Source organism: Cyprinus carpio, chromosome B1 (genome assembly GCF_018340385.1).
Source record: "Cyprinus carpio isolate SPL01 chromosome B1, ASM1834038v1, whole genome shotgun sequence".
In the NCBI taxonomy this organism is placed as follows: domain Eukaryota; kingdom Metazoa; phylum Chordata; class Actinopteri; order Cypriniformes; family Cyprinidae; genus Cyprinus; species Cyprinus carpio.
Genome location: NC_056597.1, coordinates 36089366 through 36151239, shown reverse-complemented (window position 1 = coordinate 36151239; position 61874 = coordinate 36089366). Strand labels below are relative to the sequence as shown.

Below are 61874 nucleotides of genomic sequence, written 5' to 3'. Positions count from 1 at the left end.
CTTATTGTTGACGCGAACCGTTTCAAACGATTCAGTTCGATTTGGTGAACTGGTTCAAGAAGATCCGGTTACATCGAGTGATTCGTTCGCGAAAACCGGATGTGAGGTGAACGCGCTCATAACAGACCCGGGAGAGAAGTCAATGCTGAATAAAGTCGTAAAAGTAGTTTTGATATTTTTTGGACCAAAATGTATTTTTCGATGCTTCAAAAAATTCTAACGGACCCTCTGATGTCACGGGTCTGATGGGACTACTTTGAAGATGTATTTATTACCCTTTTGGACGTGGACAGTATACCGTACATACATTCTCAATGGAGGGACTGAAAGCTCTCGGACTAAATCTAAAATATCTTAAAACTGTGTTCCGAAGATGAACGGAGGTCTTACGGGTTTGGAACAACATGAGGGTGAGTCATTAATGACATAATTTTAATATTTGGGTGAACTAACCCTTTAATGATCAGACCGGTGAGTTTGTTGTGAGGTCCAGCGTAAAATGGCCAACATGAGGCACTCTGAGATGCAGGCTAGTCCATTTTGCTAGCAACTCAAAATGGTACTCAGTAGTTTGTAAGGTCACCGCTTGCTTGTATCCATGACAATGTCGGGGCATGCTCCTAATAGGGCTGGCCGCACACCATTAGCCTAAAAAGAAAATGCTTAACATGGCGTAAAGCATTAAAACGTGTTTTAAAAAGACCAAACTCAGTAAAAAATTTTAATGAATCATTCTATTTACAGATTTACAACAACTCTAGTTAGTGACAATAAACAGGCATATTCATAATTAAAATGTTTTAATTTAATTTAAATTGTTAAGAATATAAATGTGAATATTGACATGTGGGAATTTTACTGAGGTGATTATGAAAACAATGACAAGGCATAAATGATTGATGCTACATGACTATGCTGATAATTTATTACAAACCCGATTCCAAAAAAGTTGGGACACTGTACAAATTGTGAGTAAAAAAGGAATGGAATAATTTACAAATCTCATAAACTAATATATTTTATTCACAATACACAGCAAAAAATCCAGAGTGAAATCAACTCTGCTGGGAGTACATGTGAGACCACACTCAAGAGTGTGAAAGTGTTAAAATAGGAGTGTTAAATTAACACTGAAGCAGAGTTAAAGTTAATGAAATAATTAAGTGATTAACTGAGTGATGATTGACCATTATTGACGAGACCTGATGTTAACAAGCAGAATCAACAAAGACAAAAATCCAAAATTTTTATGTCACCATTATAGTGGTCAGTGTTTGCTTTAGTTGGGCTCTTGACCCTTACGTTTTTAAAATTAGATTTGGTTTGGCTGTTATAACTCAGTTGTAATAGAGAGACGAGCAAAAATAAAAACATGATTATGTGATGTTAGTTATGTTTTTACATAATAATTATTTGACCTGAATCACCAAACTTATTTAAAGCCTAAAACATAAAGGACATTACTAAGACAATTCAGGTAATAATTTATTCATGCCACAGTGCATCATGGGAGCCATGGATGAATTTTGATAGGTGGCACCCAGAATGCACTGCAACACAAGTCTCCTGCAACATGCTTTTTTTGATTGTAACCGTCGTTGAGGTTCACAGGTTGATTCTTGATGTTTGCATGTCTAAATGAAAGACTCTTTTGAAAGATTTTTGAACAAACAACTTTTAAGAAGTTCCACATGTATTTAAAATGCCGGCAATCCTATGCTGAAGAATCATTCCGCCTCAATAATCAACAATGAAAGTTTAACTCAGTGATTCAGGAAAACCAATATCTTTTGTTTTCCCGTCTGTTTTATAAATCCATTACAACAGCCAAGCAAAATCGGACTTTAAAATATTAAGGGTCAAGAGCCCAACTAAAGCAAACATTGGCCACTATAATGGTGACATTAAAATAGTGATTTTCGTCTTTGTTGATTCTGCTCGTTAACATCAGGTCTCGTCAATAATGGTCAATCATCACTCAGTTAATCACTTAAATTATCTCATTAACTTTAACTCTGATTCAGTGTTAATTTAACACTCCTATTTTTAACACTTTCACACCTCTTGAGTGTGGTCTCACATGTACTCCCAGCAGAGTTGATTTCACTCTGGATTTTTTGCTGTGTAGAATATAGATAACATATCAAATGTTGAAAGTGAGACATTTTGAAATGTCATGCCAAATATTGGCTCATTTTGGATTTCATGAGAGCTACACATTCCAAAAAAGTTGGGACAGGTAGCAATAAGAGGCCGGAAAAGTTAAATGTACATATAAGGAACAGCTGGAGGACCAATTTGCAACTTATTAGGTCAATTGGCAACATGACTGGGTATAAAAAAGAGCCTCTCAGAGTGGTCCCCCCCCCCCCCCCCCCCCCTCCCCACCCCCCCCCCCCCCCCCCCCAGTGTCTCTCAGAAGTCAAGATGGGCAGAGGATCACCAATTCCCCCAATGCTGTGGCCAAAAATAGTTGCGCAATATCAGAAAGGAGTTTCTCAGAGAAAAATTGCAAAGAGTTTGAAGTTATCATCATCTACAGTGCATAATATCATCCAAAGATTCAGAGAATCTGGAACAATCTCTGTGCGTAAGGGTCAAGGCCAGAAAAAAACCATACTGGATGCCCGTGATCTTCGGGCCCTTAGACGGCACTGCAATCACATACATGAATGCTACTGTAATGGAAATCATAACATGGGCTCAGGAATACTTCCAGAAAACATTGTCGGTGAACACAATCCACCGTGCCTTTCGCCGTTGCTGGCTAAAGCTCTATAGGTCAAAAAAGAAGCCATATCTAAACATGATCCAGAAGCGCAGGCGTTTTCTCTGGGCCAAGGCTCATTTAAAATGGACTGTGGCATAGTGGAAAACTGTTCTGTGGTCAGACGAATCAAAATTTGAAGTTCTTTTTGGAAAACTGGGACGCCATGTCTTCCGGACTAAAGAGGACAAGGAGAACCCAAGTTGTTATCAGCGCTTAGTTCAGAAGCCTGCATCTCTGATGGTATGGGGTTGCATGAGTGCGTGTGGCATGGGCAGCTTACACATCTGGAAAGGCACCATCAATGCTGAAAGGTATATCCAAGTATCTAGAACAACATATGCTCCCATCCAGACATCTCTTTCAGGGAAGACCTTGCATTTTCCAGCATGAGAATGCCAGACCACATACTGCATAAATTACAACATCATGGATGTGTAGAAGAAGGATCGGGTACTGAAATTGCCAGCCTGCAGTCCAGATCTTTCACCCACAGAAAACATTTGATGCATCATAAAGAGGAAGATGCGACAAAGAAGACCTAAGACAGTTGAGCAACTAGAAGCCTGTATTAGACAAGAATGGGACAACATTCCTATTCCTAAACTTGAGCAACTAGTCTCCTCAGTCCCCAGACATTTGCAGATTGTTATAAAAAGAAGAGGGGATGCCACACAGTGTTAAACATGGCCTTGTCCCCAAATTTTTTGAGATGTGTTGATGCCATGACAAATTTAAAAATCAACTTATTTTTCCCTTAAAATGATACATTTTCTCAGTTTAAACATTTAATATGTCATCTATGTTGTATTCTGAATAAAATATTGAAATTTGAAACTTGCACATCATTTCATTCTGATTTTATTCACAATTTGTACAGTGTCCCAACTTTTTTGGAATCGGGTTTTTACATTCTTCTTCTGTGCTAGGAATGTTATTGTTCTAAGAACATTCTGAGAATATTATGCTATGTTATGTGAATGTTTTCAGCGGCAAGACTCTTGGCTTTCTGATGTTTTTCTCTAGCTAACTAAGTTTATGTCAAATGCATCAAGAGAAAATGTGGTCACCTGCTTATCTACGTGATTAATTTAGAGACTAGGCTGATATGTTTCAACAGCATAAGCTCCTTCAGTCATGTTATGTAATCAGATAAACTGTATTTCTATCTGCAATTTTTAAAACACATTATTCTTAAATCATTTTGAACTGATGAAGTGTGTGTGTCATAAACTGTGTGTCATAAACACACACAGACATTAAGAGTCAGTGTATGAATCGCAACAACGGTGACATGCTTCATACTGCAATGTATTCTGGATGCATCATATAAAACTCATGCAGGGCTCCCAGAATGCATTTCAGCAAGATGCATGTCACCGTTGTAGACTAGTACGCAGACCCCTCTGTCTCAAACTGTTCAATGAGACATAGACACCACCACTCTCTGATTGCAGTAATGTCAAGCTAACAGAAATTGAATTGTTACAGGATTAGTATTCAGATCACATTGGTAGAACTCAATGATCAGCAACAGAAAATAGAAAAGCTCACCTGAGGGAAATTGAATGGAGTGATCAGCACGGTGTCGACGTTATATGCCATAGGAACATGGCAATTGTTTCTTAGCTGTGGAACTAAAGATGTCTCTGTGCTGGTCAAACTCCAAACCCAGGCTTTGATTACTTTACAGGGAGACTAGAAGGAGGAAATCTCTTCAGAGTGGCTTCAGTACCTATAGGGATGCATAAGCAATGGTTATGGCCAGTCTGTATAAAAAAGTTTCCATTTCACATTTTGCATTATCTTTGCCTTATTATGTTGGGGTAAAATCACCCTCTGTAAAACCATCCATAAAAGAACAATCCCTCCAAACCACAAAGTTTAATAATTACTATATGTCAAACCTTACACATAACAAATAATGATCTGGGCCGGCGGGTTATGTTCATGCAGGGAACACAAGGGCATCCTTCATAAAAGCACTATCCTAAAAAACACAAATAACACCAATAAAGAATACCTTTTATTTTACTTCTGACTTAGGGTAGATGTCAAATAGTATGATTTATGCATTCAATACTCACTGGCGAGTAAGCTAGGGGATTGTGGCAATAACATGCATGTTGGCACACTGTAAAACACCACAAGTAATGTAACTCAAACCGTTTGAGGAAACCGATTGCCTTAAACCAGGGATCCTCAAATCTGGCCCACCAGATCCACTTTCCTGCAGAGTTTAGCTCTGACCGTAATGAAAGGAAAAAACACACCTGAGTATGCTAATCAATGTCTTCAGGATCATAAGAAAAATCAGAGGTAGGTGAGTTTTGATCAGGGTTGGAGCTAAACTCTGCAGCGCTTTGGCCCTCCAGGGCAAGATTTGAGGAACTCTGGTTTAAACCATTTAAGTTTTAAAACTGAGTTCAGAAAAAGAAGATATACATTGCAGTTAAGTAATTAAGTGATTAATTAAGTGCTGATTGAGCATTAGTGATGAACACCTGCTGTTAACAAACAGAATCACTGAAGTAAAGAGAAACACAAGAACTACAACTGACTTCAGCCACAGACGATGAAATCAACTGAAATAAAAGAAGACATTAAATCTCTCAAGATCTGATTAAACAACCCCACAAACAGCATCACCAGCTTCATGCATTACTAACTGTTAGACTATCTAAAACAGAAGTTCTTTATTGAGAATTAATGTTTAGATGTTTTTTTTCTTCAACTTGCCATTTTTGTGAATAGTGGTTACTTCAGTTGCCTCTTGACCCTTGACTTTTTAAATATAAGAATGTGATGGCAAGAAACTTATGATAAAGTCATGTGTCTGAGTCTCTGATTGCATTTTGTCTAAAAATGTTGAGCTTTTATGATGTCTGTGTTGATGCAGTTATATGAGATAACAATGTGAGAAAAACTTCATAAACAACTTTTTATAAATATGGTTCATAAAGAGGCTATAATTCTGGCACTCATAGAAATGAAGAATCAGTATGTGAATCTCAGCAATGGAGTAAAAAACAACAAAGCAGTAAAAAGTCACAACAAAAAACAAAAATAAAAGAAATTAGTAAAATTAAAAGAAAATAATAAGACACTCCAGCTGCATAATTTATTCATGTCGCAATGCATGCTGGGAGCCATGGATGAGATATGATTGGTGACCACAATGAACCTAGCTACAACATGATAACTATATCATTCTCAAAAAGAAAAAAAAAAGAACCCAGAGAAAAACTATTGTCAAAAAAAGGGGTCAAGAGCAAAACTAAAGCAAACACATATATCCACAAAAAGTGACTATAAAATTGTGGTATTTTCAATCGGGGGGATAGTCCAGAGGTCAGAAAGTAAAAAGTCCTGCCATATTTTTATTCTACCCATGAACTCAGCAGCTGATTTCACCAGAGGAGGAACCAAGTAATTCCTTTCAAGTCACAAGCAAGTCTCAAGTTAAATCCAAGTCCTCAAAAGTTAAAGTTTAATGAGATAATGAGACTAATAATTATGAGAGAATGAACACCTGCTGTTATTGAGAATTATAGAGGATGATGTTGATGTTTTTTTTTTTTTTTAGGTTAAAAATGATTTTTAAAGGCTTCTACTGCTCGTGTTATTGTATGCACCGGGGGTCTGAGAGTAGACGAATTTCGATTCTCTGTATGTATGTACTGTTGTTTTAGGTTGACAATAAAGCAGACCTTGACTTAATGAACACCTGCTGTTATTGAGAATTATAGAGGATCAGATGTTGATGTTTTTTTTTTTTTAGGTTAAAATTCTCTGTAGCAATGCCTGAGGTGTTGTAGAACCGAAAGATGTGATAGTCAGTCATCATGAGCTGACCAAATTGCAGTCAAATTTACTTTTTTAAAACTTTAAATTTAAGTTTTGTGTAATTAACTCTGTGAAATTACAGGATGCAAACACAATGCTGCTCTAATGCTTACAGTGAATTTAAAATATTTATAATGCTAATAAAATGTTGGGTAACATCATAGTAAAAACTCCCATCATGCACTGCAGTATGAAAAATTATTGTCACCACTGTTAAGATTCATATGATAAGTGTTTATGTTAGTCTAATATTGAAGCATTATGACATTTGTTTAGTAACAGCTGAATGTCAGACAATAGACCAAAGAGAGAGAGAGACCACTTAAGTTATGAACTTTATCTCTAGAGTACCTACAATAATGTACAGTATTTGAAAAATAATGTTTTTGAACATTAAAGCATGTCAACATATTCTGTTATACCAAATATACAAAATAATGATCTTTAAAAAAAGCATCATATGACCCCTTTAAATACTCACTGCACCGTATCACTGTATGCAATGGCAGTAGCAAGTTCCTGTTCTATTTTCAAGCAGGAAAACAGAACAAAGGAATCCAGGAAACTAACAAAAACAAACTAAAAGCACAAACTAATATGACTGTGACATAGTGTTGCATTAGCTGATTTAACCCTTAGGGGCCGACAAACGCGGATATGCATTTTGTGGCATAATTTCCTGATAAGGCTGAAAAGAACTTAAATGACACTTTCAGTTTTGATTGTACAGATAAGAGCAATACATTAATCGAATCTGTAAAGGGTCTACTTTTATTTGTATAAACTCCTAATAACAACAAAATGCTGTGCTTTTGTAGAATAAAGAAAATAAACAGAGTGCATTCTCTACCATCTCTATCTCTGTCACCTCTTTTCACAGACACATAAATAAAACAACCCGAATCTCAGCGAATGCTTGCCTCAAAGACAAGATAAATATATGCATAGAAAGCTTGAAATGTCTACTTTTAAATTAACTAATTCAATTCAAAAACAAATAATCTATTTTTATGTGATCCGTATAAAAGTAAGGAGTGTCCGGTTTCTCCTGTATCGACTCATTATAGATAATGTGTTCCCGCCTCGTTCTGAGCGCGCTGTTGGCGTTCGCGATCGTTCGAGGTGTAATGTATCAGAAAGCTGTAAATGTCACCAATAACTGGCCCATCGACAGACATATACGCTCGTATTATCAGTGATGCAATTTATTATCAGTTATGAATCTTCTGGTAATTCAATTTTCGTTTAGGACTATAGCTGCATCACCGGCATCTGGCACAAGAAAGGCATGCAAGTGTCGTGTTTTGAGTTCCCTGGAAAATCATACTGAGTAAGTGAACAGTAGTTGTACTTTAATTATGCCTATATGGTAACATTGTCTGTGGTTGGGATGACACAATAAGTAAATCTTCCTGTATGGGTTAATAGAAATTGTACTTTTGTTATGCCTATATCCCACATTAAAAAAATACTATAGTAATTTATAGTAAATACTATTGTGTTATTGAACCATACTATAGTATAATGTATTGTACTGTATATATATATTATAGTATTTACCACACTGTGTTAATAAATTCTAACAGTTGTTTACAACACTTTTTTTAGGACTGCGAATACACCACTTTCACCTTTACCTGCATCTCGCAAAGGAAAGGGATGCAGGTATTGTTCAATTATCAATTTCATTCAGAATCTTATAGATAATAATGTTAATAATGTAGTTTATTTGTGTAAACAGCATGCTTATTTATTTATTTTTTTTAAATTTTTCAGATGTGACAATAACAACAAAATGGATGGAGGACAAAAAGTTTTCCATGTCCTGCACCTGTGACTGCCTACAACCAGCACATGGGGGCGTTGACCTGTCTGATCAGCTGTTACAGTACTACAGTACACTGCACAAAACAATGAAGTGCTACATACAGATATTTCTACACTTCTTGGATATTACTGCCACCAATGCTTTTATTGTACACAAAGAGCTTTATATCACCATGAGCCACAAGGAGTTTATGGAAGAACTAGTTGCAGAGCTCTGTGGTGTGTCACAGAATATACCACCAAAACGGACCAGTGCCATGTGCTTTTTCCAGGAGCTGAGCAGGCCTCAGATGCCAATACTGGTTGCCGGACCTGTGTGCTGTGCAAAGTAAAGCATGGTAAGAGGCAGGACACTCCTTGGAAATGCCAGGCATGTGATGTTCACTTGTGTGTTAAGCTGAAAAGGAACTGTTTCCTAGAGTGGCACAAAGATGAATAGCTGTTCAGTTCCGTGTACTATGTGGGAGAGTAGGTTTGTGCAGAGGTGGATAGTCCAGGGGTCAGAAAGTAAAAGTCCTGCCATATGTTTATTCCACCCATGAACTCAGCAGCTGATTTCACTAGAGGAATCAAGTCATTCCTTCCAAGTCACAAACAAGTCTCAAGTTAAATCCCAAGTCCTCAAAGAGTTAAAGTTAATGAGATAATTAACTGAATAATTAAATGAAGATTGTGCATTATTGATGAACAAATACTGTTAACAAGCAACATCACTGAAGAAAAGAGAAGCACAAGAACTACAACTGACTTTAAAGCACAGCCTTGGATGTAATCATTGAAAAAAAAAAAAAAAACTTTTTGCCACCATAATTGTGGTCAGTATTTGCTTCAGTTGGGCTCTTGAGCCTTTTAACAGTTTAGATAAATCTGCTTCTAAGCAAATGCATTACTGTTTCACAGAAAACATTTGTGCAATGCAGAAACAAATCTTGAACTACCAGGTATCCGATGCTTTTGATGACTGTATGATCTTGATTTGAATTTTTTTATTATTTTTCAAAAAAGAGTGATATTTCATTGTACATTACCACTATAATACTTCAATATTAAGGTGCAAGAAAAAAAAACCCTGCTTAGGCATTTAGCCATGAACATTTATCATGTGATCCTCAACAGTGGTGAAAATAATTATTCATACTGCAGTGCATTATGGGAGTTTTTCATGTATTGCAACAAGAAGCATTTTGATGATTGTCACCATTGTAGAGATTCATATGCTTGTTCTTGATATCCGTGTGTGTCTTAAAAACCACTGGTAGTTCATGTGTTGCACAGATTTAAAATTCATTCTCTGTAAATATTAAAGCAGTACTTTTTTGCGTGCTGTAGTTTTTCTGGGATGACTATTCAAAATCTAAACTTATGAAACAAACGAACATTATTTTGAACATAATCACACTAGCTCATTGTGACAATGTGTTTATTGTAGATCACTGATCGCGCTTTTTCTACAACACCCCATACAAAGCTACAGAGTGAGGTCTAGCACAACAAGTCAAGGGTCAAGAGCACAACTAAGTCAAAACACTGATCTCAATGATGGTGGCATCATTTTTAACCAATAAAACATTAACATCTGATCTTCTGTGTAATTTACAATAACAGCAGGTGTTCATCACTAATGCACAATCTTCATTTAATTAGTCAGTTAATTATCTCATTAACTTTAACTATTTGAGGACTTGGGATTTAACTTGAGACTTGTTTGTGACTTGGAAGGAATGACTTGATTCCTCCTCTGGTGAAATCAGCTGCTGAGTTCATGGGTGGAATAAACATATGGCAGGACTTTTACCTTTCTGACCCCTGGACTATCCCCTCTGATGCAAACTGAATAATAGATGATGTAACAGACGTTTTAAAAAGTTTTGTATTAAGTTCATGAGACATCCTGAACTGAGTCCTTGCTGCCTGTGGACTAAGGTCACGCTAACATCTCACGTCACAAGAAAATGCCCAATCATTGAACGTGTCAATCAAAGGGCCCTATGAAATCCGTTAGATTTTTTTCCCAAATTCCATTTTATTTTTTTCCAAATTTTTTTTTTTTTTTTTTCCATTTTATTTTTTCTCAACTCCTTTTTAAATGGTTAAATGTATTTGTATTAATCAAAAGCATGTCCAATTAATTAAAATCATAACACTTATACATTTTCACAACAATTTATTAAAAGTTTAACAAAAATTACATGTTTAGGGCCCTATGAAATGTTTTATTTTTTCTTCACCATATGTTTTATTGTTACCTAATTCTGTGTTTTAGCATGTCTAATTATTTAAGTGCATAAAGCAACTTAATTTATTCATTTTTTTTAATAGCCTTATGAAATGTTTTTTTTTTCCCCTCAGAAATTTTGTTGTGCTTTTACATTTTTCTGGTTATCAAATGAGGACATAAAACATTATTTTTTTTTTCTCTTTTAATTATTGAAAATTAAGCAAACTTTATTTTTTGGTAAACAAAGGGGATTTACTATTAAAAATAAAACATGGAAGAAATGTTGTGTGATTATTCCTTAAAAAAATAATGTTTGTTACATTTTGGTAGTAGTAGTAGCATTAGGCTATGTAAATCTGCTGAACAATAGAAATACATTTCTGGCAAATACTTGTCTTTAAATTAAACCGGACTTTTATTTTGACGGGTTGCCGTGAAAACCTTTACAGTTCTGTGTATGTGATGTGACGTTAGTTTTACTCAAATCAAACGGTCAAATGCTCATGTAGTGACTCTCAGTGCAGTTCTGGAGATGTTGTTCATGTGTTTACGTCCTTATTTAGTGAGACGTCTGGCAGACGCTGAAATCACCGTGAGCGTCACGTGCGCTTCTGTGTGTTTAATAAACGAAGCCGCGCTTCTGCGCCATTCATTAACACAGACACACATAACATGCAGGATTTATATTTAAATATACTTTTCCGGCTTAATATTTACAGGTACTAGTCCATATCGTGATCTGATGTAAGTGCAAAGACCTACTTTTGATTAATTCATTCAAAATTTGACAAATTCTGTGACATTCCGCATTAAACTGTAAATTCCGTTTTTATGACTGATTCCGTGATTCTGTCCATCTCGGGAATAAGTCCGATTCCTAGTATGTTCGAGTCCGAGTCAATACCAAGTCAAAATGCTCACGAGTCCATGACAAGACCAAGACCATTAAAATACGGTCTCGAGACCGAGTTCAAGACCGAGTCCGAGTATCGAGTACACAACACTGTTTGTACTAATATTAATGCATTTATTATAGTTTAATTGTATATGTGCATATTAAGTGCATATTAAATGTGTTATTTTGGATCAACTTAAGCATGTTCACTGCTCTTTAAGATATGCTTAAGATAAACTGTAAGCTAATTGCAATATTTCACTGCTCAAAAAAAAAATAAGGAACATTTTGTAATCAGAGTATAGCATCAAGTCAATTCAACTCCTGGGATATTGATCTGGTCAGTTAAGTAGCAGATGGGGTTGTTGATATGATTCTTTAAGGGTCTTAATGAGAAGTCTATAACATACTTTGTTTTAAAAACGCTGCACGTGTCGCCCCGCCCCATACCTACTCTGATTGGTTCGATCGTCTTTCATAGACACACATTATAGGAAATGTGTGTGTAGTTGGTGTAGGAGTATGTTGTTTAAAAGCTAAAAAACGCTGTGCAGTCTTACAAAGCCTTCATTATAATACAGAAAAAAAAAAAAAAAACATTAGCATGTAATCCTCCATGTCCCTGAAATTACTGTTTTGCTAAATTAAGCTGATCTTTAGGCTAACAGACGAACCACCCACTACATTTAATAAATGAACTGGGTTGATTATCCACAGTGGGAGGATCAGGTCTTCAGATAGAAGAATTAATTATGAATTAAATAATTTTTGAAAACTTGATTATTTCATATCATCAGAGTATGAGAAAGGAAGTGAAAAGGATGTATCAGTATTGTTTTAATTGATATAGTATGACAAGTCAATTATTGTTACATATTATCTGTCATGCAGTTGAAAAATGACACTGCAATAAGCTAATGTGTCTGCTGTGTGCCATTTTATTTTTTATGAAACTTTCATTTTCTTTACTACATTGCAAAGCATAGACTTTTTCCTTCCCTTTATTTCAGGAAAATATGCTGCTCGTCATTATTTTAAAGTAAAGAAATCGAGAAACTTTTATTTCTACCGGCCAGTGATGATTCTGAAAGACATACCTGTAATCTGTTGCTGTAGTAACGAACGCAATTTCAATTTCTTATTTTAGTGCAGTTGTCTCACAGCCACTGCGGTCAAATATTGAGATAAACTTTATAAAGTATCATCTATTTATATTAAATTAATATATTAAATTCGTATCCTCTCCGATACCCATTTTGTGACCATTATTGAGCAGATTCTTTTCAATCAGCTGGAATGATTTGGGACATTCTACACTGAACGTGGCTTAATGCATTAAAACTGTGTTTTTAAAATACCAAACTCAGTAAACACATTTAATGATAAAGCATTCTATTCACAGACAAGTAGGTTATGGGAGGAAAATGCTTAACACGTAATTAAACGCGTTGCGTTCGTATTCTGGGCTCATATCTGTTTGTCTGTGAATTGAATGCTTTATTAATAATTTGTTTACTAAGTTTGGTCTTTTTAAAACACAGTTTTAATGCATTAAGCCACATACTTTCACGTTAAGTGCTTTAGAATGTCCCAATGATTCATTCGTGAATTTGACTGGTTTCTAAAAGCAAGAGAAAAAAAAAAGAAAAAAGCAGAAGTTCTTGATAAAACAGAACAGGTCGAACGACACATTAAACACATCGCTTCAGAACAGCAATGTTTTTTGTTTTTTTTGCTCTACAAAGGACATTTTGTGTACAGGTATGTATTTAAAGAATGTTTATCTGATAAACATCTCAGTCAACCGTCTATTCTGAAGATTTCTGGTGTCTCATGCTTCTTTAGTTTACCTGTTTAAATCAGCTAATGCAACACTATGTCACAGTCCAGAGGTGGATAGTCCAGGGGTCAGAAAGTAAAAGTCCTGCCATATGTTTTATTTGGCCCGTGTGGTTTTCAGATGGTTTCACCAGAGGAGGAATCAAGTCATTCCTTCCAAGTCACAAACAAGTCTCAAGTTAAATCCCAAGTCCTCAAAGAGTTAAAGTTAATGAGATAATTAACTGACTAATTAAATGATAATTGTGCATTAGTGATGAACACCTGCTGTTATTGTAAATTACAGAAGATCAGATGTTAATGTTTTATTGGTTAAAATGATGCCACCATCATTGAGACCAGTGTTTGACTTAGTTGTGCTCTTGACCCTTGACTTGTTGTGCTAGACCTCACTCTTTAGCTTTGTATGGGGTGTTGTAGAAAAGAGCGATCAGTGATCTACAATAAACACATTGTCACAATGAGCTAGTGTGATTATGTTCAAAATAATGTTCGTTTGTTTCATAAGTTTAGATTTTGAATAGTCATCCCAGAAAAAATTAATCATGAAAATGAAAATAATCATAATATTTACAGAAAATGAATTTTAAATCTGTGCAACACATGAACTCCAGTGGGTTTTAAGACACACACGGATATCAAGAACAAGCATATAAATCTCTACAATGGTGACAATCATCAAAAATGCTTCTTGTTGCAATACATGAAAAACTCCCATAATGCACTGCAGTATGAATAATTATTTTCACCACTGTTGAGGATCACATGATAAATGTTCATGGCTAAATGCCTAAGCAGGGTTTTTTTTTTCTTAATATTGAAGTATTATAGTGGTAATGTACAATGAAATATCACTCTTTTTTGAAAAATAATAAAGAAATTCAAATCAAGATCATACAGTCATACAGTCATCAAAAGCATCGGATACCTGGTAGTTCAAGATTTGTTTCAGCATTGCACAAATGTTTTCTGTGAAACAGTAACGCATTTGCTTAGAAGCAGATTTTTCTCAAGAGCCCAACTGAAGCAAATACTGACCACAATTATGGTGGCAAAGTTTTTTTTTTTCTTTTTTTTTTCTTCCAATTGATTACATCCAAGGCTGTGCTTAAAGTCAGTTGTAGTTCTTGTGTTTCTCTTTTCTTCAGTGATGTTGATTGTTGACAGTAGGTGTTCATCACTAATGCACAATCTTTATTTAATTAGTCAGTTAATTATCTCATTAACTTTAACTCTTTGAGGACTTGGGATTTAACTTGAGACTTGTTTGTGACTTGGAAGGAATGACTTGGTTCCTCCTCTGGTGAAATCAGCTGCTGAGTTCATGGGTGGAATAAACATATGTCAGGACTTTTACTTTCTGACCCCTGGACTATCCACCTCTGGAAACTATGGTGAAATAAGTTGATGTGTTCTTGGGTGCACTGTCAAAGAAACCTGGGCTTCCATACCACCTCAGCAGTGCCACAAACTGATCACATCCATGCCACGCCCGAATTGAGCAGGGCAGTAACACAAAGGAAGCAAAAGGAGCCCCTACCAAGAGCCCCTATTGAGTACATGTACAGTAAATGAATATACTTTCTAGAAGGCCAACAATTAACTTTTTAATTTTTTTATTTTTATTATGAAGTATTCTAATTTGTTGAGATGCATTGGTGGGTTTTTGGTAAATGTGAGCCAAAATCATCACAATTAAAAGAAGCTCGCTTCCAAGACTTAAACTACTTCAGTCTGTGTGCACTGAATTTTTTTTAATACACAAGGTTCACAATTTGAGTTTGAATTACTGAAATAAATGAACTTTTCCACGACATTCTAATTTATTGAGATGCACCTGTATATTTATGAAAGACGATCAAACCAATCAAGCCCTGTCTCGATCTGCAGGCTGCATCCAGGTGTATTTGTTAGTTGGACTTTGGTCCTTTTAATGATTTTAAAATAAATGCTTCCAAGCAATTGCAATATTGCTGCGCAACCAACCTTTGAGCGTTGTTGAATTAAAAGCTTATTATTTTGCACTTTCTGTTTTTTGTTAACAACAGTGAACAGCTCCTCACTGAACACCACATGCATGGCTACAGAGAAAAAATGAAAGATACCATGGGTCAAGAGCACAAACTAAAACAGACATTGACTACCATGATGGTGACATCAAACTTTATTATTTTTAGTAAAACATCACTTCTTAAACATGTTATTTATTTTTTATGTGATACAAATAAGGGCAAACAGATTTGTAATAAGTAAAGATACTTAAATCTAGAGAGATCTGTTAGTGTTAATGTTCTGTTGGGATTTTAAGGGGTCATATGATGCTGATAAAAATAACATTTATTTTGTGTATTTGGTGTGATGAAATGTTGTTTTATGCGGTGTAAGGTTAAAAACAACAACATTTTCCACATACTATACATTATTGTTTCTCCTCTATTCCCCACCTTCTGAAACGCATCAATTTTCACAAGGCTCATCTGTCTGAAAAGTGAGGTGTGCTGTGATTCTCCAGCTATCCAGCACATTGTGATTGGTTGAATGCCTCAAGCATGTGATGGAAATCTTACTCCTCTTAACATATTGTGATGCGTTGTCCAGCCGGAGCGACAAGATAAAAGCATAAAACCCATTATAAACGTGATATAAACTGATTCTAGTCCGGGTTTTCTTTTGGGAAGCAAAACAAAAGTAGTTTCACTTTCTCAATGAAACAGCATCACACACTGGCTTGAATGAGCAGAGGCGGGTGGCTTGAGAACGGGTGCGGCAGGTGGATTCTACGAAGAAGGACCTCAAGAAGTGTGGCAACCATATGTGGCAACCCATATGTGGCAACCCCCGGGCTGGACGCCGCTTCATCCACGGTGAAAAGCAATTTGGTGATCCAAAGTGCGATCCCAAAGTTGATGTGTTTCCTCAGCGACCAGCACAGATTCAGCTACAGGCATGACAAAGTGGGATAGCATCCTCTTTTAGGAAGGCCAACACAAAAAGTAGTTTCACTTTTCACAGGGAAACAAACAGCGTCTATACGACATGGCGGCGCGCCACACAACAATACTACAATGAGAAATAAAAGGTATGCCTTTCTTCTTTGCGTGAAACATCTGGTCAAGCATCAATATTCCCACATACTGACGTAGAGATGTGGGGGCATTTTAGAACAAGCTGTTTCAGTGGGCGTTGACGAGTGTTAACTTTTATAAAGAATATGTCTTTGGATTTGAGACTTTAGTCTTTGCAACTTCACAGATCTTCTTTATGCACCAAGAACTTGTAACACTCCAAAGAGAAAGGAAAATTTTGAAATTGCATCATATGACCCCTTTAAAGTGTTTCTGTGCGTTTGAGTGAGGTTACCATTGTGCTGAAAAGTAGAGCCTGTGCTTCAGTCTAGCAGAAGAACAGGAACTGTTGATGCTTTGTTTGTGTGTTGTTTTTTTCTGCTGTTTTTTGATTAACTTCTAGAAATCCTTTGTTTGACCTGTTAACTATCACCACCCCACAGGACGCCCTACGTTTACTTCACTAAATCCTTAATCTAATCATGATAAACTATATATCGTGGAAAGGTTTAAGACTCCGAAGTAGATATTTTGACCCAATGTTTTTTTTATATTTTTTTATTATTATTATGTAGGAAAAGTAATAGATTAATTTATGACAAGAGTGCACCCCTTTAAAAAATCTACATCATAACAGAGTTCTGACCTTGTCAAAAAAAGTCTTCTTCGTTGCCGTTTTCCCTCTGTCACACTTTAGAAATAATCAGAAATGATATATCAACTGAAAACTTAAAATCTCAAATTCATCCTTTTAAACCCATTTTAAAAACCAGACATTGCATTACCACGAAATGGTACATCAATATCATGTTTATGTAAAATGTTTTTGTTCATGAATTATAAACATTTTTGTTTGGAAAGTGCACTTTCAATCTATGTTCAAAATGTGAGTGACAGTTAAGGAGGGGGTTAACAATGGACTTGTCTGCTATTCATAATTAATAAATAAAGAACATTTCTGTTAAAGTTTTTTTTGCACTTTGTTTAAATTAGGATATTTTACATTAATTTTAGGGTTTTTGTTTGGCAGCCGTAGCTGACAGTCTTGACTGGTTTCCCTTGTTTATGCCTTTTTTTTCCAGAGGTGGGACTCTTCAAGTCACAAGCAAGTCTTTAAGTCATATCCCAAGTCCTCAAAGAGTTAAAGTTAATGAGATAATTAGTTGACTAATTAAATGATGATTGTGCATTGGTGATGAACACCTGCTGTTATTGAGAATTACAGAGGATCAGATGTTGATGTTTTATTGGTTAAAATTGGTACCACCATCATGGGAGATCAGTGTTTGCTTAAGTTGGGCTCTTGACCCCTTGACTCCAGTGATAGATATCTCTCTGTAGCAATGCATGAAGTGTTGTAAAGCAGGAAAGTCAATACTGTACAGCAATGCATAAACATTTGCTATAAAATAATATTGTAATTGCTTAAAAGCAAATTACTGGTGAATTAATAAAGGGGCGTCAAGAGCTGAGTAATGCAAACACTGAACTCCATGATGGTGGCATGATTTTAACCATAAACAGCAACATCTGATCCTCGGTAATTCTCAGAAACAGCAGGTGTTCATTATTAATGCACAATCATTCATTTAATTAGTCACTTAATTATCTCATTAACTTTAACTTTTTGAGGACTTGGTTATATGGACTTGAAGACTTGCATGTGACTTGATAAGTCCCACCCTGGTTGACACCCCTGTCAATTGTGTGTTCCAGATTCTTTTTCCAGATTCTTTTGTTTCCACAACGTTTTCAGAGCTGTACAAAATATGTTTCCTCACTCACAAGCTAACGTACATAGGAGAACAACAGAGCATGGTCACGACCATCTGAGAAGAAATCAAATGCACCATGTAAGCAGAGAGTTTAGGACATTATTACGTTTGTCAGATTACATACGGTTCACAAATTGTTTTATGTTTTGAAAGGAGTTTGGAAGTTAGATAATTTCCATGTCATTATCAGTCTGCAGATTAATACCAATGTGCCTTACTATTACTACCGGCTTAGTTGTACTTTGGACATGTGTTCTGTTTTGGAGTAAGTTTAATAGAGACATTTAAAAGCAGATGGTAAACATAATGATCAAAAAAGAAGCATTTTATGTTCTGCCTAAAAATTAACAATAACATTAATAAGATGCTTAATTTCTGTGTGATGGTGGCATTTAAACACTCAATTTGAATTCAGGCAGTATATTGTTATTAATATAAAGATCCAATTGAATTCGCTAAATCAGAATTTAAGCCATCAGTAGCCAACACAAGGAGCATAATTTGAATGTGTACGCAACCATAATAAGATAGTACAAGTAAACACTGTGCTCATTGAATTGCGTGGTTTTAAAAGGTAAATACAGTGTTTAGCTACGGTAAATCTGACTGAAGCTGTACACTGTAAAAAATAATACACTATATTTACTTTAATAAAATTGTGTCAACAGATTACAAGCTAATTAATTAACTTAACCTATAACACATAGAATTAATTAAAATTATCAAATGAGATGCTTATACAAGGCAAACCATTCCCCCAAAAATTTAGTTAAAATAACATGAAAAAAATTAATTAAAATGTACACAACAAATATTGATTTCAGTGGCAAAAAAAAAAAAAAAAAAAAAAAAAAAAAACCATTATGCTAAAAAATACTGTTATGCGATGCCAGCCAGTAGTTGGCAATCAAGAAACAGCCCTGGTGAAAACCATATGTACATGCACAATGAAGGACATCAACCTTGGTTTAGCAAATGCACATTTTTGTTACTTTACATGGATATGCATACGGCATCATGTCTCAAGAATGCTTGTGGTCTTCAGTGCCGCGCCCAACAACAGAGTTATTGAAGACACCTCAGTGAACAAGACAGAATCACTGAGGGAGAAATCGCAATGTATTGTGTTAGCCATTATAGTGGGTCGAGTGTTGGGCGGTTTAAATGTAGTGCTCTTGAACCCTTAACTTTTGTAACATACTCATTTTTGTAATGGCCAGGTTGTAACTGAGGTTATAATACCGCTGAATCAAGCTAAGCGCAAAAGTGATCAGGTAATCACACGAAGATTGTTTTATGGTTTTACATAGTCATCATTTGAACCTGAAATATCCTGAACTCATTTAGAGACTGATCTGTTTTAGATTGTGATTTCAACAATAAAACCCCATTGAATTTTTCGTGAGATAAATACCAGAGGTCGGAAAATATTCCTGATTAAATAAAAAATGGGTGAGGTTCTTTCCTTTAGACGCGCAGTGACATCAAGAACCAGCGTATGAATCTCAAGAATGGTGACAAACAGCATATTCAGATAAACAGAATCAATTGTGAGCAAGAAATATTTTTTGTTTAAACTTTACTTTACTTTTTTGTGCTATTTTACTCATTTTGAATGTAATTTATAAGCTACAATACTCCGTTTGATAAATTTATTAAATGAATTCTTATTAGTTAAATTGTAATTAATAATAGTGCTTGGTAATCTAGCTTGAACACAATTGTATAAGTAAAGTATAGTGGTAGACACTTTGTATTTACATGATTTTCATATACTTTTGCACTTTTTGAAACAGTTTGAGTATGTTTTGTTTGTTTGTTTTTCTCAGGCTATTAATTGCATTACCAGAATTGGGGGTCAGTTATTGTTACTCTAAATATTAGAAAATCCTGAGATTATTTCTGTTTAGCACACGGCTTTTGCAGGTGTGCCAAACAGATGGAGCACAAGGGAATAGTGTAATGAATACTTTGCCTAATTAATTTTTTTTTTCTTGTTGGACATTAAATGTGCATGTAAAGGAATCTGTTTTCTGAAGTTAGGGGGAATTGATTAGTCCACTACAAAACTCCAAGCAGGAAGTGTGACAGGAGACCAGATGATTGTTGGCTTCCCCCACTTTATATTGTGTCCCTATAACCTGTGTACTTATATAGTCCAATCTGTGTAAGTACACATTGGTACATAGTATTTACAGCTGTTATAATATTCTGGTAACTCACCACATGTAACAACCCTCAGGATGGTTTTTGTAAGTACAAAATGTGTAACAGTGGTCATTGGTACCACACAACCCCTTTTTTTTTTTTCACGTTCACTAAGTACTTGTGTACCCAAAATTATTTATATTTATTTTATATTTTGTAAGAAAAAAATATGATAATAGTACTTGGAAACCATTTAAATCCAGGTGGGTGAAAATGGGTGACACTGTACACTGTAAAAACATGCTGTAAAAAACAACGACATATTCTGACAGGTAACACACTGCTGGTTTCATGAAAAACAGTAAAAAAAAATCCCGTAGAAAAAAATGCATTCCTGGGGATATATTTGTTTTGTAAGTCGAGAAAGTAGACATCTGCAGTACTGTGAAGTTATCAGCGCTCAGAGTCGAACACTCAGAGACTGTGGTTTCAAATCACACCCTAACACCAGTACTTCCCAAACCTGTCCTGGAGGCCCCCCCTGAAAGCACCTTTTGTATGTCTCCTTCTCTTATATAACAAGCCCCTGATTCCCACTCATCAGCGTCGGTTAAGTAGAGACTGCAAGACAGAGGTGGGACTTTTAAAGTCAAAAAGCAAAAGATCTTTCAGTATCATATCCCATATGGTCTTCTCAAAGATGTTACAGTTAATAGAGATAATTACGGTTTTGCACTATGATTACTACATGATCGAGATACGAAGCATTGCATTAGTGATGTAGCCCACCTGCTGTTAACCAATCAACATCATTGAAAGAAAAGAGCAAACACAAGAACTACATCTGACATTAGCGCACCACACAAAGCCTTGGATTAAATCGACTGAAAGAAAATATAAACAGTAAAAGTACAAGCAACAAGACACATCGTATCACATGTCATCGGATAGCGAGTGTCTTACACCTCACGCCACCAAATAAATATTGTGGTGTCAAGGTTTGCTTTAGGTAGTCCCTCTTGCAACCGCTTTGTCCACCCTAACTTCAGTGCGAATTACGACCTTTTCAAGGCTGTTTGCAACAAGATTCAGTTGGAGATAAAACGCCTGCGGCTCAATAATTATGTTGGCATTGTACTGAAGCAAAATCCTTGAAACTAGCAGATAAGGTGTTAGCACTTTCCGGCCCAGAGAACTCATATGAAGAGGCGAACATCATACTAGTGATTTTGATTTTTGGTTTATGAAACGACCTTCAGCATAACCCACCCCACAACGATTGAACAAAAGTCCCAACTAAAACAGCAATGCCTACTGTAATGCACACACCATATTGACAAGGAAAAACCAAAGAACTGATGGTTGTCCTCAGGCTTTTTAGACCATGAGAACGACTGTATCTATCATATGATCCTCAACAGTGGTCGCGGTGTCAATTGTAAGGAATTATTCATAACTTGCCAAGTGCAGTACAGGACACAGAGAGTTTTATCCTGTGGTATCCAAGGAGATCAATACTTTTACATTGCACAGTGAGAAGCGATATTTATCTGTTTTTTTATGCAGAAATAATAATAAACAAGTTGGATCTGATTACAATCAAAAACTAACGGTCTGTATCTATATGGCTAGGTTTTGGGCATAATCATGTGTCCTCGCATCTTAAGCATTGCATGGATCAGAACAGAAAGTGGTATAAGACTTAGGTCTGCATTGAGTCTTCTTCAAGCCATTAATTCAGCAATGCAACAACTTGTAATTGTAAATTTAAAGAGCAAATTGCTTTGAGATTAAGGTATAATAGGGTCAAGAGCTCAAGTGGATTGCAAACAACTGATTCCTCCACTGATTGGTGCGGCACTGCTGATTTTAATCCAATCATTAAAAAAGCACAATCATGAATGATCCTCTTTGTATTTCAGGAATACAGCAGGTGTTCTCACTAAGCACAATCATCATTTAATTAGTCATTAATATATTCATTAACTTTAATCTTCTGAAGGCACTTGGATAGGACGAAAGACTTGCATGTGAATTGAAAGTCCCACCTCTGGTAATTATCAGAAAGTTGTGTGTTACCAAATATGCACAGGAAAATTTTGCACATGGAAATAAATGTAATTCGTGGATGCTGAATGATATCTTGGTTCTCTCTCAGGCTATATGGGCATTGAATGGTGGGATCCCACATCAAACAATTTCAACCCCAGACCTAAACCAGTTCCTCGCAATAACAGTTCATCAATAATATCAGCGTTTGACATGGGGAATCAGTGATGAGGAGTGGCCTCAAAGGCTACAGAAGGCTATTGACTGGCCTATCCCAGATCAAGAAATCACTCATCTGAGTCAGAGCACAAGTCCAGTCCACTCAGCTTTCTCTCTATTGTGGGACTCAAAGAGAGTTACAAAGTGGGAGAAAAGATCTCTGTTATTATCACAGCCAAGAGACCACAATAAGAACCTGAAAAAAGATATGGAGGGGGATTGAGTTTGTATTCAAGCAAAACTTGTCAATGCTAATAGCTAAGCGATTCTAAATGTTGTGTTGAGAAAAGAAAAAAATGAACACCTTAATATTAATCATCAATATAGAGACATTGTCATTGTACGTGTTTCAGTTGGGACAGTTGTATTGCAAATATACATGTATATGCTTGCGTTGATAAAGCTTTTTAAAAGGATTTACAACATGCTATTCGTTTTCTGCATTACAGTTATTCTTTTATACATTTATCTACAAAGGCGATGGGGGTTCACGGGGAAGTGGTGGATCATCCGTGATGGAACTTGACTCCTGTTTCTCTTCTTCTTGCCGTGTGAAGGCTCAGTCACAAGTTTTTGTTTTGAAAACTTATAGAGCACTCCTAGCGAGGGGTTGTGCAGATGATTCTTAAAAATACAGGGTAGTCTTCATTGCCCCGCACCCACTTTCCAGTGTCTCACTTTGAAGGCCCAGGACCCACAAAGAAACCCGGATCCATTGAAGTAGGATAAATGTAGATCTGGAAGTGGGGGTGCAGATGGACGTCTTGAGGAAAGACGAATGCTGGGCTGAGGCATAAGGACATAAAGAACAGGGACGGCGTTGTTGTGGCAGTGTGAGGAGACAGAAGCAACTTTCATGTGACAAACTGGTTCGTCACTCCAGGCGTACGTTGGAAACAACCATTTAACTCTTTTCGAGCAGCCGTCGGTTCTTTACCAAGTACTAATTCAAAATTAATTTCAGAATAATCGATAGAATTTTTAAAAAACAAACAAACAGAAAAATTTGACAAAACCGCTCGGTCTCTCTCTACAGAAGATTGGACCAAGGTTGCTATTAAAAGGAGACATAAAAAAATCATAAATATTCCGTGCCCCAGCACTGCACACATGGTAAGTTTACATAATTATCTCTGTACATTTCTGACCATGCCTTACCTATTTTTTACAAAAGAGAAATAACCTAATGGCTTCATTCATATTATATTAGAGATATATATATATAATATATATCTATATATAGATATAAGAATATATCCATTTAGTGCAATAATCCGATTTCAGACACGACACTAAGCGAATTTGGAGGAGAGATGGAATGTGCTGGAGCACGAATCCGTGAAGTCTCGGCGCACTACACATGTCAGAGCACTGCGCCGCATAGCACATGTAGTTAAAGCATTGCTTGCTTCCCTTTTTTTCGTTATTTTCGTAGACTCCTGTTAACAACCGGAACACGGGGGGGGGGGGGGGTTTTTTTCCACAAAGTACCCTCTAACTGTTTGCGAAAGCATATGTCTTGATGTAAACCACTTAAGTTTTTCCACACATCTGCACTTACGTCTTTAAGTTGCATTCAATTCAACGTGCTGATTGAGGCATCTACGTGAGAAAAGCTGCCGGTTAAACAAACGAACGACTGGAAGCAGCCAAGGCACCCCAAGACCATACTGACAACGGACACCTAGCTACACCCCGCCTTTGACTCCTTCACACAAGCCAGACTCTGGTCGTAATGGCTGACTACCACCGTAAGCTGCCAGCGCACAACCACGCAAGCACCCAAGACTGCCCCTTATTAGCATAAGCGCAGACGTGAAAGAGATGCGGGGCCGCGCGGTTTCCTGGATGCTAGGCATCCATAAGCGCTGTTACCGCTATGTAGTGGTTGAGACGTTATTGACTTCTTATAGTTAGTCACCGCTGTCTTATCCTTCATACAGTGTAGGGACTCATTAATATGGTGACAACTGGCTGTGCCTAACGGGAGTTGTATAACTGGTTTGTTTGATTTACAAATAAAACGGTCCATTGCCCACCAGGACCCATGGGTGTTTTGACATAATGATATGTGTAAGATCAAGACTTTCCATAATCACTTTGGATAGAAGCATAGGATTATTTCTTGTACAACGCAAACTCACCGCATATGGAGACAGTCTATCCCACAGCACAATCATGAACCTCAACAACTTGACATGACAACGAGTGGATGACGAAATGCAGGATCTGTACGGTGAGAGAAGGGAAAAAAGCACGGCACCTGCTTGCCAGCATGCGCGACAGTAATTTAGTGTAGTTTTTAATGGTCTACCACTGAATGAGGTAAGTATGCTAGTTATTGATGTCTGTGTGCACCCATGGCTCCCATGCATGCTCTGCTGGACTTTTTTTTTTAAGTACTAGCACCAAGATAATGTGAGGTATCATATGCTTGTTATTGAATCACTGGCTGGACTATTTAAAAAAAAAAAAAAAAAATAACAATCCCGCTCTAATATAATACAAAGCCTATTTCAGCAACTCATTAGAAACAGACAACATTCCATATTGATTCATATCATACCAAGCGACATTACCAAAACCACACTTAGGTTGCAGGTTGAGGATTGATCGCTACGATAATCGTCTAGGTCCTGATAAGGCAAACGTATAAGTTGGCGCTTGGGAGGGTGTAATAACAAGCCGTTTTTGTGTCGCTGGTTTTTTTTTTTGTGTTTTTTGGTTTGTGTTGGATACAAACGCTAGAGGCCGGTAGCTTTACTTCTGTTCTTTGAAGTTACGACACAAAATGTATGATTGTATAAACCCCACATTATACTGGGTTACTACTATCGTCACACATGAGAAAAAACTAAGACAGATATCGAACCATTGTGTGACTTCAAAATGGTGAAACAAAGTATCAATCAACATTCGAAACCTAGTTCAGGTCTCAATAAGAATTTTCTGTATACGTCTGAACAGAAATAAGTCACGAGTCTGGTTATTAAATAAGGTGGAGCTGGTGATGCTGTTTGTGGGGTTGTTTGGTTATCAGATCTGAGAGCTTTAATGGGTATTATGTCAGCTGATTTCATCTACGGTCTGTGTCTAAAAGTCAGTTGTAGTTCTTCTTGTTCGCTTTACTTCAGTAGATAAGGGTTTGTAACAGCAGCTGTTCATCACTTAATTCAACAACTTATCAACTCCAATTAATCATTCTAATAACTTAATTGCACTGTATAAGCTTCCTTTTTCTGAAACTCCAGTCTAGAAATAAGTTCAGATCAGTAATCATAACGGTATAGTTTCTGATAAAACTTGTAAATGGTTTAGGGCAATACATGTTTCCTCACTGGTTTTGACGATTTAACATAAGATGTATGGGAGGGCGGTAATACTTTCCTCTGAAGTCCGTTAAAAGAAAAGTTCAGACTTTTCTTCAATTGTTCTGTTTGTAAACAGCAGTGGGGTGTTTGTCGCCATCATGCTAAATGAGCAATTAATCACCGCAAGTAATGTCACGTTATTATTAATTGCAATGTATATCTTCTTTTCATTGAACGCAACTGAATCTAGTTGAGGTACTACTCACCACAACTCATTAGTTTTAAAACTTAAATAAGGGGTTTAATGCCAATCGGTGTGTTTTCCCAGAACGGTTTTATTGAAGTAAACCGGTTAACTTGTCAGGTTTTTAAGGATAATATGTTTACACAGACGTGTTTGAGATATGAGTGTACCTTGTCGGGTTTTACTAGTGAGGGTGTTGCATATCTAAATAAAGATATATTGTTGACATGGTTCCTGCATATATGACCATATAAAATCTCATATATTGTTAAAACCTGTATACCAATTTTACTATGGGAAGATTTTTATACCTGTTATGAAAAAGATATCTTCATCTATAAATAGATGCCACGTTTATTATGTCATATAGTACAGGTGTCTCAGGGCTTCTTTTGCTTTTTTTTTTTTTCCAAAGAGTAAATGGTTCTAAAACATACACAGACACACAATAGCAGAGGAAGGGATTCATCTGAAATCCAATGTGTTTCAAAAGAATTCACATACAGTGGGTATGGAAAGTATTCAGATCCCCTTAAATGTTTCACACTCTTTGTTATCTTGCCGCCATTTGCTGAAATCATTTAAGTCATTTTGTTTCCGCAGTAATGTACACAACAGCAACCCTTATTGAGCAGGAAAAAACAGAATTGTTTGCCATTTTTTCCAGATGTATTAACAAAATATAAACTGAAATATCAACATGGCGTCCGCGCAGATAGGTATGTCAGATCCTTTGCGTGTGGATACACTTCCTATAGTTTAACTCAGGGCTGTCATAGTAGGTGAGTTCGCGCGATCATCGCTGGTCGGCTTGAGAGGTTATACACCTCATTTGGCAAGCAGCGTGTTTGATAGGTACTGATTGGACTGATTAGGACGCCACACCACTGTCTATATAAGCCCTTACGCGCACAGTGCATGCAGAGCAAAGCATGAGAATCATGATAGTCAAGGGCAACTGCCTGAAGAGCTCAGAGACAGAAGATTGTGGCAAGGCACAGATCTGGCGAAAGGTTACAAAAAAAAAAAAAAAAAAAAAAAGATTCAGCTGCAATTAAGGTTCCTAAGAGCACAGTGCCTCCATAATCCTTAAATGGAAGACCGTTTGGGATGACCAGAACCCTTCCTTAGAGCTGGCCGGTAATGGCCAACCCCGCTGAAGCATCGGGGCGAGAAGGTCTTAGGTGAAGAGAAGGTAAAGAAGAACCCAAAGATCACTGTGGCTGAGCTCCAGAGATGCAGGTCGGGAGATGAGAGAAAGTTGCTTAGAAAGTCAATTCTCTGGTCTGATGATGAGCTCAAGATAGAACTTTTAGGCATTAATGCTGGCTGTATGTGTGGAGAAAACCAGGCACTGCTCATCACGTGTCCAATACAGTCCCAAAAATTGAAGCATGGTGGTGGCAGCATCATGCTGTGGGGGTGTTTTTCAGCTGCAGGGACAGGGACACTGGTTGCAATCGAGGGAAAGATGAATGTGGCCAAGTACAGGAGATATACCTGGACGAAAACCTTCTCCAGAGAGTGCTCAGGACCTCAGACTGGGCCCAAGGTTCACCTTCCAACAAGACAATGACCCTAAGCACACAGCTAAAATAACGGAAAGGAGTGGCTTCTCACAACAACTCCGTGACTTGTTCTTGAATGGCCCAGCCAGAGCCCTGACTTAAACCCAATTGAGCATCTCTGGAGAGACCTGAACTGGCTGTCCACCAATGTTTAATCATCCAACCTGACAGAACTGGAGGAGGATCTGCAAGGAGGAATGGCAGAGGATCCCCAAATCCAGGTGTGAAAAACTTGTTGCATCTTTCCCAAAAAGACTCTAATAGGCTGTATTAGATCAAAGGGGTGCTTCTACTAAATACTGAGCAAAGGGGTCTGAATACTTAGGGACCATGTGATATTTCAGTTTTCTTTTTTAATAAATGTGCAAAAATCGTCAACAATTCTGTGTTTTTCTGTCAATATGGGGTGCTGTGTGTACATTAATGAGGAAAAAAAATTAACTTAAAATGATTTTATGCAAAATGGCTGCAATCCTATAAAGCAAAGAGTGTAGAAAAAAAATTTAAGGGGGTCTGAATACTTTCCTTTACCCACTGAAGCTACAAAACCTTTCAGTGTGGATGTTTGTTGCTTTAGGAACAATGGAGAAATGCAGGTCTGGATCATGACAACACCGGTTCTACTGCGGGTTTTTTATTGGAAAGATGTCTGGAAGTCTTTTGTATGCAACACTCGACAGTTCAGTCCCTGCACAAATGGCAAATCTGTCTTAAAAACAAGATTGTCTATTTGATGGGAGGGACTCCACCACAAGGGCAGTGGTTCGAGTTCTTAGAAATAAAAGTGCCAGGCAAACGTATGACTCAGTTTTCAATGTTCAATTTAAGACTCGATAGCATGAATGTATAACAAATGGATGGGCGCGAACAATAGCAGTGCGGGACTGAAGAAAAATGAGTAATCATACAGCGGCCCCACCAAGGATAATAATGGACCTAAGGGAACTTCAGATTTATCATAGAATATATTGAAGAGACTGCGCCTTGAGATGACAGCAAGGGAAGATACATCCCAAAAATTGCGTGCAATTGTTCAGGCAAGGCTCTGGACCCCAAATGTCTGGGTCACAAAAAATGGCTATAAAAAGCCGCAGGTCAGTTCTGTCAAAAAACAGTCGATCTTGTGCAGGATCGGCAGTGACTTGTCTGTTTATACGGGTTTACAACTCGATAATGCAATTACATTAAGAACTCGTATATCATCAGGGCAGGACGTTGACCAATTTAAAATTGGTCATTTACTTACAAACACTTTATCGTAATCGTTCAAGCAACGATTATATTATTGTTTCACATCTCTGATTAGCATAAAAACACGGACCTCCACCCCATCTGGAGGATGGTAGCCCACTGATGGCTGTGGAGCCCCCCCCCCTGCAAAAATAATCTCATTGTTCACTGGAGGTTACCATGGTGTTTCCTTTGAACGATTTTGTAAAGTTATGCCTATCAGAGGACATGATTTTACGAGCAGTATTCCTTACATTACACAGCATATGATTCATAGATATAGAATAGCCGGTGTGGCGCTCATGCAGGTCGTTGTCCCTTCACATACTGTGCTCGACCTGGTTTTGTCAACCCCCGATAACTGTTAACCGTATATGCAAGTGGCCATTAACTGCCAGTCTGTTGTTGAAACTGCTGAGGTTCGTAGCTCCAGAGACCACCGTCTCACAGTCAAGTCTGGGAAACACTTGCTGGTCTAAAGGTACACTTGCTCACATTTCCAATCCTACAGGGTTTTAATCACATTTGGAAGGTGTAGTTTGGTACGGTACTTTGTTGGTACATGAAATTCTAGTGGTCGGCGGAAACTAGACAGAGAAGAATCAGTCAATAAGTGCAGAAAATAATACCGTGTACCTACGGTGACGCTGAGATTAGCGTGTTTTTTATGCTGAAATATAATCGAAAGTTAGTTTGATTACAATCAAAATACTTTCGTGTTCTATATGTCCACTTTTTTTCTAACGACCCTGTGAAAAAAAGTGGCGGCTATAATAAGTTCCGTGAATGAATTTTTTTATTTTTAGTCTAGATCTACGTTGACACACAAGACAGTCAAGATCCAGCATAGAATCTCAACAATGGGTGGCAATCAACAAAAGGTTTCATGCTGCCATATGCATGCTGGGTAGGGGGGGGCGGACCATAGTAAACAACTCCCATCATGCACTGCGCAGTCTCTGACTACCTTACCCTCCCGCGTGTGCCCGTCCTGGGCCGCCCCTCCAAAAAAAATTGTCAAAAAGGTTTGATGGATTCATATGTATAAGGGTTCCCATGGTCTAAAACGCCTGACCTATAAAAAAGTCTCTTTCACAATATTAAACGCCTTATGTCGCAAGTAGGAGTAGATGCAGACCTGGATGGTTATTGAAGATGGTTGTTAAAAAAAAAACTGGTGAGCCAGATACTAGACAATCCGTTATACCAGATTAAAAGGCTCCATAATTTCAACACATAATTCCTATAAAAACCTAATTAAAAATCTTGTCCATGGAAAAAAAATAATAGTAATTTTAACATTACTTTTGAAAGTACCATTCAAATCTCCTGGATGGCGCGGGTTTATGACGTCATCACCACTTGGCAAGTTTAGGTCTTGATTTCTCAATAATCAAAAACAAATTACACTGTCTTTTTCGAGTGGATTACAAACGTCTTCTTAAACACGGTTAGTCGCACTAGCTGGTTCGTAAGGTTAAAGTCAAAAGTTTGTTTTTGTTAACATTAGCTGAAATGCCCTGTGAAATGAACTAAACAAGAAACAAACAACACAACCAGCTGATCGAGTATCATTACTACCAAAGTTTAATATAATACTGTATCAAATGCATTGCGCACGTTTTAATGTTAGTTAATACAGCAATGTCAAACAAATGGAACCTTATTGTAAAGTGTTTAACCGCGAAAACTGTTTTGCCTGAGAGAGAAAAAATATTCGTTGACAAGAAACAACTAACTTAATAAAGTTGCAAAAAAATAGTCAGAAGAGTTTAGTAACCTGTATGGTAAGGATGACAATAAGCAAACAGACACAGCTGTTAGCCACTAAAACATTTTATTAGCTTTCAGTTCACGTCGCTCACTTCTCAAGTAATCTAATATATATATATATATATATATATATCTTATAGATATATATATATTACATAATAATTATATTAATAGATATATAGATAGATTAGATAGATAGATAAACATTCAGTCATTCTGTAGTAGCCTCATCGGACCAGAATCACAGACACAACGTCTTTGTCTGCATAGAAAGCTCTAGTGAAGACCCCTTCTTTCCCAATGGCCTACCAGTATCTCCGAGCAAGCACACCTGCTGAGCTCCAACTCACTCTGTGTGTCTCCCTCCACATCTGGGACTGAACAGACTTCCAGGTCAATGATGATACCTACACGCAAGGAAAAAAGACTAATGTTGAGAAGATTCAAACAAAAAAGTAACCAATATAGTGAGAACTAACTATAAAATAAAAAAGAGACTGCAAGTAGTTGTCACTAGCCGAAGCGCAAGTGTCTGAGGTGAGTGTGCAATATGCAAATTCCTGCCCCGACCTTTCTCCATTGTATTATAATAATCATTGCTACTGCAGACTCTGCAACTGATAGTCCATTTTTGTAACCAAAAGATAAATTATGATTCCTGTTGCTGTTTTCTACAAGGGAAAAAAAAAAAAGAAATGGAATCACAAAATAAGGTGAGGCGCAACTCACTATATACATTAGGTGTCTACTTATTTTTGGTTTCAACATGTTTGAATTAACTTCAAAAGAGTGAATGTCTTTCGAGTGCACTTTGTGTTAATGGTCCAGTTGATGGCATGCTGATTCAATAGCAAAAGGGGAATTCTTGACACTAGACAGTACAGTCTATTGGCAGTTGCTTGTCTCCAATCTTCTAATGTTTGAGAATGTGTGCCTCTGAAGGAAAGTCAATGTCTTTCTCAGGTGTGTGTGGAGATATATGCAAGGTTGAATACAACACTACATCCAGAAGGACTGGTAATGAAGGGCTTCATCGAAGGCTGGTGCACTGGCACACGTCTATTCCATCTTCTGTAACACACAGCAGCTGAGCACTGCCTCCTATGCTTGCCACTTTTTTACAGTGCAAGTATCCACCTCAGCTGGTCTGGTAGGATACAGGGGTTGTAGCAGGGTCCCCCTACTGTAAAAAACAATGAGAAAAAAAATAATAATAATTAAAAAAAAAAAGAAATGCTTTTCAAAATTCATCAGAAGTCTGTTCCCACTCCTGTCTTTGGCGTCAGACAGTGTAGCTGCATCCACAGTGCAGATGTCTGCAAAAAAACTATTAGAAGCTAATGTATAAGGTCACAAGATACGATGCAATTCATGTTTCTTCGTTTACACTGGATAAATCTTACATTGTTTGCTAAAACTATGTTTTTTAATTTTTAACAGATGGACCTTAAAGGGTACTAAAGAATAAGAAATATTAACAGAAAAGATTTGAACCACCTTAAGTAAGTGGGGTGTTTTGTTGCACAGTACCATCCTCACCACAGAATTTCCATCCGTGCTTTCTCAGGTTGTTCCGGAGTAGTTCTGCCGATGTGTCTATTGACTTCCAGGTTGTTGGAGCGGTGTTTTCTGATACCTCACTTTGTGATCAAACATTTTAACATGGGCCTAACAGACACTGAATCCTCACCAACACAAGTTCCTGTCATAGAACAAAAGAAACAGATATGCTGCTAGACCGTGACAGATATGAAATGAAAACATCTATAAATTACTTGTAACAAGGTGTTCCCTAGATATAAAACAATAATAAAAACATTTGAAGTGCATTTTGCCATAAACATACTCATGATGGTCAGTTCAGCTGAAAAAGTGGAGTACGCATACACAACCCAAACAGATTTGAATCTCTGTAGTACAGTATTCTTCATTCAGCCTGGCCGCCTACACTAAGTGAAAATGTGTACATTGTTAAACGGTTGCCAGAACTGTTTACACTTCCGCGCCTATTGCAGCAGCGCAACCTTGTGCTTACCTAATTCTACAATAACCGTGCCAAGTTGGTCCCTGTGCATGTTCTGGTAACTTATTTCCGGTTTAGGGATGTGTCCAGGTCGTCCCCCCTCCCCCCCCCCCCAGCATTCTGTGGTGCTTTTAAAACCCAAATTTGACTGTTTGTCCTTTGATCCAAGCCACAAGAACGATTACAATTTAGATGGTCACTTAAAAAAAAAATTCCGTCCGTGTGATTATGTTGATAGAGATATATCACATGAATTAATAATACAAATGCAACTTACCAGTTCATATTCCTTTATATATTGCTCTGGAATAAAAAGGGTACTTCACAGTCCAGTGTAGGTTGCCACTTGAATAGCCTCTTCATTTCGTTGGGATACCTAGCGAAAAGGTAGAAAACAAACTCCAATTGAGTTTGTTATTTTGATTTGTAATAATCGCCTTCAACTAGATTGTGGACCATTGATCTTAGTTAATCATTTGTAATAGACAGGTTGGTTAAAAAAACAAACATAGATTATGTATACTTACAGGGGGGGACTGTATTCTTACTGTATTGGCAACAAAAACGTACAAAAAAAAACCCGGGTTACAAAACTATTTTCAGCTCTGAGAGCTTCGATGGACATAGGCAGAAGCCGGTTCGCTCGGTTTTGTCTCAATGTACATACAGTATGTATAAGTCAACAACCACTGAACCACGATTAAAGCAATGCAAGATATAACGCACAAAAGAACAAATTATTAATCGTATTGTAACAAGCCTGTCTTAATATATATATTTGTGGTATATAAAAGTATAGAATAAACTCATGCTGACTAATGACCTCACGTTAGTAATCGCCGCCACCGTTCTCTTGTCCTACAGGAAATATTACATAAATGGTTTATTTCACGCTGAAGGTCCCACACAGTAAAATCTCCGATGGTTTCACCCATGAACGAACCTTTTGGGCACGCCCCTGGCTCCAGGCGTGGCAGCTACCCCTGTCTCCATTATAAGTGGCATGTTTTAATAGGCTTCTTTTTCTAAGTTCAGTGTATGTTTGGGTTCAGATAAATCAACATACATAGAACGGCCGCGACCATTTTCATGGCTCATTCATCCTGCGTTATCGGCAGAAAGTGTCCATAACTCCCCAACGCTTCTTCAAGGACATTGAGAGTTAGGCCACACACCCCCTATAACCACTTGCTATTCCACAACCCATTGTACATATCTTAGCCTCACAGCGCTATTTTGAGTACCAAAGAACACAGGGGCGAGAGTCAGAGTAATGCAAAAACTGATCTCCATGATGGTACACTTGCTACGCCGTCGTCTTCTACGCGCCCTGGCATGATTTGACCAGTAAACACCACCGACATCGAGGAACTCTTGTAGATTGACACAGAAAGACAGCAGGTGTTCACAAGAAATCGCACAAATCAATATATTGAATTAGATCACTTAATATCTCGCAGTACACTTAACTCTTTGCGCTGGACTTGCGTCAATGCATGAACTTGAAGGACTGGCATGGTGTACTTGAAAGTCCCAACTCTGCCATCGCTTTTTTTTTTTTTTTTTTTTTTTTTTTTTTTTTTAGTTTACATGACTCAGGTTAATTGGTAATTTGTTTGCCTCCAACACTGTGAAAGTCTAGAAACACTGGGGCTTTAACGCTCGTGTGCTTTCTTCTTGGAGGGCCTCAAAGCATGTGACTTATGGTCGCTCACTCTTTCTTTGCATTCTTTGTCGGTTTTGTCTTTTTTTTGTGTCTGTATGTTCTGATCTGCTCATCACACGGTCTGCATAGAGCACACATTGCAATCCTAAGCGAGACAATAAGTGAAGGAGAAACCTTTACTTAAAATTTCTCTGGGTTAACTACCACAGTAAAAGTTACCATGCTTGAATTGCATAGTTAATTGTACGGCTTGGATGAAAAAAAAAACAAGATGATTTGTTTTGGGCAAACATATAGTAATCCCGTTATACTGTACTAGCGATTTACGTCATTTCTTTCTATGCAATGGATAGGTTTATATTATTGTTTGTGATAAGACAAACTTGACAAAATAAAGTGATTTTTCTGATTTTGGTCTGTGTTTTTCTAGAATATTTATCAAAGTGATTTGGCACATGCTGTGCAGTTTGGAACATCGTTTTTATGTGATGCAGGAGATGTTCAGAGGACATTGTACTCCGGAGTCCATCTTGTAGACTGTTTGTTCTGGCAGATGACTTCCTGTCACTACATCTAGTGAACACAGTCACCCGGGACCTGATTCATCAATGGTAATGAAATCGACCATGGTACTGTCATAGGTCTGTGCTGCCTCGGGAAAGTTCAAGTGAATGGGTCCATAAAGGAAATGGGAAACCCTTACTGGCCACAAGGGCAACCGACTTATCCAAGTTGTTACGTACCCAAATTTCTCAGAACACTGACCCCAAAACAGATGAAAAGATTCTCTCGGGACGCACCTATACAGTTTGTTGTTTGTGGATCCGATTAATGCTTAATGTACTTCTGAACAAATGCAGGTTCACTGTAGAACAATAATAATACTCATAAAAAGCATTACAAAAAACAAGCACATGCATCTCAGCTATGGCTGGTCAAAACAACAACTCTAAAATTTATGTAAAATATCTCAATTTAAATAAAGTGATTTTATTTACAGAAAACAATAAAGTACATTTTAAAGATATTCCCAATTGATCTAATATAAAATTAACCCTTAAAAAAACGCGTTATTAAACATAGAACACTACAGTGTCATGTAGCTTGTCATTTCATCTGTTTAGCGAGTGATCTTAATATACACAAGGACACTATCAACACACCAAATATATGCTAATATTAGATATAAGATTAATTGTAACTGCAACTGATTGTAATGCATACAAACATTTTTATTCGTGACTATTTAGACACACAGAGACCAGAAGAAATAGCATCATGCACTTGAACAATGGTGACACATCAACAAAAATGACTTCATGTTGCAAGTGCATGCTGGTAATACACCATAGTTAAACACTCACCCATCACAACTGCCCCTGCAGCATGACTTAATATGAGACCCCAAATGTTGAGGAACATATGATAAATTATTAATTTTGACTGGCGCATGAAACGCTGTTCATATTCAGTTGTAACCGGTCTGGTTTTCATTTGTTTCAGTGTGTGTTGCACCACTTGTTCATTTGAGTACAATCCATGCCCAAACCGTATGTAACATTAAGTTACATATGTAGCAAGAAATCATATCGTTTTAAACCATTTAGCTTGATACAAATGGGTTTTTTTAAATCGGAGAAAAGTGTAGTCAAGCAGTAATGACCAGGCTGATGATGCGTAAGTCAAACAGCGGTTTACAAAATGGTTAATTTTCTGGAACCTTACTTTGCTTACACCAATTATGTGATCGGGAGTGATTTGGCTGTCTCGTGCGGTGATCCGTATCTTACGGAGCGGATCCGTGTCCGTTCTCCGCACACGCCGATGAAACAACCAACTACACGTTGATCCTGAAAATTGGGTTTATTCTGAGCACACCCCTGTAGAGAGAGAATCACAACTATAGAAAATGTCTCTGCAATAATGCACCTCAGAATATTTTTTAGTAAGCATTTGCGAGTGAGCTATTTCATATCATCAGAGGATTGAGAAAAGATTGTTGAAATATTCCTACCCACACATTAGCATGACGCCAAGGACCAATGATTTAATTTTATTGTCTATGTAGCTAAACATACTGCAAGCAGGCCTTATGTGTCTGCTGCGTTGTGCCATTTGTAAAATTTTTATAGCAACTGGTTTTTAACTTTTCTTTAATACCATGTGCAAACGCATAGACGTTTCATCCCGTTTTATTTCAGGGAAACATATTGCTGTTACTCATAATTTTTTAAAGATGAACGGAAACCACGAGAACCCTTTTATTTTCTATCGGCCAGTGTGGATTATGATAAGTGCAGCACATTACCAGGTAGATTTATTTCGCATCCAGTACTAACGAAACAAGCCATTTTCAATGAGCATCCTGCTCTTATTTGAGTGCAGTTGTCTCACAGCCACTGCTGTTCAAATAATGAGATAGAAACGTTATAAAGTATAATCTAGTGATATTAATATTATATGCTAAAGGCGTATCTTCTCCGGCTACCACTTTTGGTGTGTACATTATTGAGCCAATTCTTTTCCTTCAGATGGGAATGCTTGTAAACGCTGGCTTATGCATTAAACACTTTTTTTATTTTTTTTTTAACGGCCAAACTCAAGTAAAACACATGACATAAATAAAGTAGTCTCTTCACAGACAAGTCAGATGACGGCCAGAATCAGACTGCACAATGCAATTAATTACGTGTTAAGCATTTTCCTCCCCATTTTAGAAAACCATAGCCTAAAAAGGAAAACGCTTTAACGGTGGTTCCAGCAATGCATATATGCGCAACGTGTTGTAAAAAAGACGAAACTGCAGTACCAACATTTTTCCATAAAGGCATTGTAATTTTACAGCTAAGCCGGTAATGGGAGGAAGATCATGCTTAAAATGTAATCAATAATTTCCTTTGTTGTGCGTTCGATAATTCGGGGCCTCATAGCTGCTTGTCTGTGAAGTGAATTGCTGTTGCTATAATAACTTTGTTTTATGAAGTTTCGGTCTTTTTAAAACACGGGTGTTTATGCATAAAGGGCCACGTAACTTTCACGAGTAATGTTTTAGAACTGTGCCATAGGATATGAATTCATCATGACATTCGAATTGGCGCAGACTATTAAATGCTTTGAAGCAGGCTAACATGCTCCGTGATTCATATAATTCATGGACCGCCTAGGTGACGACACGAGCCGTTAACACAACTATAATGATCACCTGTGTGCATTTATAATGAAAGGGCTTTTTGTAAACTGCACGAGCATTTTTAGCCTTTTTAACCAACAAACTCCCGTTTCCGTACACCAAATCTCCTGCCAACACATTACACTATCATGTATGTCTTATGACCGAGACGAGCCTCGACATACAATCAGAGTAGGTAATGGGCGGTCGCGACGACACGTGCAGATCCCGCCTCGATCTGCAGTGCTGCTATACTTGGCAGCCAAGCAAGTCATTTACTTGTCTGTTCATAATATCTGATTGTTTAGCACTCTTGGCCTCCAGGTGGTATAGTCAGCAAAGAACGTTTCCAGAAATTAAACCTTTGTGAACCACTTGGCTATGAAAGCTTAAAGCTTCATTAGGCATTCATGGCCCTCACAACTTGTTTCGCTCTTAGGCAAACTGAACAACGAGGATCAGAATGCGCTTCAGGATGGGGCCCAGCACCAGTTTTTCAACGTGGACTTCATGACACCGACAGCCACGTTGAGCCACGAGGCCTCCGTCAGTCCGTTTAGTACACTGTAATGTTGGATTTTTTTTTCTGGGCATGGGGATGATGATTGGACCGTTTAAGCATGAAGGGACTTCAGCACGCCAGCTCCAGTATAATCTGTTTTTGAAGATTCTGTGTGAAGATGGGGGGCCAGTGGGTCAGACGACCGGATTTCAGAGATACTTATGTACCACACTCTGGGCCTGGTGCTTTTTAACCGTTACTGCTTCTGGTTAAGACCGTGGCACACATCTTCTTACACTGAATTCTAAATTGAAGGTGGTTGCGTGAGAGAGGGGTCGCAGCGCAAGTAAGCCCAGAGTGCAGTTCTGGCATGAGGGGGAGAGTAGGCGGATCACCGTTAGGGGTCGGAGACGGGTCGGCCCCGCCCACCTCAGCACCGGTAGTGGTTTATGATTCATATGATCGTTTATTGTTGTAAGGCATGAGGACAGTGACGCAGTTTTACAGCTTATTGGTGTAGCGAATTATTGACGCCTTATTGAGCATGGACGTGGGAATGCGGAAGTCGACATTCAGAAAAAGGATAAACTTGTTCAATATAAATTAACAGCGAATATATATGTGTTGCGTTCCCCATCAACATCCCATAACAATACAAAGGGTTTTTTGATTTAATGACCGACACAGAAGATAAAAATAAATGGTTTTACTTTACTCCCTCATCGGCTGTATTAAGACACTAGCTCGGCATTACTCGTTGAGTTTTTGAAAAGTGATCACACTGCAATAGGTATTACATACAGATGCCATGATCTTGTCTCTAAAGGGCTGCACGTGTCGAGGTCATGGTTATTGTAGAGTTAATGTAGTAACTTGATTTAGATCTTCACATATATATATAGCATTGTATGTAGGTGTGGTGGTGTGCATGGACAAACCCATCTACTATATGTTATGTGTTTAACGATCGCTTTGGATTAAGAGCGGTCTGCCAACTGCCTAAATGTACATGTAAATGTAACACAAATATGTTACTACACAGCCTGCTCTGCACGCCCGCACCCCCCGACCCAGTAATAGTAACTGAACATTCCGCTTAGACCTACGAAAAATTTTACCAGCGTTTTGACACCCCCCCCCAAGCCCAAATACACAGCCACAAATCAACTCCTGGCTGGGATTACAGGTTAGGACATCACTCAAGAGTGTGAAAGTGTTAAAATAGGAGGTGTGAAATTAACAATGAAGCGGAAGTTAAAGTTAATGAGATTAAGTAAGTGATTAACTGACGTGATGATTGACCATTATTGCCGAGACCTGCATTTTAACGAGCAGAATCAACAACAGACAAAATAACTAACTTTTTAGGTCCACCATTATTTATGTGTCAGGTGTTTTGCTTTAGTGTTGGCTCTTGAATCTTATGTTTTTTAAAATTAAATTTTATTTGGTTGTTAGAAATCCGTTGTCAACTAGAGAGACGAGCAAAAAACATAATTATGGATATTAGTTATGTTTTTTACATAATAATTCTTGACCTGAATCAAACTTATTACAAAACCAAAAACATAAAGGGAAATTCCTAAGACAATTCAGGTAATAATTTATTCATGCCACATGTGCATCATGGGAGCCATGGATGAATTTTGATTTGTGGCACCCAGAATGCACTGCAACACAAGTCTCTCTGCAACATGCTTTTGATTGTCACCGTCGTTGAGCGTTTCACAGGATTGATTCTTGATGTTTGCATGTCTAAATGAAAAGACTCCTTTGAAAGATTTTTGAAACCAAACAACCTTTTAAGAAATTCCACAGATTGTATTTAAAATGCTATGGGTAAATCCTATGCTGAGGAATCATTACGGGCCGCAATAATCAACAATGAAAGCATCCGTGATTCAGGAAAACCAATACTTCAGTTGACTAAATCAGTTACAACAGAAAACCAATATTATATAAGGGTCAAGAGCCCAACTAAAGCAAACATTGGCCACTATAATGGTGCCATTAAAAAATAGTGATTTTTTCGTCTTTGTGTGATATCTGCTTGTTAACATCAGGTTCTCGTTCAAGAAATGGTCAATATTCACGCAGTTCATCCCTTAATTATCTAATTAACTTTAACTCTCCGCCTTCAGTGTTCATTAACCAATCCGATTTTTAAAAAACGTTCACACTATTTTGGGAGGAGTGGTCTTAACATGTCCACTCCCACCAGAGTTGGATTTCACTCTGGATCTTTTTGCTGTGTGTTGTAGGTTCAGTATATATACATGTTATATTTAATACACGTATTAAACATCTATCAAGCCACCACCCCTGAACTAACAGGACATATGACACACTATCGCGTATGTAAACGATAAACTTGTATCGAACGCTTGTGTATGGGTCCACAACCAAAAACCATACATGCCATAACTACATTATTTTGTATCATACTACTAATTTCAATACCATCATATACTCCCACCACTAGTATTGTGCATGAGTTTACGGCAGTTGTTAGCGTAGTCCTTTGGAAAACATTGAAAAAAATGTTTTAAAGTTGCCCATACTGCCGCCCCGCGGCATACTTGCACTGGGGCGGGACTGCCGTGTCGCCCCGCCCCATACCTGCCTCTGAATTGCGGTTCGCTGGCGATAATCAGTCTTTGACCATAGACATACCTGCTAGGAAATGTGTGTGTCGTTGGGTAGGATGGAGTATGTTGTCTTTAAAAGCTAACAAATACTGTGCGTTTTCAAGCCTTCAGTATAAGCACAGTTGTCTATTGTTAACTTGACCCGCACTGTGTATCCTCTTTTATTGAATCACGACGATGTAGCTGCATGCAAGTGTTAATCTTCTGGAACAGGCAAATTCAAACAATGAATCATTGGGACATTCTTAAGCCATTTAACTTGAAGGTTCATTGGCTTTATGGCATTCAAACGGTGTTTTTAAAAGGGCCAAACTCGTTATAACCACATTATTAGCCAACACGCATTCTATTGACAGACAAGCAGATATGAGTCCAGAATACGATCGTTAAGCATTTTCTCCTCCTATAACCTTATTGCCTGTACGATTAGAAAGTTCCAAGTCTTTGGATAAGTTAAAGTAAATGTTTACTGAGTTTGTTCTTTTTAAAACTCACACGCAGATTTAATGCATTTACGCGCCACGTTAAGCGTTTTCCTTTTAGGCTTATGGTTTCTCCAGGAGGATAAATGCTATAAAACAGTAATTACATGCATTGCGTTCAATTCGGACGCCTATCTGCTTGTCTTGAATAGACGTCTTTATTATTAATGTGTTTACCTACGTTTGGGTCTTTAAAAAAAAACACCTTCAGAAAAAAAAAAAAAACCAACGTGTTAAGGCACTTAAACCACGTTAAGCATTCCAGCCGCGAATGAAAAGAATCGGCTCTCAATAAATCGGTTCACAAATATGAGGTTCGGACACTGGAGAGGTAGAACATGAAAAGTTTCTCAATTTCTCACTTTAAAAAAGGACCATGAGGAGCAGCATTATTTCCTGAAATAATAAGGGAGGAAAAAGGCTATGACTTGCAAATGTAGTAATGATGAAGAAATATTACAGTTTCATAAAACATTTTTTACATGGCACACAGCAGACAGCATTAGCCACTGTTGCCGAGATAAATTATACTTAACCATAATTGTATTGTCATGTTATATACATTTAAAACAAGAACTGTCTACTTACTATGATGATATGAAATAATCACATGTACTACAATATTTACTTCATAATTCATTCTTTCTATCTGAAAGACCTGCTCTCCCACTCCCTGTGGCTAATAAACCACTTCTTTTATAAACTGGAGTGGGTTGTTCATTCTGTTCGCCTAACAGACCAGTGTCAGTCAAACAAAACAATCCAATTGTTTCAGGGACATGGGGCGAGTTACCGGTACTTTTTGATTTTTTTCTTCTGTGCATTATAATCAAGGCTTTGTAAAACTGCACATCCTTTTTAGACGATCGAACCAATCAGAGTAGATAAGGGGCGGAGTGACACTGCAGGCTGCAGCCGGGTGCTTCTCAACAGAGAAATTCTCTTACCGAAATTCTCTTACCGTTTTTCAGGGATGAAGCGATACAGTAAGAACAGAAGTTTCCAAAATCATTAGATGGGTGGCTTCTCTTGAAGACGAAAAACTTTATCTTCCTCTTATCACATACAACATTTACTCTCAGGGACTTGCTTAAATAACAGCTTTGTTTCCAATCCCAAATTCAAAAGGGAACTGAATTTTGCTATAAGTAAATAGGGTCAAATGAACCAGCATCTGCCAGTGCATCATTTACTTAAGTGAAACCAGAGGGGAAAGAAAGAAAAAAAGATGAGACAAAATTAGCAAAGATCAAGACTGCACGTTTTTTCACATTTTTCATAGCAAACTTTCACATGGAGTGGAGCTTTTCATTTCTCCAGGACAGGATTGTCCACAGATACTGAGTTGCCTTCCACATAGGAACAAAATGCAATTGTGGGATCTTTTTTTTTGAATACTTGGAGGTAATTTACTGAGTTTTGTTGGGAGTCTTTTTAAGATCTCACAAACGTTGCTCTGTTTACACTAAGTTTTTGTTCCTCTTTTGGTGTAGTTGGACTATTAGAGGCCTATGTGAAACTACATTAAACATTACAAGATGCACAACCTCCTAGCACTAACCCTGGGATGCGCTTAGTCTCTCTCTCAGGACTCAAGAACACGAACCTCATAGTACCACTCAGATACCATCTATATATTATCATATCTATTATCATGATGTCTATCTATCTATACTATCTATCTATTATCGACTAGTCTATCTATCTTCTATCATATATTTATGTCTGTGCCTCTATGAGTATATCTCACGTGATATGTGTTATGAACCCATGTGACATCAAGGCCGGCCTGCATCCAGCAGTCCCAGTGCTGTAAATCACATTCTCATCAATGAAGAAATGTCCGTCGTTAAACATAGAAGAAGTGCAAACAAGGTTCACCAGCAGTTGGTTGTTAAAGATTGCAGGAGACAAACAACGATTCACAAAAAATTTTTTTTTAATAGAATTAAAAGTGGACATGCTTGCAAATAATGAACTTAAACAAACAAATAATCCCAATAGTGTGATTCTTATGATTTCTTTTTTTTAAATTATTTTATTTTTTTAAATACACAGCTTTTTATAGTAAAATATTCACCACTGGACTGCAGCAATGATTCAGTTTTCAATCCCTACCTAACAGTTGAAAATAGCAGATATACAAACCGTTTACGTGGTTCTGGTCCTGAACCTGACTGGCTGATAAAGGGGGTTATATTAGAGTGATATTCATGATCTCCCAAAGCTGTTTCCACAGTTTGTAATCGTATCACTCCGCTTACACGCGAGTGTCATAGAGGGACGCCCAATCCAGTATAATATTGTTTAGAAAATATACTGTTTTTTTTTGTGTCCAGAATGTAGTTTTAAAAGATTTTTCAGGTGCGATTGTATTTTATAGTTCAGATATCAGTTTGGTAATAAAGAAATGTCTTTATGAAATTTTGCTTGCCATTTTCGGGACCTGTGAGCTTCCCGATGGTAGGCAGTCGTTTGGGCTCATGAAGCTCCCGAGAGTCTTTCTGAGAATATGATGCTGGGTCAGATGTCCTGTAGTGATTAAACATGATGAACACTGAGTTGAAATGTTCAGCAGCCCAGATAGGAAACCTGTGTAGTCTTATACATGCCACAGGAGACGAGAAGATGGAATATTCCCAGAGATATAAAATGCTCATAAAGCCGCCAAAACAATTGAACCACATACATGGGGGGGAACGAGTGAGGAAAAATGTACATAAGCATCCAACTCAGGTCACAGACAGAAAAAAATAAAATAAAGATAAACAGATGTCGGTAGAGTGAGTTATCTCTTCTCCTTTCCATCTCATACAGACACATGCTAAGCATTATGCGCAGTTGGCAATCTGCCACAAAACTACCGTGAATGCTCTAGTGGCTGTTACATAATGCAGCAAAAGTGATATACTGTATCCCATAATTTTTTGTTTATATATATGACAAATATTGCCCACTATTAGTATATATTGTCATATATGTTACCTATAAGGCCATATACGCACAAATGTCCTGAAAATTCACAGTGAATAATGCACAAAAAAACAAAAAAAAGTTACTGTTAATTGTAAATTTTACTGGCTAGTACGCAGCGCCGGCTTACGCTCTTCTGTGTCAGCCGCGCCACGAGGATATGTTTTTACGTGTATTTACGCTTTGGTTTGAAAGAAAACAATGCATCGGCGCAGCAAGGCTGACACAGAAGATACGTGTGCCACCTGCATACTAGTCAGATTTGCCAAAATGACACTATGCTGATTTGGAGAGACACAGAGGAAAGGAATTGTTGAATAAAGTCGTTATTTTTGTTTTCTTTGTGTACAAAAGTATTTTTTTGTCTCTTCATAACCGTTATGGTTGAATCACTGATGGCAGATGAACTATTCTGACGATGCTTTTCATACTTTTTTTGACCTTGACACTGTTATTTACTTGGCAGTCTATTGGGACAGTCTCAAGCCTCCCTGTTTTCATCCAAAATATCTTTAAATTGTGTTCTGAAGACGAACAAAGCTTTTTACGGGTTTGGAATGACATGGGGTAAGTGGTTAATGACAACATTTTCTATTTTGCCGCGTGGAGGAGTAACCCTTTAAAGAGCAGTGAACATGCTTGTTGTTCCAAAATAACTAATTTAATGTGCACTCCTTAAAGACATGTAAGCAATTAAAATATAATAAATACATCAATATTAGTAAAACTGAAGTGTATTTCTCTTTTTTACCTGGGTTGTGACCCAACACACTGCATATATTAAACAAAGTAAGCCCAAAACAAGATTGTGAAATAATGATGTTCGTTATATTATCATGAACGTGAAGATGGGACCAACGGGGGATAGACAGGACAGGTTTGGTTTCTCAGAGGACGTGGAGAATGAGCAGAGGAACAGACTTCTTCGAGTCTAGAGCAGTGCTTGAATATAAAAAAGAAAGTCGAACATTGACACTCAAGGACAAGCAAAGGTTTTTATTTTTTCTTTTTTTTTGCTTTTCCTATAAAGGACATTATGATTAAGGTATGTATTTAAAGAAAAGTTTATCATTAATCTTCACAGACATGATAAAATCGAGTCAACAGGTATCTGAGATTTCTGGTGTTCCATGGTCTTTAGTGTACGGTTTATTCAGCTAATGACAATATATGTGAATATTATAGATATATACTATATATCTCTATATTATATCTATATATATAAGATATCATAATTCATGGAGTAGAATTCATGAACTTGAAAAACATCGACCTAAAGCTAGTACCATTTAGAAAATAATATTTACACATGCTTAAGTATTTCCAATGTAACACATTTAATGTGCACTAAATGCATGTACAATTAAAAAATATAAGAAATACATCAATATTAGTACAAATGAAGTGTATTTCTCTTTTCCCTGGGTTGTGACCCAACACACTGCATATTAATCCAAAGTAAGCGACCAATTTAAAGATTATCACAAAATGTGGACATTAATATATCATGAACAGGTTTGGCGGAATAACATGCCAGAAGGTTTGGTCACCAAAAGAATGAAGAGACACATAACTCATGCACACAGTCTTGTTAGGAAAGAAATAGGGAGAACAGGGCTTCAGTACATAAATAAATTAGTGTCAATCTTGTAATAACTCTATAAAGTACATTTTGCTTACAGGTATGTATTTAAGGACTGCAGACTAACACATATTCACAGAAATGGGTAAATCTGAGCTTTCAGTTATGCTCAAGATGGTGGAGTGCCTTCCTGTTTCTTAGAAAAACGGGCAGTTCAGCAATGCAAGCCAAGTGTAGATATCTATACGCAGAACATATATTATGTATGGATATATATAGAATATATTATCCATCAGGCATGTATAATTCTGAATCCTTGAAAACACCGTACCAAAAACTAAGTACCTGTGAGAGATGCTGGTGAACAGCGGATGTCGGTAATGTGCAGGGTAAGTCATAGTAGTGCGCTGTTTCATGAGTGCACACGAAAGGAGAAAAAAAAGTAGTCTTTTGACACGGTACACTTCCGTTAGCTTGTATACATCCAAGGATGCGAATTTAACTTCTACACAAAACAACTGCGAAGATACCATATGTCGTTTACTGCACAAGCAAGTTTTTTCCAGTCAGTATAACAGCACACGGTTTATCAAACTAGGCTTAGTGTGTGTGATAATAATGTCGTTTTAGGCAATAAGTACTGTCTCAGAGAGTGATGACGGCATGCAATGGCCGTGGTCAGTACATTATGAAGGTTGGGATTTTTTGGCCTGGTCTTCCTGAAAGCGGAGCACGCAGCCAATATAAGGACAGTATGCATACAGAAATAGGTTGATGACAGACTGGACGAAGGCATTTCAAGAACGACTAACCCAAAACAAACCTTAGAATGCTATAAAGCAGAGAATTTGGTCAACATTGTAGTCAGGTATCCTGTTCATGGAGCGGAAAGTAACATGGACTTACATTCGCACTATACATTATTTGGTGCATGTGTCTCTCGGTGCACAGATGTAATTATTTCTCTTGGTAAGATATAAAGTTTAGGCTGAATAGTTGTGGAATAATGTTTTTTATTTGCACAGTTTTAAGACTTTATTGCGTATTCTTGAAGTAGTGCTTCCATGCGCTTTTTATGCGATTTTTTCAAAAATGGGCAGACAACTGGTTGAAGGAAACTTAGCTATTGACAGTCTGTGGATAAGTTCACAAGATAGATCTTTCCTGGCGCTAAATCCCATATACATCTTTTGTCATAGTTCAATGAGAAATTTTCTCTTGGTAATAAAAGCAGGAGTAAATATGTTGAGATATCCTGTTATAGTGTTCCTTGCTTTTTTTTTTAACAGACAACTGCAGAAATTTAAGCTTCTCGTGAGCAAGACTCTCTGAAGTAATCTACATTCATCCTAAATAGAAATGAAACCAACAGCCAAGCTAAAGGCTCTTACTGAGAACAGCCGTGTTCGTCAACTGCATTTTATGTGGGCCAGCCTCATTTTCAGAGCTGTACGGACATGTTCCTCACCACAAGCTGACGTAAAATAGGAGAGCAACAGACATGTTCACGCCATTCTAAGAAAAGAAATCAAATGCACAAGGTAAGTCTATGAGTTTATGGACAAATATTTACGGGCTACAAAAATGTTTAATGTTTTGAAGGATTTCGAAGTTGACCATTTCCATGTATTATCAGTTCTGCAGGTTAAGACCATATGCATTACTACAAGCTTGTTTACTTTGGACATTGTTCTGTTTGGTAAGTTTGTAGCAGACATTTTAAAGCAGATGTTAAAAAATGATCAAAATAAATAAGCTTTTTATTTCTGCCTAAAATAAGAGGATAAAAATTAATTAGAGCTTCATTTCTGCCTTACAAGATTAAGAAGAAAGTAGCATTCAACTCAATTTGAACTAGAAATGTATTTTTAAATTCCAATTTAATTTAATTTATAAATCTGAATTAATAGCATCATTAGCAAACTAAATGCAGGAATTTGAATGTGTACAGAATTTGTGTAACTGCTGTAATTGTGGTTTTAAAGTAAAATAGGTTTTATCAGGAATCAATGAAGTTAAGGTTAGGGTCAGTTGTTTTGAAACATTTTGAGATATTTTGATTTGTTTGTTTGTTTTTCTCAGCTCTTAATTCCATTGCACTGTTGGGTCTTTATTTGTAGGCTAAATATTAGAAAATCACAAGGATTCGTCTGTGTGCCAAACAGACGGAGCACAAAGAATAACTCAATGATTCTGACCTAAGTACTTTGCCTAAACATTTTTCTTGTTAGACATTAAAACATTAGTTGTAAAGGAATCTGTTTTTCTGAAAGTTAGGGGGGAAAATGCTAGTGCACTACGGAACTCCAGCAAGAAGTGTGACAGGAGACAGATGATTGTTCAATTGTTTATCTTCAGAGATGTGTCCACTTTACATTATCAAGCATTGTACATTCATTACAGGAACAGAGGTGGGTGGGAAAATAAATAAACAAATAAGATATATCAGTATGTATACAAGTAAACATAAACATCTACCTTAGTAAGCATCTTTTTAATGCTGGTTAATATTAAATACCAACATGGAGGAATGGCATTAAACATGTGCACGCAAATAATATATAGCATCACATCTCCACATGAACTGAACTACAATATGGAACAGATAACAACAATTAGAGCATGCAGTGGCAAAGCATTATCACAATATGACAGATAAATAAAGATAAATTAAAAACTTTACATTCATGCACGCACATTTACCACTTACAGAAGGCAGGCATAGAGAATCGAAACTGAAAGTAAGCTGGACACCGCTCTGGCATAACTACTACAACTAGGTTGCATGCATATTGACAAGACAACCCCTACAAGGCATGAGGAATTTAGTACCGTGGGTTTAAAAGGGGATCACATAAGACAGGGGTAAATGTGGTTTTTATGAGCGCCAAGAAACAATACAGAGACTACAACCACCGGGATAGTTCACCCAAAAATGAAAAGAAATTACCCCATGATTTCTTCTCACTCTCAAGGCATCTATAGGTGTATATGACTTCTTCTTTCAGACAAATCCTTTAAATAGGAGTTATGTTTAAAACGCGTCTGGCTCTTCCAAGATTTATAATGGTAGTGACTTGCGCCTCTTATTTTTTCAATAGTCCAAAGAAGTCCAATAAATGCATCCATCCAAAGCGTGCCTCAGATTGTCTCTGGGCGGTAAACAAAGGCCTCCTGTAGTGAATCAAATGTGTTTTTATAAGAAAAAATATCTATATTTACAGTTTTACAAACAGTAAATCTCTAGATTCGGCTAACTATTAGGTAATGCCGCGTTCACAGTAGAAGCGCCGCTCCCAGGTGGATGATGTAGGACGGCGGTGTTGTTTTGTTTGTGTTGTAGCTCGTAAGCGGTTTGAAAGATGACGAAGCACGAAGCACACAGAAGAGAGAGCAAAACAAAACACTGATTTGAAAAATTAGGATTTTGTAAAGAAAAAATGTCTGACTGGGATTTCTTTGCTAAAGGAAACTTTGCTTTCTTTGTGCTCCTGCAAACAAAACGTTGGTCCCCGTGAAGACTAGGGACTATTCCTCACTTCGAGCTTACGGTAATGCCTAGGTCCCAGCTAACAAAAAAGAACGTCCTACTAAACGGACCTCCTGTAACCTTCTGTGACCTCTGTCATCCTAAATGACCTGCAGAATTTCCCTAAATGACTCCCCCCTGAATGCCCCCCTGTGCGCAACGTTTGTAGGGTCACCGATGCTCTACACAACGCCTCTCCCCGGATGTCTTACAGTATGTCCAGGGGTCATTCGGGATCTTTAAAGGGGTCATCGGATGCCCATTTCCCACAAGTTGATATGATTCTTGAGAAAAGTCTGTCACATAGTTGTGTACAATTTCCAATGGTAGTATAAAAAAACATATTTTTACCATGTTCAAAAACCGCTCTTTTCAGAGCAAGCCATTTTGTAGCATTTCCTTTCCTTTAAACCCGCTCTCTGTGGGATTGATTACTTTAGCACGTATTAGGAAGAAAGCCATTTGCAAGATTCATATAGCATCTCAGTGTGGTATGTTTTACCATAGGAAATTCACTATTTAAGTTAATATCTGTAGTTGGATACTTTTAATCATTAAAAACGGGGCCTTTTAAATGCTAACATTTAGCTTCTAAAGTGTTCACCATAGCGGCAGCATACATAAGTATAACTTTTCATAATAAGTAAACATTACGAAAACCCATAAACCAGTGGTTATGGTAGCTATGTCTACAAATCGAAAAGTAAAAATATGAAAGCGAAAACTTGCAAAAACATGCACGTACCCTAAAGTGAAGTCATGTGTTTGATTGTGCATTTGATTGTCACTTGCTTGTATCTCCCAATGTGGCTAAATTATATTACACTTTTTTTTTTTTTTGAGCTGCACATGCTTTACCAGCCTTAAGTGCAACAACTAAAATAATAATTTTCCTAAAGTAAATTTTCTTGTTGCCTGACCAAACAGTTTAACAGTTGACAGTTTTGTATATGGGTAGGATTCATCTATTTGTCTTACCTGTGATATTTTATACTTTCTTTTCCAGCAATGTACTTTTCCATTCTTCATTTTTCTTTGGTGCGCCATCAGTCCACATAATTTTATTATTTAACTTTTAGCGTTTGCCTAAAAAGACGTTTGACCAGAACAGCCCTTGTTTGTGTTTGTTTTTGATTTTTTGTGTAAAAGGAAACTTTTTACTTGTTGTTTTTGGAACACAGCCCATTCACAGCACGTTTGGCGCGTTCTACGATTGATTAATCGTCCCAGAACGCCTATGAGATCTATAACGTGTTTCTAGTATTATCCAGAAAGTATGTGTAACTACAGTAGACATTAGATACATTTTGCACATAAGTAATAAATGTATTTGGTGTGTGCATGAATATCCTGTAGTCCTCTCTCAGGCTCTATGGGCACTGACTGATGGGATCCACATCAAACTATTTCAAGCCCACAGGGCTATTGGTTCTCAGAGCCAGCAGTTCATCCATAATAACCGCATTTGACATAGGAGTCAGTGATGAGGAGTTAGGGAAGACTACAGGCTATTGACTGGCCTATTCCAGATCAGAAATCACGCATCTGAGTCAAGGCACACAAGTCCAGTCCACTCAACTTTCTCTATTGTGGACTCCAAAGAGAGTTACAAAGTGGGAGAAAAGACTTCTGTTATTATTTCACAGCCAGAGACCACAACAAGAACCTGAAAAGATATGAGTGAGATTTTTCAAAGCAAAACTTTCAATGCAGAGCTAAAGGTGTGTTATATTATAATATATTAATTTTAAAAAATAAAAAAATAAATAAATATAGTGTTTCACTTGCATCAATTGTTGGATTTTTAGCAAAATATTACATATTATGGTTAGGTTTAAAAGTTTCAAAATGTATCGCCAACAGACATTAGTTTTCTGCATTACATTTGTTCTTTTAAGCGCTCTTCTTGAAGGCGAGTGTGCATGGGGAGGTTGTGGATCATCGTAATGGAACTCTACTCTGTTGCCTTCTTCTGCCCTGGGAAGGTCAGGCAACAAGTTTCTGTACGTCTAGAGCACTCCAGCTGAGGTTGTGCAGATTCTTAAAAATACAGGGAGTCTTCATTCCCACCAGCCACTGGTAATGGCTACTTTGAAGGGCCAGGACCCAATGAACCAAGACTTTGAAGTAGTAGAATGTAATCTGAAGTGGGGGGTGCAGATGGAAGTTGAGGAAAGGCGACTGCCGCTGTGAGAAGGATATAAAAAAACAGGGACGGTGTGGCAGTGTGAGAGACCAAAGGAACTTTCCCTGTGACCCTCACCTTGGTTCATCACTCATATGGACGCTTTGGAAAGCCCATTAAATCTTTTTGGAGCAGCAGCTTTACAAAGTAATGACTCCTAAAATAAATTCCAAAAATAACTTCTGTAGAATTCTAAAACAAACAAACAAAAAGTGTACAAAATGTGTCTGTTTTTTTTCTCTCTCCACAGGAATTTAACAAATATTGCTATATTAGTGGAGACATAAAATCATAAATGTCCTTCCCACCACTGCACCCATTGGTAAAGTTTAATGGTCTCTGAACATTTTGACCATCTCATTTCCTGTTTGATAAAAAAGAAAAGAAATAATGGCTCTTTTCTTTCAATGTCAAACCATTATTAGGCTTGAGTCTTTCTTTGTTTATTGTTTGCAAATTGGTTTTATGGCATTAATATTTGTCATTGTTTTTCATAAATTGAAATTGTCGACATACATAAGTGGCATTTTAGTGAAGGAAATATTTTTATGCTTCAGCAAGCAACTATGAAAAGTTCTGTTGTTACCAATAGAGTTCAAGGGAACTTACAACCATAGTTAGCTAATGATGCTTTTGGGAAACACACCCCTGGCGTCCCCATGTCGCAAGTTCAATGACACAGGAAGTGATGATTCTCTCCTGCCAATCAGGGAACGGTAGTGTTTCCATGTCATATCTAGTAATGGTACGCTTTCTTTGGAACCTCTACTAAGGTGGTACTGAAAGTACCAGGTACTCAAAATTGTACCCAGTGGAAACCCCCAAAAGTGAGCTCGCATCAACTGCACCGCGACCATGCCGTACTCATGCAGTGTGTAAAATCACCAATAGAGAGACACATTCCACAAGCTGTCATTTTGGTAGATTATTGACTTCAATATATGCCTCTTTAGATTTACGAGAAAGTTTTGAGTCTCTTGGAAACTATGAGCTAAAGGTGTGTTATATAAAAATAAATAAATATAGTGTTTCACTTGCATCAATTGTTGATTTTTTAGCAAAATATTACATATTATGGTTAGGTTTAAAAGTTTTAAAAATGTATTTGCCAACAGACATTAGTTTTCTGCATTACATTTGTTCTTTTGCGTTCTTCTTGAAGGCGAGTGTGTACGGGGAGGTTGTGGATCATCGTAATGGAACTTACTCTGTTGCTCTTCTTCTGCCCTGGGAAGGTCAGGCACAAGTTTCTGTACGTCTAGAGCACTCCAGCGAGGTTGTGCTGATTCTTAAAAAATACAGGGAGTCTTCATTCCCACGCAGCCACTATAATGGCTACTTTGAAGGGCCAGGACTCAATGAAACTAAGATCTTTGAATGATAGGATAATCTGAAGTAGATTGCAGGCTGGGGAAGTTGGAGGAGGCGACTTTCAGTGGATTCTCAAAGCAGGGGGTGTGGCAGTGTAAAATTATTGAAAAAGACCATGGCATGACCACCTGGTTCATCACTCATATGGACGTTTGGAAAGCCCATTAAATCTTTTTGAGCAGCAGCTTTTTACAAAGTAATGACTCAAAATAAATTCCAAAATAACTGTAGAATTCTAAAACAAACAAACAAAAGTGTACAAAATGTGTCTGTTTTTTTCTCTCCACAGGAATTTAACAAATATTGCTATTAGTGGAGACATAAAAATCATAAATGTCCTTCCCACCACTGCACCCATTGGTAAGTTTAATGGTCTCTGAACATTTTGACCATCTCATTTCCTGTTTGATAAAAAAAAAAAGAAATAATGGCTCTTTTTTCGATCTCAAACCATTATTAGGCAGGTTCTTCTTTGTTTATTGTTTGCAAATTGGTTTTATGGCATTAATATTTGTCATTGTTTACAAAATTGAAATTGTCCTTTTATACATAAGTGGCATTTTAGTGAAGGAAATATTTTTCTGCGTTCCCAAAAGCAACTATGGTCTACCATAAGTTCTGTTGTTACAATATAGAGAGTTCAAGGAACTTACAGCCATGGTTAGCTAATGATTCTTTTGGAAACACACACTAGCGATCTCATGTCGCCAGGATTCAATGACACAGGAAGTGATGATTCTCTCCCCTGCCAATCAGGGAGCGGTAGGTGTTCCATGTCACATTTAGTAATAGTGCGACTCTTGGAACCTCTACTAGGTGGTACTGAAAAAAGTACCAGGTGCGAGATACTGTGCCCAGTGGAAACCCCCAAAAAGTGAGTCCGTAGCCGAACTGCACATACCATGCCATTACCATCCAGTGTAAAATCGCCAATAGAGAGACACATTCCACAAGCTGTCATTTTTTGCAGATTGACTTCAATATATGCTCTTTTTAGATTTAACGAGAAAGTTTTGAGTTCTGAAACTTATGGGATGTTTTTTGAATACATTGACCTCTTATATGTCAAAAGATCACGGGAATTTTGATTTCTCACTGTTCATGACCCCTTTAAGCCACAATACACACAATGTGGTTTGAAATAAAGTAAAATGTCATTGAAGTAAAAACATATATGAAACCAATTACAAACAGGAACAATTTTATATCAATAACATATATTCCATAACAAATATGTTATCCTCAGTCGGGACTCAACCTTGGGGCGCTCAAAGCATAATGGGATTAAACATCCACACACATTAAGCTACCAGATTTTTTATGCATGTGCCATATATAAAACAAAATATTATATTGTTGGCATGGATGCTGCATATAATATCAAATAAAAAAATCATCATATAGTGTTAACACATTATACAAATTTATTTTACTATGGTTATTTATATGTTATACAAGTACAGTACGGGTTAATATCTTTCATCTTACCGCATATAATTCATATATGTTAAAAAATGTTACTATAGGAAATGGTCAAAACATAACATATACCACAGATCAGAGGACAGATATAAATCTGAAATCAAATGTAGTTGCAAAAGAATTCATATAGCTACAACAAATCTTTTCTTTTTGAATGTTTGTTGCCTTTAGGCACACATGGAGAAAATGCAGGTCTTGCATGACAACACCGGTTTCCTGCAGGATTTTATTTGAATGATGTCTGGAAGTCTTTTGTATGCAACACTCGACAGTTCAGTCCTGCACAATGGCAAACTGTCTTAAAAAAACAAGATTGTCTATTTGATGGGAGACTCCACTACAAGGCAGTGGTTCGAGTACTTAGAAAGAAACGTGCCAGGCAAGTGTGACTCAGTTTTTCAGTATTCACTTATTCAATATTCAACTTGATAGCATGTATAATTATAAATTTAACAAGGTACTGACATACAAAAGGCCCCGCAAAGGATATGGACCACCTCAAAGGATTAGTTCACTCTTGAATTAAAAATTTCCTGATAATTTACTCATCTCATTTTCTCTTCCCAATGTCAAAATCATCGCTGTTATAAAGGGCGTTTGACTTTCTTTGCACGTTGCTTTGTAAACACTGGGTTAGTACTTCTGCTCACGCCACGTGTGACCTTTCCAAATATGACTACATAATGTGTGAGAAAATACCCAATTGTTTTGCTAGATAAGACCCTTATTCTTCAGCTGAAGCTGCATTAAAACTGCAATTTAAGCCTTCAACCCATTGATCCCCATTGAAGTCCACTATATGGAGAATAACTTTTGAACGCTTTCCTTAAACCTTCATTTATTATCAACTTAAGAAAGAAAGACAGGAACACATTTGATAACATAGTTGTGAGTACCCTTTAGGAAATTTTAATTTGGAGTAAAACAGTCCTTTAATCCAAAGGTGAAGTATGTACATATTGGCATTAGATGAAAATACCAAAACTGGTGTACACTTTTCAGGCAAAATTGCAAAAATGTTGTTATGAAAATGGCATATAAAGGAATATGACAGACAAGAAAAGAAAATGTAAGTGCTAGTATTAGTTGCTAAGTGCAGGCGAAAAGATGAGTCTTTAGATGTTTTTTTTGAAACTGAGTGAAGACCTTCAGCTGTTCAATTGAGATCGAGGTCATTCCACCTCAGCTGGGCGCAGTCCAGGAAAAGGTCCGTGGAGAGGATTTTGCAATATTTTTGTATCTAATGTAATTGTAAATACTTCCCAGTGTGCAGTACAATGAATCTTTCAGAGTGGGCGCTTTCATACTTTATCCCAGTGTGGACTTTATTCTTGAAAAAATATGAATCTATATTTTTAGTAGCAGTAACTTCGATGGTTAACATGCATTACTCTCACTCTTGAACTCTCTCAAACAGCCTGCTAAGCCGTGGAACTTTCTAAAATAATAAATATCATTCAGTCAAATTCTGAATAAGAATATGACAACACGCCATTCAGATTAGTAGCTTTGTTTTATGAAAGCTTTATAGTCCTCACCTTGTTTTTGATCAGCTAATTTATCATCCCAATCGGCTGGGTTGTGAGAGGAATTGTGGGGTGGGGGAGTGCATGTACAGTTCTCTCTCCACCTTCAATACCATGACTTAGGTGCCCTGAGCAGCGCATCGAACCCCCAACTGCTCCCCCCCCCTCGGCTTGCCGCAGCATAAAAATGGCTGCCCACTGCTCCGGTGTGTGTTCACAGTGTGTGTGTGTGTTCACTGCTCTGTGTGTGTGCACTTCGATGGGTTAAATGCAGAGCACGAATTCTGAGTATGGGTCACCATACTTGGCTGAATGTCACGTCACTTCACTTCACTTTTTTCACTTTTAAAATAAATACTGACTTGACATCAGCATAGATTAAAACTTTGAAATGATCCAAAACACTACGCTATGCTTAGTAAGATAACTTTTTGCTCCGGCACACTGCTGGTACTGGCGCTGCTGTCTGAGACTGCTGTGACATAAGTATTCTTCCTGTGGTTCTGCAGCCTGAAATTATTGCCTTTTTCCCACCTTTCACCACACAAGATGTCATTGGTGTGCAACGTCTTAGAAAAGCTTTGAGTAATGAATCATCATCGGTTACAGTTTAGGGGAAAGCCTGGAGCTTCTGCAAAGCCTCCTTCTACCATCACCAGCAGGGATAGTTCACCCAAAAATGAAAAATTTGCTCATCATTATTTTCTTCACATGCTTTTCCAAAGCTGTATGACTTTCTTAAAGTTACAATTATAATATTAGAGTATCATGTATCTTTTTATCAATAGGCATAAAGAGAAATGGACCTCCACACTCGTCCTACAAATGGCCCACTGATGGCTGTGGAGTTGAAAAATAACATCATTATTCACTGGAGGCCACACGGTGTTCCTGACCTGATTTAGTAAAATGCCTATTGGCAGATCTGCACTATATCAGCAACGATATTGATGAAATGGCCGGTGGACCTCATGCAGTCATTGTCTTCTACATTCTTTGCTCACCTGGTTTTTCACCCAATAACATTTTATGTGTATGAAGTGGCCAGGAATCTAGCCAGTCTGTTGTTGCACTGTTTCGGCGCTACCAGTGACCACCGGCCATCATCAAGTCTGGAAACACTGCTGACTAAAGGTACACTTGCTCACTTCTCTTAATCCTACCTTGTTTTCAACAAGAAAATGCACAGTATAGCACTTGTTATGGTATTTGTTGTACATGAAAGTCTACAGTGTTAGGGGAAACGGTACTTTCAAAGTAATGCATTACAATATTGTTGCGCCACTAAAAAGTAACTAATTGTGTAATAGATTTCGAACACAGCGAACGTATGGTATGTACAGTACATACAGTATTGGCCATCACTTGATTTCAAATACAAATACAGAAATAAGACGAAGGTGGGCAAGAAAAATCAATTACTTATCAAAATGTGCACCCGTGCATTTAAAATATATGAACATAGAAAAAACAGCTGTTAACAAGTTAAATATAGCATTTTACATTCCATGTCTGATAAAATAATCCACAAACCTTACTGTCTTTATAGTGCTAAACATTATTCTCCCTTGGAGTAGATGTACACACTGCATCTTCTTCTTTTGTTTCAATGGGTAATAGCATTAGGGCACACAATACTGACACCTGGGAGATCAACCAGGTACTAGTGCTGGAGTATTAATATTGTCATGTTATCATAAGTATCTCCTATTCATTTCCAATCTTGTGGTTATAAACCCAAAGACTTAACATTTTATCAAATTAAATACAAGTATCAATATATTATGCTCCTGTATATCCACCATATCATTACTACCAGTATGTTAGTGATAATTCTAGTCCAAAATTGAAACCACAATTATTGATACTCGATATCTGTGTCTGCTCAGTTTTGTTCATCTTTTTGTGCTCATTTATTTTGTAAAAGTCCTTCCGAGCTAGTGCACACAACTCACATTGCAGTAACACTAGGGTTTGTAAATGTATAAAATTAAATTACACATGTGATTTAAAGTAGCGTCAGTGAATACTGCAAATGTCATGTTTATCAAACACACTGTCACATAACCAAAGAAAATGAATGATTGACAATAAGTGTAAAGGGCCCAACTAATGAACACTAATCCACCATTATGGTGACTTAGATGAAACAAACGTTAGATTTAAGCCTGTTATAAAAAAGAACTTCTGTAGACCTCTAAGAGACATAAAGTCAACCTTGTTAGTAATAAGTGAAGCCAGTAATGATGTTTGGGGAGTTGTTTAATCCTCTTCTGCTGAGATCTTCAGAGATATTAAATGTTCTTTTATCTTCAGCTGATTAGCTTCTATGAAAACATAGCTCAAGTCAGTTGTTGTTGTTGTGTTTCTATTTGTCTCTCTTTTTTTCAAGTTCTCTTCTTTCTTTCAGGCAAGATCATGCTTGATATTAGGCTTATTAAGGCTGAGATGACTCCATAATTAATATACACAGATTTTGTGGCTTATTTGCTTGCTCTTGACTGACATGTGACATTGCTATGGCCTGCTTATGGCCAAGATCTAGCCAAACAGGAGTGATCCACCTCGAAAGTGCCATCATTCCACACACTAAATGCGGGCCAGACTATCATTGGCTAATATGTACCCAGATGTGGGGCCAGATCTAGACCCAAAACAATATAGTGAAATATCTGGGTTGGCAGTAAAGTTCCTAATTCTGATCTGTGTTTTTTTTTTTTTTTTTTTTACAGAATATTTTTTCAAAGTGAGTTGGCACATGTTGCAGCTGGACACAGTGATCACGGGAGATGTTCAGAGACATTTATTGATGGAGCTCATCTTCTTAGATGTCTGTGAAATGACTTCCTGTATCCATTCATCGGGGGCACATTCACTCCAGGACCTGCCTGCCATTGGGCACGAAGTCAACATGTTTCTCTCATATGTTTCTCCCCTGGCTGTGGCCTGTTCAAGAGTTGGTTTTGTTTCATAAAGAAAAATGGGAAGCTAAGCTGGTTGAAGGAAGGCTAGCTCGTCTGGACTCTCTAGCCTTGAGCTTCCTTCAATATTATTTGATTTTAATTAACCACTATCAGTCCAAAAAATTAAACTATTCTCCCTAAACCAGCTGCTGAAGAGAAGGTGGTTTTTGGAATCACAGCTCTCGTTTGCAATCTTTGTGAAGTGTTATTCTAATCCTACCAAGTTTTAAATCATAATAGCTCTATGATTATACAGTATAGGATCCAGCAGTTTCATAATCATTTTATAAAATATTTAAAAGCCATGATAAAGACACAAAACATTTTGAGTTGTATTGTTTCACTTTAACACAAAGAGAAACATCAAGAATCAGTGCATAAAATCTCAACAACTGTGACCATCAAAACGCTTCATTCCTGGACTGCATGGGTACCTTTAGTCTCACTGAAGTACAGTGTAGTATAGGCACACTTTGAGGGCCCTGTGAAGGGATTACACTTGTAGCTCACTGGGACCTCACACTAATCCTGTATCCTGGGAGCTCATGGTGACATCACTGTGAGATCAAATTGTTGACTGGGAATACATCTGGTGACAAGCGGCAGTGTGACTGGAGGGTGCCACAACATACGGTTACAATCTGCTACAGTGTCAGTGTCACTCACCTGACACAATCCATGACTTGCGATCACATGCCACTCTCCATTGGCCACATGTCAGTGAAAACCGGAAGTGTCCACAGGATTAACTATTAATAACTATTTTCTATTTGAATATTAAAATGTAATTTATTCCTGTGGATTTTTCAGCATGCATCATTACTGCAGTCTTCATTGCTGATTTAGTGCTTCATTGAAATCATTGGTTCACAATTTACTGATTTTAAGTGCTGGATTTTTTATTGGTACTCCGTTATCAATAATGGTTCTTCGTATTAGAAAAAAAAAAAAAAGTCATTTTTGGTGCGTAATATTTCCTGGAAATTTTTTTTGTAATATTGATAATGTTAAGACATATTTCGTGAGCAGCAAATCAGCATATTGGAATGATCATGTGAAATCATGTGACACCGAAGACTAGAGTAATGATGCTAAAAATTAACCTTTGATTACAGGAATAAATTAAATTTTAATGTGTATATGTTGAATTGTGTAATGGTGTTAGATGTTAAAGCTGAATAAATAGCTTTGTATTCATCAATAAATCCTGAAAAAAGTATCACCCCAAAAAAATTGTTTTGAAAAAAATTATATTTTAAAGTATGTTAACATAGGAAAACCATTATTTTACATTTTAATATTCCACAATATGACTTTTTTTTTCTTTATTTTTTGATCAAATAAATGCTGGATACTTTTTTTCAAAAAACATTAAAAATAGTAATGTGTCCAAACTTTCGACCAGCCCAGTCCCCTAGAATAAGCAGGCAGAATGCTCTCAGGTGCAACCTGAATGATAGAAACATAGAGGGGCACTGGCTGAGGACAGAATAGAGAACTGTATGCTCTATGTTAGGTAGAGAAATGAACTGAGAAATTGTCCAGCAACACTATATAACAATCTGTTTCAGTTAAGGTTATACCTGAGAGCTGGGACTGTTATCAAATATAGTAAGATGAGTCCCTCTTTTTTTTTTTTTTAGTGTTCAGTGGCGTTTGAGTTATTCAAGTTTTTTGGTTGATGTTGAGTAATTAAATGTATTGATAATACTGAGTGCCTGATAATGTTAGTAGTGGAATATACTGTTTGTTAGGGCTGATTGTGGCTTGCAGCCAGTGTTGGGGAGTAACTAGTTACATGTAACGGCGTTACGTAATTTAATTACAAAATAAACGTAACTGTAATCAGTTACAGTTACTAAGAAAAAATGAGTAATTAAATTACAGTTACTTGTGAAAATGTTAATGATTACAAAGGAGGTTATATTTAAATATTTACACACATCCACATACAGATTTTATTGATTTCTTTCCCAAATTCCACTGACTATTCAGAGACATATACAGCCCTATAATTTACGCATTGCGGAAACAGTCAGTGATTAAAAAATTCGCTAGAATCCAGTCATAAAAAAACTGAATTCCTATAGCCTAACGTGGGAAACGGAATCTGCCACATTTTGGACGAATAAATCATAAAGTAGGTCAGTACACCTGAATCAAAATGCGATATGGACTAGTGTCTGTGAAATATTAAGCTGCAAAAAAGACAAAGATATGAGATCCTGCACATTCTGAGTGTCTGTGGAAATCAGGCCCGGACTGATGATCAGAGAGACCAGGGACAATTCCCGGTGGCCTGGCTGCCGATTTGGCCCGCTTATTTTAATATTATTATTGTATAATTGCCTGCAGATGTACTAAAAGCGAATTCATTTTTCGTTATTTCCTTATTTCCAAATCCGCCATTCGGTAATTAAATCTCTCTAGTCATGACTGGCAATGCTTCGACTGCGTGCTCTCACCGCGCCTCCACCAAACTGTTTGGATCAGACTCAAGAGTAATCAATGCAAGAGAGAGAATGGAGTGGACTGTGGAAGCGCACAGGTGGAGTAGAGAAGCAAAACTACTATTCAGGGTTTCAATTGCAGGTCAGTTTCAGCAGTAAAGATGCTGTTGTAATTTTTTGTCTTTGTTTACTTAGTTAAGCAGCAGCAGCCATTGTTCACCATCACTGAAAATACTGTGTAAAGGACATCATTATTATCTATTGTAATGTTACAGTAATAATTTAGCAGAAAAAATAATCATATTTTATAATAGGTTTAGGGGAGCTAGGGCAGACAACAACACAACCCTTACGAAAATTAAAGATGATTTTACTATAAATCCAAAGAGAATGGTTACTATTGTTAAAACCATATTAACCACAAATTAAAAATTAATTTACAAATCAATTTATTTAAAAATAAATACAAAATGGTAATCCATTTTCCAAAAAAAACAAACAAACAAACAAACAAACAGAAAAACAAAACATGTATTACTGTACTTTTTT

At 37.2% G+C, this 61874-nt stretch overlaps 1 pseudogene; it reads left to right on the top strand.

Annotated features, from left to right (window-relative positions):
• The first annotated feature begins 22543 nt into the window (after window positions 1-22543).
• LOC122135813 lies at window positions 22544-53284 on the top strand (annotated as a pseudogene).
• The last annotated feature ends 8590 nt before the right edge of the window (window positions 53285-61874 follow it).